The sequence below is a fragment of the Ceratotherium simum genome, chromosome 18 (assembly GCF_057802395.1).
Source record: "Ceratotherium simum simum isolate JZ-2026a chromosome 18, ASM5780239v1, whole genome shotgun sequence".
NCBI lineage: Eukaryota > Metazoa > Chordata > Mammalia > Perissodactyla > Rhinocerotidae > Ceratotherium > Ceratotherium simum.
Genome location: NC_141917.1, coordinates 43,632,396 through 43,704,484, shown reverse-complemented (window position 1 = coordinate 43,704,484; position 72,089 = coordinate 43,632,396). Strand labels below are relative to the sequence as shown.

Sequence of the window (72,089 nt, the reverse complement as noted above, 5' to 3'; positions counted from 1 at the left end):
GTCATTCTAGGGGTGAGGGCTTCTGAGGCACTTTGGGGCTTGTGACTCTTTAGTTTGTCACCAATCCCTCTCTAAGAGCCAGAGTAGCCTTCTGTGTACCTATCACACCCATCAACCCTTTGAACTCTCCCTCCTTTACACACACACACATGCACATGCTCATACACATACCTGCATAATGTTGGTTGCACACTGACATTTTTCTATCCTCATCATTCATTCATTTATCAGTCCATTGATTCTTTGATTCATTCGCTGATTTGTTCATTCAGCCATTCACTCATTTATTCATTCTTTTGTAGGTCAGCACTGAAAAGATTTACACACAAAGGTGACTCAATCCTATCACAAAATGCTTTGGAGAGCCACCGGCATTCTCTCTTTACACCACTTCCTTTTCAGTGTTCTTCCAGTGTAGACCCCAATTAGAGCTGGCTCGCTACCCTCTCTCATTCTTTTCGTCCCATCCTCTTTCCCGTTTAGACACCTCAGATGGGCTTTGTTCAAGGAGATTGCTCACAAGTTTAGGAGGTCGGGGCTGGCTGTCTAGAAAGAGCTCTGTGGGCTGGTGACAGGTGCAAGGTGGCACCAGGAAGCAAAAAAAGTCAACTAACAGTCAATTGCAGAGAATACTGTAAGTATTTAAAATCTCAACCCAGCGAGTTTCCTAAGTTTTCCTTTATCTCTTTAATAATAGCTTTGTGGTACAATCTGTGAGGCCACTCCAGGGGCAGCACATGGGAAGAGAATGTTCTGGAGCCCAGAGACTCCAGTGTGCCAGGTACTGTGCTCACAATGGGGCAACAGAAACAATCCAGAATCCCACAACCTACTGACAATTGCTAGTCCACCACGTCTTTCGTTCAATCTAGAGCCTGGTTTCTTCCTTCTCCTCTCCCCACAGGGCAGTCTTTGTACTGCAGCTCAACCACAACCGACCCACGTAGAGATCCTTAAGCAGCACCTACTTTGTTCTGGAATTCTCCATCTTCTGTCACAGGCCCCATGTCTTGAATCTGGGCTCTGTATTTGAGCCTGTTCTCAATAACCTGGCTGGTGTCCCCATCTCCTCTTAGAACAGGAGCCTCTCTTGGCCTTGCCAGCCCAGCTCCCAGGGACCAGAATCACAAATAGCCCCAGTGCTGACAGACTCCTGGCTTCTAAGGGTGAGCCACCTGAAATGCCCCACTCCTGTGCTTCACATACCCGCCAGGCTCCTCTTCCCTCTAACTGCCTGCTCAGGCCATCTGCAGCTACACTCGCCGGCGCCGTGCACAAAACCGGAGCTCACTGCAGCTGCAGCTGCTGGTTCCCTCTCCCTCCCTCGTGCTTGACCCCTAGGGACAGAGATACATCCAAGTCCTGCTGCCTCCTCCCCTTCCATTCATCCGTGAGTATTGCCAGGCCTGGCTGAATCCCACAGAGTGACACAGGCGACAGTCATGCGTGAATGAAACGTTATGGCATTTGCTGTTCTGTAGATCCATGCCACAAAAAGAACAGCCAAAACTTGAATGAGCAGAGAATTTCAGGGCCACCTCCAAATCCTCTCTAAGTAAAATGTTTCAAAGCAAAAAAAAAGATAACTAGCTATGTAGTTTTACTATATCCCATTTCACATTCTGGAACATGACTATAAAAGTATCCTTAGGGCATATGCTGTGCAGCTTCCTTTTATGCCCAAACTCCTTATTATGTGACTATTTTGTACTACTTTATCAAAATCATTTTCAAGTGTCTTCAAAGGACCTGCTTAGTAGCAGGGTATCCTAGTTGAAAAAGCATTGGGTTGTGTCCCAGTCTAGTCTCTCTGGAATGTACTAGCTATTTGAATAGTGCAAAGTATTAACCTCTGTGGGGTCAGTTTTCCCATCTGTGAAATGGGAATAGCATTTCTCTGCCTGCCTGGGAAAATGCCTGGGGTAGAGGAGTGGAATATATATGTATGTATATATATAATGTTCTATATTTTTTTCTTAAAGAAGTTGGTTTCTTTGACTTGTTACCAAGGACATTTATTTTAGGTTATTTGTAAACCTTTCTGATAATTGCCTTTATGTTATTGTTTCATTACAAATCACTTTGTGGAATGGGTTGAAAAGCACTATTGTTTCCATTTTATGGATGAGAAAACTGAGGTTAAAATGGTAAATATGAGATTTTGTTCAAGATATTGCTGATAAACAGTAGAACCAATATAAGAACCCAGTTCTGCTGCTTCCCTGGGCCAGGACTCTTTTATTCTCTTCACTCAAGGCCCTTCTCTAACTAGCTCTAACAGCCATGTTCTCTCTTTTTCTAATCTCCTCCGGGCCAGGGGCAGAGCTGAAGCAAGCTCAAGTGCCAGGCAGGAGTGTGAGATGCTGAACACTAGTGGGTGGGTGGAGGGCTGGGATCTCCAGAGAAGTGGACCAAATTTGAATTGCAGGGTGGGAGCAAAGTTTAGGTATCTAGTCAGAGATCAACTATTGAAAGAATTAAAAAAAAAATCTTAATGGGTAAATATGATAGGGAAAAATGATATAAACAGATCAGGATCAAAGCAATTACAGTTGACCAGCTGTAATATACAGAAGTCAGATCAGGCAGGGTGGTCTGCATTAATTTTCTGGGAAGGGGTCTGATTGTTCCCCTCTGAAGCCTTGGGGCCTGACTCTAAGGAAGTGCCCTCACTCATCTCAAATGGCTTTCACTCATTTAGGCAGTCTGCATGCATGTGCCATCATATATTTATTAAGTATTTACTATGGACCATGAGATGTGAAGCGCTAGAGATACAATTGTGAATGAACACTTATATGGTTACTGTTCTCCTGAAGCACATAGTCTAGTGCAGGGTTCTCCACCTGGGCACACTGACATTTTGTTGTTGGAACTGTCCTGGGCACAGTAGCATGTTTAGCAGCATTTCTGACCTCTACCACTGGATACTAGTACCAACTGCTCAGTTGAGACAACCAAAAAGGTCTCCAGACATTGCCAAATGTTCCTGGGGGAAGGAAGGGACAGATTGCCCAGGACTGAGAGACACTGGTCTGGTATTAACAATCATTAACAATTTCTGAGTACTTACTAGGTGCTAGGAGCAGTGTTCAGCACAACAAGCTGAAAGTGGATAACATTGGAAACTCCTAAGCAGATCCCACTAAAACAACTCATCACATTCCCTGAGGCTCTCTATTTCCTCCATGACCCACAAGGACGAATTCCAAGGGCACGTGGAATATTTACAGCCAAGGACTCTGGTTTGTGTTTCTGCTCCCACATGTTGAGTCATATGGTTACGAAAAGAAATTCTTTGTTCTCAAACCTGTTTGTGCCTATTGTACTTGTTATAATTGTGCAATTTGATTAAATAGTACATAAACATTAAATATGAGTGTGAAGAGTTATTCTTAAGAAAATTAAATGGAATCCTCTGGAAAGATATGATAAAAAAAACCTTTCTGTCAATTAAATATGGGAAAGAACAATCGTAACAGGTAGAAAAAATTGTAAAAATCTAGAAGATACAAGTTCTTGCTATACCTTTTTTTTTTAAAGATTTTATTTATTTATTATTTTTCCCCCCAAAGCCCCAGTAGATAGTTGTATGTCATAGCTGCACATCCTTCTAGTTGCTGTATGTGGGACGCGGCCTCAGCATGGCCGGAGAAGCGGTGCGTGGTGCGCGCCCAGGATCCGAACCCGGGCTGCCAGCAGCGGAGCACGCGCACTTAACCGCTAAGCCACAGGGCAGGCCCATGTTCTTGCTATACCTTAAAGAATCCCAAACTGGAAATTGTTACCAATGGATTATGGATCTGGATTCAGCAAGAAAAAAGATGTGAAGTACAGTTGGCCGAAGAAAAGACCTATGCTCTACATAAAGATATATAAATAAATGCATATTTGTATGTTTTAAGTTAAAAGAAAATGTTTAACATATGCATGGTATTTTATGATTCTCCACCTTTAGGTGATCAACTACTACCTATTCCAATTGCTTCAGATGAATGGGATTCTCTTACATTATCCCCATTTTAGAGATGAAAAGCTAACAGTTAGAGAGGGAACTTGCCTAGATATACACATCTAGGAAATGGTGAGTCAGGAACGAAGTCTGGTTGTGTCCAGCCATGGTTCAAGCTTTTGACCATGGTGTGATATGTCAACAATCCTCTCCTCCCCCAAAGATGCTCTTGATTATATTAAAATTAAGGATTTCTGTTTAATCAAGTACATTGTGGACAAAGTTACCAGATGGTAGATTAGGAGATGTTTGCAGTGTATAAAACCAACAAAGGTTTAGTATCTAGAATATACAAGGAATTCCTGAAACCAAAAAGAAAAAGAAAGCAAACCCAGTATAAAAATGGGTGAATCGTATAACACAATTTACAGAAGAGGAATCCTTGAAGACTAATAAGCACAGAAAGAAATGATCAATAACTTTAGTAATCAGGGAAAAGCAACTTAAAACAACAAAGAGATACCATTCTATGCCTGTTAGATGGGCAGAAATTAGCTGGATAATGCCACATGGAGGTGGGGATGGGAAGATATAGGAACCCCTTGTGCTGTTGGTGAGAATGCAGATGGGAGCAGCCTGTCCAGGGAGCAATCTGGCTCCATCCTATGACCCAAAATTTCCCTCCTAGATGTACATCCCCAAGAAATCTTTATACAACTTTATTAGGGGACATGTACAAGGATGTTTGGTATAGCATTATGGATTAGCTTGGGTCTTCCAAGAAACAGATACCAAGATGTGGATTAAATCAATTAAATGTACAAAGATTTTATTAGGGGAGATACCTGTGAGTGAAAAGGGCTGGGAGGACTGGGAGGACTATCATACGATGATGCAAGTCTGATCCCAAGTGAAGGAGAGAGGGGAAGAAGGTTGGTGGTAGTGTCCTAGACTGCCATACAATCTAAGGAAGGTTCTTCAAGTTGACCAGGAAGTCCTCAAGCCAAAATCAGCTGTGAGAGGAATCTCATGGCTCCCAGGAATGAGCCTGTCTCAGTGCCCCTGCTGCACTTAGTCACTGGCTAGGAGCAGCCTGTGAGAAGCGTGACCTCGGATGAAACACAAAGATGGATTTCAGAGCACAGCAGCTGGGCCCTTTGGTCGATTACACTCCCTGTGGCTAGATGTCTGTGAGGAGCATTCTCATGGATGCCACACATTATTGGGGGTAGCAGGGAGAGGAAGGCAGCCTATATGTCAATCATGAAAACAGCAGAAAGGTAATATGCAGTGGACACATAACCAGTGAGCGGTTAGAAGCAAAGAATTAGATGTACACCTAACAACACGGATAGGTCTTAAAGACAATGTGTGGAGTGAAAAAAGGAAGAACCAGAATGAGATATCCAATGCAATAATATTTACTAAATTTAAGAACACATGCATACAAAACAATAACTCTCAATACGCAAGTACACAAATATGAACCGAAAGATGTTCATCATGCCCATTAGAATGATTGCTTGGGTGAGATATGGGATTAAAAAGGAATAAATTTAAATGAATATACAAAAAAAGGGATCAACGAGGATGAAGTGTCTTGAACTGAGTGTGAGTAACTCAACTTCCTGACCCTGAGGACGTAAAGAAACAAATCAACATGGTACCCACCACATGCCCCCTAAAAAACCGGAACACAGAAGCAGCATCTTTGGAATTCTTTAATAGCAGCTATAAAAGCTGTCTTCTGTTATAAAAACAGCAGCTTGCTGTACAGGAGATGTCTAGCCCATTCCTGGCCCTTTAAATTCAGCTCATCCTATTAGTGCCTCATATTGCAGCAAATACAGACCACCAACCCCAGCACACAGCACCGTCTAGGGGCTGCCTCAGGCCACTGCCTGCTCACTTTCTCTCCCAACCCCTCCCTTCTAGCTAACTTCTGGGTTTTTCATTCCTGCCCTGGTTCCCTGGTTCTGTTTTTTGTAACAGCCTTATTGAAATATAATTCACATACCATACAATTCATCCATTTAAAGTGTACAATTTAATGGCTTTTAGTATATTCACAGAATTGTACAACCATCACCACAATCAATTTTAGAAATTTTCATCACCTCAAAAATAAACCTGTACTCCTCAGCCATTAACTCCCAATCCCTCCAAGTGCCACCTCTCCCTCCCACCCCCACCTTGCCCTAGGCAACTACTAATCTACTTCCTGTCTCTATACATTTGCCTATTCTGGACATTTCATATAAATGAAATTATACAATATGTGGTCCTCTGTGACTGGCTTATTTCATGTAGCATAATGTTTTCAAGATTCATCCATGTCGTATCAGTGCTTCATTCCTTTTTATTGCCAAATAATATTCCACTGTATGGATACACTGAATTTTGATTATCCTTTCTTCAGTTGATGAACATTTGGATTGTTTCCACTTTTTGGCGATTATGAATAATGCTGCCACGATATCTGGGTATGAGTTGTTGTGTGAACATATGTCTTCATTTCTCTTGGGTCTACACCTAGGAGTGGAATTGCTGGGTCATGTGCTAACTCTATGTTTAATCTTTTGAGGGACGGCCAGACTGTTTTCCAAAGCAGCTGCACCAGTTTGCATTCCCACCAGCAGTGTATGAGGGGTCCAATTTCTCCACATCCTCATGAACACTTGCTATCACCCATCTTTTTGATTATGGTCCCCTAGTTCTTGCTGTTGGCTCCTGGATCCCCTGGGTTCACTGACCTTAGGTGTCCTGCACGTCCTTGATTTCAGGGCTTTTCAAAGTTTCCTGTAAAAGGCATCTTCCATCACACTGGCTGAATTAGCCCTTGGCTTCCCCCAATTGGGAAAAGAGGTTGCAGATAGAGTGTGTTCTCAGATTCCATCCCCAAAATAAAAGAGGAGAGAAAGAGGAAAGCCGAATGTGACTGACAGGTACCTTAGCCCTTTTCTTTCTCCTCTGCTCCGGTTGCTGGACTAACAAGCTGAGGGGTCCAGGAGGGGCTGACCTGGGCACAGCAGCCATTCTGGAATTCCAACCCGAGAGTGACAAGGATGACAGCACAACCTGTGCAATTACCAATTCACAGGTAAACTCTCATTTCCTTCAGTCTTTTCATTTTCTGCAAATGCAAAGATAAGGGAGAGGAGGGTCAATGTTAGGCACAGTAGTAATAAATCACTGTTTGTACTGACAGTAACTTATAATTGATATTGTTAATTGTTCCTCTTATCAATGACTTCTCTTTTTTGCCTGAGGTATTTAGAAACAACTATCGGCATTTGTACCGTTTCTATTTGTTCCAGGCTGAAGAGTCCTAGTTCAGAGTGAGACAGATTTTAAGATTATCACAGCTAAAGAAGAAATGCTGTCAGCACAACCAGAAAAACCATCAGAAAGGTCATAGATTGCGTTTCTGTTTAATCCTCTCTTCTGAGGCTGGGATCACTTAAGCAGAGGTTTCTCCCTTAGAAGACTTGGGTTTGAATTCCACCCTAGGAAAGTAGGCTCAGGAACCATTCTATATGCAGCAGAAGCCTTTACTTAACAACCATTTAGACTTGGGAACAGATGAAATCCTTTAACTAGGCCAGTGTTTTCTCCATTACTGTGGTCATTAACCAAATTACTAGCTTTAGTTGTGACACAGATAACCATGTTTAAAAACCTAGATCTACTGTTTTAGCATTTTTATTTCAACGGGCATGACTAGAAAATACATTCTCAACATATTTAGTTTTGTAGAATTCAAGTATAAACTTTTGAATATCAACTCTCTTGAGGTGAAATTCACTTACATTTAAGTCACTCGTTTTAAGGGCATTGATCATGAGTTACACATTTGTATAACCACTACCATAAGCAAGATACAAAACATTTCCATCACCCTTTCCTCCTGCTTTTTGCTGTCAATCCCACCCACTTTCTGGCCCCATGCATGCACTAATTTACTTTCTGTCACTGGATTAGTTTTGCCATCTCGTGAATTTAATATAAATGGAATCAGAGCGTTTTTGAGATTTATCCAAGTTGTTGCATGTATCGGTTGTTCATGCCTTTTGACTGCTCAATAACATTCCCACTGTATGGATTTACCACAGTGATAAAGTAAAATGTATCCCAGGAATGAAATGTTGGTTCAATGTTAAAAATCACCATATTACCAGAATAAAAGTGAAAACCACATGATCATCTTAATATATGGAGAAAAGGTACTTGGCAAAATTCAACATCCATTCATGATAAATACTTTTAGCAAACTAGTAATAGAAGGGAATGTCCTAACATGATAAAGGACACATACAAGAAACATGGTACTTAATGGCTATATTAGTTATCTATTTCTGTTTAAAAAATTACCCCCAAATTTAGCAGCTTAAACAATAAACACTTATCTCACTATTTGTGAGGGTTAGGGATTTGAGAGCAGCTTAGCAGGGTGGTTCTGGCTGAGATTCTTTCATGAGGTTGCATTGAAGATGTCAGCCGGAGCTATAGTCATCTGAAACCTTGACTAGGCCTGGAGAATTTGCTTCCAAGAGGGCTCATTCACAAAGCTGTTGGGATAAGGCTTCAGGTCCTTACTCGCTATTTGTAGGAAGCCTTGGGTCCTCACCATATGGATCTCTTAATAAGGTTTCTTGAGAGTTTTCATGCCTTGGCAAATGGCTTCCCCCAGAGTGAGTGATCCAAGAGAAAGAGAAAGCAAGGAGGAAGCCATAATGCCTTTTATGACCTAGTCTTTTCTAAGTCACATACTGTCATTTACACCCGGGTCTATTCATTAGAAGCAAGTCACTAACCACGACCCACAAAAAGCACCAACAATGGAAGAAAAGCTGATACATTGGACTTCATCAAAATTAAAATCTTCTATACTTCAGGTAACCAAGAGAACGGCAGGGAGCAGGATGGAAGAGACTGCACGTGCATCGGATCCTCAGTTGGTAAAGGGCAACGGCCAGGCGGTCAGTAAATGACAGTGACCAGAGTGAAGGCAGTATGAGTGAATGCCAGGATTCTCAGAGGGAGGAGCATCCTAGCTTCCTATCAGAGGATCAAGAACACGGACCTCACCCTCCTAATCCTGAGGAGGATTAGTCTGAAAGATGGTGTCCTGGGGGAAGCAAGTAGAGGAGGCAGATTTTGGTTAAGGCAGGTCGTGGAGGAAAATGCCTGGGGAAGTGGTTCAGGGTGTGAGGGGTGTGTTGATCACAGAGTATGACTTCCAGGGACTTGATAGAAGGGTTTGGGAGGAAAGTGAGACATCTTAGGAAGAAGAGGTACTGAGGCTAGAGGACAAGACAGACACATTTTGGACCATGGTTGTGGAAAAATAAGGACACAACGCCAGGAAGACTTGGCCCTCTCAGTTTCCTAAAGCAGTGGTCTTCAAACTTTTTTCTTGAATACTCCTACAAAAGAATTTTGAAAAACCCCTTTACTTTTTCTTTTTGCTTTTATTAAAATATTACCTTTATAGCGTACACAAATCTTAAGCATATGGCTCAGTGAACATTTCCATGTTTATACACTCATGTTACACCACCAAGATCAAGACGTAGAACATTTCCAGCACCTTAGCAGGCTCCCTCATGCTCCCTTCTTGTTGATACCCACCCTCTCCTACCCATAGGTAACCACTATTCTGACTTCTGTCATCATCCTCTCACATTTTTAAGTTAACATGTACATTTTTCTGTTACAAATCTAAATAATTGCAAAGGATGTCATTTCTGGCATATTATGTACTATACCTTGTTCTGCAGATTTAGCCAGTTTAATTCATGGAACTGTCTGCCATATAATCTAAATGGCAAAGCCAGTCCTCATTGTCAAACCAATTAACCAGATTGAACTTTCAGTCAAAAAAAGTCTGACTTCATTTATCAATCCATACAAATGTGTTCATACGTCTCCCTGTGATCAATTTATCTTACTTTGGACTCTAATTCTAAGACATATAGATGAGTGCATAAGGTTCAGAGACATGCCAGCAGTTTGTCACATGCTTGAAACAAGGCCCTGCTGCTTTAATATTTTTATGAAGCTGCTTTGCTTTGCACTCGGGGAACTGCCTCACAGTTCCTCCTCACAGGAGAGAGTCACACATTCTCAAATTGTTCCTAGTTGGGTGCCTGGGAAGTTTTTATACTCAGGAATGTATATTTGGGATTTGGGAGAAGGGTCACTGTGAAAGGGATGTGGGAAAGGAGAACTGGCAGACCACAGCAGACCAAATTTAGGAAAATGCACAAATGGAAATTGAAGGTAAGTAACCAATCAGCTTTAAACAATCCATGCCTGCTCACCCCTGGGAAGCCTACACGTACGCCTAGGGCAGAGTTTCTCAGTCTAGGCACTATTGACATTTTGGGTCATTTGATTCTTCGTTGTGGGGGACTGTCCTTTGCATTTTTAGCAAAATCCTTGACCTCTACTTACTAAATGCCAGTAGCAACCCCCTCAACCCAGTGGTGACAACCAAAAATGTCTCCAGACATTGCCCAACTGCCCCTGGGTGGCAAAATAGCCCCTAGTTGAGCACCAGTGCTCTAGGACACTCCAGTTTGAGGACTGCTGTTGTGGAAGATAGGAGCTTCACAGAACTCATTTGCAACCTGGAAAGGGGGCACACAGTTGGAGTGTGGAACCCAGTTTTCCTTCTCTTCTTAGTGCATAGAAGTGGAACTTGAATCTCATTTCCCTAAGGCTGGGTGGCAGCCATAGGAGGAAGCCTGGGAGTATGAACCAAGTGGTCCTTCTTGCAGGGGTGAGCAGACTGGGTGAGCGGTGGTCTTCATCCTTCATCTAGCCTTTGGCACTAAGAGGAGGGTAGGGACCTTCTGTAAATGTAGTTCAATGTCATCATCAGAGGTGTCCCTTAGGGACCCCAAGAAATAACTGAATAAGACTTTGGAGGGCTAGAAATCTTTTAACAACAGAGAAGGGCAAGTGTTAGAAAAATTCTTTTGTACTCTTAAAATAAACCATTTTTTAAACTCCATTCAAGTGTGGTCTAGTACAGTGCTTACACAAAGTGTGGAACTGTTTATTACCAGTCTCTGACTAGAGAAGGAGCTTGTGCCAAAACATCAATCAACATGCTGCTTCCTTCATTGAGAGTATCTTGCTATGAAAAAATGTCAGCTGAATTTAGTGCTTAATGACTTTAGCACAGAGTGACATAGTTTATTCACATTCTGGCTCCAGATCCTTGACTTGTCACAGCAGCAGTCCACACTTTGAGTAGCTACAAAAATGAACTAAGGGTCTTTAGAGGATCATGCAATCAATTTTGAGACTTGCAACCTCTGTTTAAAAAAAAAAATCTAATGAAATAAAAAAAAAATCAGAGTACATGGTAATTAGAAAGAATAAGTATTGTTTTACGAAACTTTTGTTTCAGTTATATATGTGTATGTATACATACACACATGTGTACGGGGTCACAATGGAAAAATATATTTATACTGTGGCTGTTGGTCAGAAAAGTTGAAAAGCACTGGTCTAGGGAAACATGAAAGCACAACTGTGCTGATTTAAGGCTGGATTGTGGCTCATTTTGATTCCCAGATCTTTTTCAGCTATACATCAGCAACAGATACTGCCCATGCTTGATCCACGTTCCTCAGTCTACCCTGGAGTCGTTTGTACACACCTGATTCCTGCATCTCTCTGCCTAAAAGTGTTCTCTGGCTGAGATAGGGGGCTTGGCCCTCCTGAAAGGCAGGCCAAAATTGCCCGGGAGTTAACGCCAGGAGTGACCTTCAATGGGAATGGGAATTGGTGAATAAAATTCTAGCTTCCTTACCCCTCAGTGGGACAATTATGAAGTATTATGTACTCTTTTTAATAGGGTTACAACACAGATTGAAAAGAGGAAACTGAGGTTCAGATAAATTAAATGACTTATCTAAGGTCACATGCTAGTAACATTTGAACTTGGATCTGTTTTATTCCAATGTCTGCTACGCTATAACTGTGTTATATTTTTTCTCTTAAAGGTTGCTTGCTTGGCCCGTCAAGTTACGGACTTTTTAACAATTTCTACAAGTTAACCTGCGTTGTTTTCTGGGCCAGTCCTTAGCCTGTGCCATTAATTCCACTCTGTATCCTTCCCTTGAACTGCTCTGTATGACAGGCTCCAACTCCTGCAAGCTGCATTTCCCAGGCTCCTGAGTCAAGCTGGCTTCTTCTCGGCTTCAGGTAATGGGAGGCACTGGCAGGAAATTGGAGGAAAAGAAGAGCCAGGATATTTGTCCCTCTCTCTGTCTCTGGTTGCATCTCCAGCACAGCTATATCTTCAGTTCTAGCAAGTCAAGCATATCATAGTTCCAACTTCCCCCCATGACTGGCGTGTGGGCTGTGGTAACACAGATTCTTCCTTTTTTCTCCCCAGCTTAGGAGTGGTGGCACTTTCTGCTTTTGCAAATCTCTGGATTGCTTCACAGTCCCCTGTTTGGCGTCTCAGCTCTTTCATGAGCTGTGTAACCAATTCATGAATTAATTTCCTTTGTTTTAAATCTTAGAATGGTTTCTGTTTTTCCATTTGGAACAGACTGATACACTTTCTAATGTTATATTTCATAAAGCATGATGGTGAGTCCTCTGAACTCCACATATTAATGCAGGAGCATGTTATTGATTAAATGATATTAGCTCAGAGTCAGTCCTAAGATTGCTTGTCAGTGTTTGTCTCTAATTAACAGGTTTTTTTTTCAGTCTCATTTTCCAGTTGGCAAGTATGGCAGTGTTCTAGCCTGGGTTCCCTAGAAAACAGAGCTGGAGGCAGCAATTAAGTGATGACGTATTTGGGAATATTTGGGAGGTGCAAAGCCATGGTAGCAAGAGTGAGGAAAAAGGGAAGTTAAGCAGGGAAGGATGGGAAGCAATGCAAGGTGATGCACAGCCTTGCTGGTCATTGCTTCACGACAAAGCCACGGAAGACCCAGTAGGTCGCTCAGCAGGTACCTCTACTCCACCACACTGGACATCTCAGGACAGGCTGTGCAGAGAAACAGTGCCCGAGAGTCATCCATCCAAGAGAGGGAGGAGAGAGAATTTAACTGCCTGGCACCCTCCAGTCTCCCGTTTCCCCATTCATCGAAGTTTGTCTCACACAGGAATAAACCTCCACGTTTCTGGCTTACACCATCCAACCCCTCCAACAGTCACTCAGGAAGCCAGATTCCATGCTCTGCAGCTTGTGTATCATCTGAGTACAGGAATGGCGGAAGGAGCCAGACACCAGCACACAGCTGCCTGCATGCAGTTGGTCATCCATGGCAGAGGTTTCGAGTCTGAGAGGCAGATTGGACAGAAGGAATCTGAGGGGGCACATATTATGAATTGAATCGTGTCCCCCCAAAATTCATATGCTGAAGTCCTAATTCCCCAGTACTTCAGAATGTGACTGTTTTTGGAGATACGGCCTTTACAGATGTGGTTAAGTTAAAATGAGGCTATTAGAGTGGAAAATGAATTTCTGTTGCTTAAGCCACCCAGCCTGTGGTACTTTGTGATGGCAGCCCTGGCACTCTAATACAGCACATAAGATGCTTCTGAAACAATCAGTTCTTCAAATTCCTTCTTTCTACGTAGAGAAGGTCTCCCAAAGGATAGGCTTGTTCTTGAACAACTTTGACACAATAATTCTGGAGAGAAATTCACTTGGTGGGGTGGATTCATTTGTGTGTAAATATAAATGTTGGGATGTAAGTATTTCAAAAGTTGAAATACAGGTTGCTGAGCAAGGAGAGCTGTTTTGCAATGTAGGTGTATAATGAATCCCCTTATAGATCCCAGCACAGTGAGCTCATATATCCTTTCCTCTCCCAGACCGAAGGCCAGGTCGAGCTGATGTGGCCAGTATGGGGCTTGTGTGGACCAGGAAAACTTTGCCGTTATAGGTGAGTGGAGGTCCCAGAGAGAATGCTCAAGGTGAAAGCCAAAGAAGCATGTTCCAGTGAGTCATACAAGGGGACCCTGATGGACGTTACTCTGTAGCGTGACATCAAGGGGAGTTAGGTATCTGAGACAGAGGAAGGGACCACAATAGAATAGAGGAGGTGAGCAGTAGAGCTGCCTGTCTGCACATTGAAGTCAGAGGGCTGGTGTCTATGGCTGGGCTTCCTGGTATGTGTACCACATGGGCAAGCCCGATCCAACCAAAGGCCAGGGATGGAAATGATTTGTAAATGGATTAATAAGCGAATGACTGTTGCCTCTGTAATACCCTTCCTAATGATGTATTAAGAAGCATTGCCTATTATCATCATTATTGTATACCTTGGGTCATTTCTCTCCAAGGAAGTGGCTACAGTTGAGCTAGATCTTGATTCATTCATTCAACAGATATTTACTGAGTGTACATGCACTGTGTGCCAAGCAGTGTGCTAGGCCAAGTGTATGCAAGGATGGACTGAGATGGACATAGTCTGTGCTCTCTTGGCTTACCACCTTTTAAGTGCTGTATAACTCAGATTATTTTCCCCAAATGTATTATTTTTGCAATAAGTAGATCTGACACACATTTTTTCTTTTATCCAGTTTCATGGGTTCTTTCAAAAGTTGGTCCCTTAGTTTAGCACTTTTTGTCCCCCCAAAAGAGATTGCTTAGTCTCATTCATAATTATCAAGATTTCACCTAAATGCTATCTTTTTGTTTTTTGATGGTTTTTGGTTTACTCATTAACATCTTGATATGCAGAAAAGAGCTCAGGCTTTTAATTCAAGCAGACTTGGGCCCAAATTCAGCTCTGTCATTTACAAGCTGGGTAAGTTTTAATTTCTCTGAGTGTTAGTTTCCTTATCTATAAAATGGAGACAACACTCATCTCTAAGGTGGCTGAGAGGATCATAATGCACTTAATAGGTACTCAATAAATGCTTATAATGTGGAATGTTGTATTTACATTTAGTCTGTGCAAATTAAATGAAGAAAAAGGAAGAAAAAAATATTTAAATGGCATACTTTTTGATATTCCTGAAACACTTCATAATAATAATTTAAAAAGAAATTCAAGTGAAAAAAAAGGCTAGGAAAGTGCCACACTGAAAGTAGAGAGATAGCCTCTCAAAAAGTCCAATGGTGCCAAGTTTCTCTCAATACTGGGTGTTTCTTTAGTGGAACAGTAGATCAAGGAGCTGGCTTGTATTTATAAGCCATGCTGCACCAAAAAAAAAAAAAAAAATTGTGTCTTTAAACACCAGAATTAGAGTCAGTGCAGCAACATGCTCACACTGTGAGAAGCCAACCAGAGTACAGAAGATTCAAGTCTCCCATCTCAAGCTAAACCCAGAGTGTAGTCATTGAGGAGAAGGGAAAGCAAAGTTACTGGCATTCCTTGAGTTGTGCATTCTTTCTTCAAGATAATTTATAATAACTCTAGTTCTGCTAACACTTGCCTTAGGAGATGCTAATGATCCTGCATCAAGAGAAATTCCTGTTTATCCTTACCCTATGCATTCCATCTCAAACCATGTTCTCCAAGCTGGTTGCCCCAGTCACTTTGTGCTAAAATTCTGAAACTGTCAAGTTAAGCTTTTTCAAAATTCTCTCTAGCTTCCATTCTAATACAGTACAACACAGAACTACGAAGCAATTGTCAATGCTTATGTTTTTTTTGTTCAACGTGTTTTGGTCAGTCTTAGGGAATTGAATCTTTTTTTAATAATTAGAGTTAATGAGAAACAAGAGGAAATCTTCACAGTATATTTTTAGAAATACACATTGAAGTAAAGGAAATATAAAATTTTAGGCCAAATATTTCTGTTTTATATATATATTAGTCAGAGGTTAAGCATAGTATGAGGAATGGAGTATTTTGGCCTTTGTTGGGATTTTTCTGATATCAGAGACAGAATATTGTGGAGTGCAGGTACTGAGAGGGAAAGCAATTTTCATTTAAGACCTTCTTTATTCTCTCTCTTGACCATTGTCAAAGAATGCATTGCTCTTGAAGGAGTGTTCTGGAAAAAGCAAAGTAAAGAAGCCAGCATTGGTAGGAAATACTAAACACCTTTTTAAATTCAAGTAATTATTTTCAACTAGTCTCAATACTCATCTGTAGGCCATGTCTTTGAGAGGAAACTGAAATATTTTCAGACTTCCACATTTCTATGAACACTAGATAAAAGCCACAGATAAAAATCCTTATATGATTTCATCTTATAATATTTTTCCACTTCCTATTAAAAATAAAATGAAAAGCTAACTCCTGGACTGATTAGTTTTAGCAGCATATACCTTTCTCCATCATCAAATATATAAGAAAAGTTTGAACACAAATAAAATTAATGGAGTATTTCTGATTTTTTACTCATAATTTTTTATTCCCAAAGCGAATACCAAAGTTCAGTACATATATGTACATGTTGACCAAAGGAATGCTGTGCCTTTTATCATATTCCTCACAATATAAATAACATCAATTTTAGCTACACATTACATCAAATGATAAACTAAGTATTGAGGAACTGCATATTGATTACTCTTGTTTTTATAACATAAAATGAATAAATGAATTCTATTAGATCTTACATCATTTTAATCTTGAATTGCCTGCTTTTAGTCATCTATCTTCTAGCACATGGTTTGTAATTTATTTCTCAATGGTTTTTAATATGCTTCAAAATAAGATTTAACATGCTCATTAGAATCGAAAAATAAAGTCAGACTTTTTCTGAAAGAAAGCAAGTCTGACCTGACAGTTTGGTTTGACAAAAAGGACAGTCTTTGCTAGCTGGGTTATGTGGCAGACATTTTCCACAAACTGAAAGGGCTAAATCCACAGCTCCAAGATTTTGACAAAAATATATTTAAAATGTGTGACAAGATAAAAGCATTTTATTTAAAAATACTGTGTTGGCAAGAAAGTATTAAAAGTATTTTCTCTCCCTTTATGAGTGTGTTAGGTTAAATAGGTGCTTCTAAACAAAAAATTAAAAAAACTGGTACAATTAATAGTCATTTGATAAGTCTTAGCAAAGTCCTTTTTGGTATTCTTCATCAAAACTGAAGTGAATTATAGTGAAGAACTGTAATGGCTGGGTAACAAATCCTTTTGCAAGTCAGGTAGCTATCAATTCTTTGCTTTCACAAAATTGAAGGCAATCAAAATATCAGTGTAAGATCATTAAAAATAATGTTTGATGGAAGATCACAACATGATATATTACTAAGGAGCTCAAAGAATTGAGTGATGGTTTAATTAAAAAACCCTTCCATTCCCATCTACTTATTGTATGAATATGGTTTCTTGGAGCTTACTTCTATAGGAATAAAGAATAAGAATAGAATTGATGTTAAACATTCTCATTCTAGCGTTAAGTAATATTCATCCACTGGTACATGAACTAATTTTTTAAGGTTCCGTTCATCTTTTTAAGAGATTGATTTCTAACGCAATTTTGATTTTTGTTTAATAAGTTTCAATCAAAATTTGTAATACATGTGTATTATTTTGATCAATTGTGAATTAACAATAATTGTACCAATAAACTAATCTAGAGAAAAATTATTAATTTTTGTGTGTGTGTGTGAGGAGATCAGCCCTGTGCTAACATCCGCCAATCCTCCTCTTTTTTTGCTGAGGAAGACTGGCCCTGGGCTAACATCCATGCCCATCTTCCTCCACTTTATATGAGACGCCGCCACAAGCATAGCTTGCCAAGCAGTGCGGCGGTGCGCGCCTGGGTCCGAACCAGCAAACACCGGGCCGCTGCAGCGGAGCGCGCGCACTTAACCGCTTGGGCCACCAGGCTGGCTCCCGAAAAATTATTAATTTTGAGTGTCAATTTATAGAGATGTTATTGTTGCAGAGAAAGATAATAGGGTATCAACAAAAGACTTCCAGGCGGAAAGCATATTACACTTGGATAAAATTCTTTGGAGGAAATAGAATGGGAATATGAGTTCAAGAAGAAAAAGAAATCATGTAATTTCCTACTGTTAAATAAGAAACATGTTCATGTTTGTTTTGTTTTTTTATGTATGATGGACATATCAAATTGCTATGGTATTTAGATTCCATTGCATACATTTTAAAGTGTTATATAAAGACTTTATTTTGAAATGACTACCATTACAATATGTTGGAAAGTATATCCTTTGCAACCATTTAAACGTATAATGAAAAAATTAGATGTCAACTTGAATATGTGGAAAGGGGTACAGTTATTCAAAATTCTTGTGAGAATATCCCTTAAATTTAAAGCCACTGAGTTGGAAGATCACTGAGCTGGGTCACCTTACAAAGGTATGTTAGACTGATGCATCCATCTTATAATGACAGCCTTTACTCATGGGCTGGATAGATTCTCAAGTCCATGGACAAGGTTCCCTTCTCAATTGTAATATACTGAGGATTCACTCTTTTTATCTCTGTGAATGCTCTCTTTTTTTTTAGTTACGATGAAGACCATCTCCCTTCTGTTAACAATCTTTGTTTAGGTAAAGCTTATTACAATGAATTAGCTTTCTCAGAGAGTAGTCATTCATTTCAACAAAAAATATTTGAGTATTACACAGAAGTGGATATATTTAGAAAAATGCACGTAGCTTTTTCTGATGGAGAGCTGAATTGTTGGCATTACAGTCTTATCCACAGCCGTGTTGAGGGGTAATATTAAGAGGATGATCTAGGTTAGAGTCTGCAAACTGGAAGCTCATGGCTAACATGATTTACTTAATGTGATTTATTTGGCCCACACTGGATTCAAAAAATTTTTAATTAGGGGCCAGCTGGTGGCACAGCGGTTAAGTTTACACGCTATTCTTCCGCAGCCCGGGGTTCACAGGTTCAGATCCCAGGCGCGGACTGACGCACCACTTGTCAAGCCATGCTGTGGTGGCGTCCCATATAAAGTAGAGGAAGATGGGCATGGATGTTAGCCCAGGGCCAATCTTCCTCAGCAAAAAGTGGAGGATTGACAATGGATGTTAGCTCAGGGCTAATCTTCCTCACACACACTTAACTAATTTTTATCAACTAATTTTTAATTAGTTGATAAATTTCAAAAACCAGGAGTTTTCACATAAAAATTCAGCTTTCCAGATGTCCTTGGGAGATCAGAACGTCTGGCCTACGATCTCACAAGGCAAGAGCCGGTCTGCTGAGTCTAAGTTAGTGTCTGCCCCACTGAGGCAGGATTTCCGTCTACCGCATTGCTACTGCCCCCACTTGTCTTCACACTGGCTTGCTTCACTCATTCATTGTGCCTGACTGACTGCCAGAGGCCCTTGAGATTGAGACATTAACTTTGGATAGTCTATTATTTTCTCTTGGGTTAGATGAATCTGTAGAAAGCTCAATATTTGTATTGCATTACTGTGGCCCTATTAAAACTGCTCTCAGTAGGTCGTATGTTCACATGGTGCCCTCAGCTTGCATGGATGGTCACTAAAAGAAACAGTGTTGTAAAACCTGCCAGTGTGTTTGAGGATCTGGTGGACGATATTTCCCTCCACATTTCCATGTTGCTATAACGTAGCTCAGGCAAGATATTTCTTTTAAAGTGTCCTGAAAATCTTTGTCTCCATCGAAGAATTTGTATATTTTCCTCAAAGACAATGAGCATCAAGCAACTGATTGTATTTACTTTTTTTTTTCCTTTTGCTTTGGGTCCAGAAAGCTCGAAGCCAAATTTACGGTTTAACTCTCTTATTGTGTGTTACACCTCATTACCTGCATATTCTTGTTCTAACTTTTTCTCAGGTGTTAACCTCCTAGTCTAATGAGTTTCAATGGTCCTCATTTTTCATATTTACATTTTCTTATTTTATTGTACGTATTTATTGTAAGCCATCTCAAATCATGCATTTACAAAGTTCTCTTGATTTATTTCATTTCTAAAGATGGCTGAAGGATCTATTACATTTTGGTTCTTTTTAGGGAGTTACCATGGTTTCAGTTTTGAGTTTTCCTTGCTCTTGTTCCCATCGACCACATATAAGAATTAGTCAGTTATACTGTCAGCTTTTGAGGGACAAAGACTTGTATGGTGATCCCATAGTGCCCAGCATCCAGCATCAGATTTACTTTCTATATAATGCCACCATAGTGACAGGATAATGCTAACAATAGGAAAAAGTCATTTTGTATTTCAACTCCCTGGAACAAGGGGACGTTTTATCTGTACCAACGCCTGGAAGTCTTGTCATCAAAAAGAGTGAAAGATCCATGTACCTACAGTAGACTTTACACACTTTATCATAAAAGGAATGTGTTATGTAAGACTGGGTGGTAAACTATTTTTCTAGTGATTAGGAGGAGGGGGGAAAGTAGCTCAGCTACCTTAAACTGCGAATTTATTTAGCTTCACTCTCTCTCTATGAATCCTTATTTAATACCCTGGACACAGACTACATAAACTATGTACTATGATGGAGAGAATATATGCAGTCAAAATTACAAATGCCTATACAAAATCTTTACAGTTTAATAAAAAAAGAATCTGCAGGAACTCTAATAAGTTTACGCAAGTGCATGAGTCTATATATTTCTCAGATACAGCAAAATGGAACCTAAGGCTACATTTATAGGTTGGATTAGCCATGTTTTGCTAGGAAGGAAACATTTTTCCTTAGTGTTAAGTTCGAGGTAGGCTGTTAGAGACACTTTCTTCATGTCCGGGGCTGGTCTGTGGTGGCTCAGACTGTGGTCAAGCTCGAAGCACTGTTTAATCGCTCTGTCCACAGGGCGTGCTCACTGCCACATTTCTAAAGTTAATCACTTGCACTTAATTTCAAGTCATTTTTTACTTTGAAATCTCTAAATACCTCATTGAGGACAGTACATACAGTGTGTGCCAAGCCTCTGGTTTCAAAGTTCAGCTGTTTTTGAGTTATTTGACTGGACAAAAGGTCGAAAGATATCTTTCACAGCAGGGAAAGTGTAATTTTCCACGTCTTTATGATGTTTTGAAATGGTTGAAATGATTTTTCTCCTAAAATTTCCACAAATAAATAACTTTTATCAGTAAATTTAATTTTGAGATGCCTTGGCAAAAATGTTGAAAGTAACCTCCTCCCCTCCTATCCATAACCCAGGATCCAGCCTTATCCTAGGATGCATTCTTGTAGGGGAGAATTGAAGGCAACCCCAGGTTAAAATCCAGACCTTTCACAGTTGGACTAAGAGCATGGAAAGTTTTAGCTTCTAAAAAGTGCCTCAACTTGTGAGATCACAGCAAAAACCTCAACTCATCTTTTTTTTTTTTTTTTGCTGAGGAAGAGATGCCCTGAGCTAACATCAGTACCAATCTTCCTCTATTTTTTAGTACATGGGCAGCCAGCACAGCATGGGTGTTAACAGAGTGCTGTAGGTCCGCACCCAGGATCCCAACTCCACCAGGGAAGCAGAGCATGCTGAACTTAACCACTGGCCCACGTGGGCTGGCCCCTCTATTATTTAATATTACATGTTTGAGCAACAGTTGGGAGAAGAGCCCTGGTGTCTGAAATCCCTCTCCTCCCCAAGTCTCTGTGGGGTCCTGCCATACTCTTCTGATTGTGTTTGGATCTCAGTTATCCATGGACCTTACGGCAAACTTCTCTTTTCCATATTTTTGGAATTTCTTTTCCATACTTATTGTTATTTCTGGCCTCCTGCCTCAATTAATCGTGTGCCGAGGCAACTCCGCATGGGACTTGAACTCGCAGGATTTTTTTTTTTTTAATTGAAGTATAGTTGACACACAATATTGTATTCGTTTCAGGTGTACAGAACTTCTTGCAGGATTTAACTCTGTGGGCTACAAAGGGGTTGTTAGTGAATATTTTTGGGTACCGTGCTCAAAGTTGTTCAGTGTGGACACGGACCTGCTACGAGTTAGACTTACCTCTCCCAGTGAAGAGTAAATGGCCATAACGCATGCGTAGGAGCCGGTATACCTGTTAAGCCTTGTCCTCCTTCCTCCACCCAATCACTTGCCCACAGAACTAGCTTCTTTTTTGACCCTAACTAAATTTTTGGCCTTTTGGGAGGGAGGTGGGAGGCAGAGTTTTTGAGACTCAGTTCAGGGCCTTTGATATACTATTCCCACCCTTCCACAGGTCTATCAGGTGTGTACCTCTGGGTTATCCCCCAGACTATTTGGTGATTAACGACCCTTAGGACTATTCTAATTTTTTTTTCATACCTGCACAGTTTATATTTTATGAGCATCTTCTTTGAATTGCTCAAGTCTATTCATCATCGATTCTTTGCCCTATTGATCTTTTGTCTTTTCTTCCGTACTGTCACTGTCTTCCAGAGCCTGTTTGGCAAATGACCACTTCCACCGTCCACGAGCCAGTGTACGGTGGTCTGCATCCCCCATTCCTGCAAGTCTCTTCGGGGAAACCGCAAAGTGCCTGGCCGCTGTCCTCTCATCCCGGACTGCCGCTGCCGTCCATTAGCCACTTCTCCCATTTCCCGGGGCTTCCTCTCGTCCATCAGTCTACTCCATCGATCACCTCCTCTCTTCTTTCTTAGCGAAGTCTGTCGAGTTGTCCCTCCAAGTCTCCTGCCCGCTTCCCCCACGCCCTACCGGACCAGAGTGTCTGTCGGTCGGTCCTCAGCCACCCCGGCCGATTCTCGGGCCTCGACTGGCCGGACGGGGGTCTGTCCCGCGCTCGTGCTTCCATCCGTCCCCCGCTCGCCTCCGATTCGGCAGGAACTTCACTCCAGCCGAGCGGGGAAGGGCGGTGCGCGCGGGTGCGGGCTGGGCGGCCGGCAGCGGGCGCGGGGCGCGGGGCGCGGGGCGCGGCGAGGGGCGCCGGGCGGGGTGGGCGTGCGAGTGGCCGGGGCGTCGCGGGCCGCCCTGCCCTATAAGGGGCCGAGCCGCCTCCGCCGCCGGGCGGGTGCCGGGCGGACCGCGGCGGCGGCGGCGGCTGCGATTGGCTCAGGCGCCCCATCCGGGGACTGGGCTCGGCGCTGCTCGTTCGCCCTAAAGGTACCAATATGGCGGAGGTGAGCAGGGGAACCGGGCAGGAGCGGCCGGGCAGGAGCGGGCGCCCGGCGGCCCCCCGCCGTCCCCGGCCGGCCTGGGGGATCCGGGGCCCTTCCCGCGGCCCCACGGGGGACGGCGCGGCGGCGCGGGGGCCGCGGGGCGGCGAGGGGCCGCGGCGGGGCCGGCCGGGGGCGGGAGCGGGCGCGGGAGCGGTCTCCCTCCGGGACTAGGCCGCGGCGGCTCCGGCCCCGACGCGGCCGGGCGGCGGGGCGGGACGGGAGGCGGCGGCCGGCGGCAGCGAGCCCCGGCCCGGGGACGGTGCCGTGCCGTGCCCCCGGGCAGCTGACGCGGGCCGCCGGAGCCTCCGCGCCGCCCCCCGGGGCCGGGGTGGGTGGAAACCGGCCGAGCCCCCCCTCCGCGGCCGGATTGCAGAGCGGGGAGCGGGCTGCGCCACTGCCCTGCGGGAGGAGTGCTCGGTGCCCCCGGCCCACCGGGACCGGGCTGCGGCGCGAAGGAGCCTCCCGCTCCACTTTGCTCGGGGCGCGCAGGCGAGCGGGATGCGCGGCCGCCGGGCTTCGCGGGAGGCGAGCGGGACTCCCCGCCCCGCAGCCCGGGAGGAGCCGGAGCCCCTGGGGGTGAAGGGGGCGGACCAAGATCCTCGACGCTCTTTCCAGGGGCTCTCGGTAGCCCCACTTTCCTCTGGGCTGGAGGAGGGAGGCAGGGGGAGTGAAGCTGCCCTGGCCGTGTCCCTCGGGACTAGTGAGTTGGGGGGAGGGGGTGGCGCAGCAGGAGCCCCTCGGCTGGAACTCGCTTTGGCGAGGGTCTCACTGGCGGGCCCGAGGAGGGACTGAACACCCTGGAGAGAACCAGCATCTCTGGGACTGAGGGGCCGCGTCTCCGGACTCAGGAGAGAAGATGGGGGGCTTGCGCTTTGGTTGGGGGCGAATGTCCGACTGCGAGCCGGCCTACGCTCGGGGGTAGAGGACAGCCCAGGAGTTGGGGCTCCCGGGCCCCGGGGGATGGACTAGGTGCTCGGAGGGCGAGTCTGTCCCTTCCAGGAAAGGTTGTTGCCTTGCGAAGTGTTGTTTGGGGCCGTGGAGAGCCTGGTGGGATTTGGGGGACTCCCGAGATGCCGGGGATGGGGTACCGATGCTGCGAGCTGACTGCTCTGGGTTTTGCTTCTCTGCTTTGTAACTTGCTGAGCTCCAAGGGGCGGCGTGGAGTTGCCTGTTAGACTCCGGGCTTCGTCCCGGGTCTGCGAGTTTGTACACTGGGGACTCGGGGAGGAAGGCGAGGCAGCCAAGAGGGGCCCGAAAGGGGCCGGGAGCGATTGGAGCGAAGCTACGTCTTGCACTTTTGGCAGCTGCAGAGGAGCGCTGGGCTCCGCCTCCTCTGCGCCCTGTTGCCGGCGCTGTCTCTTCCCCCGGCAGCGCGATCTAACCGCACGTTTTCTTCTCTCTCCTAGGCTTCTTTTGGAAGTTCGAGCCCAGGTTTGTCCTATTTTCTTACCTCTTCAGTGGGTCCCAAAGGGTAATGGGGGCTCAAAGATCTATTGCTAAAGGTCTTCCCACAAAAATTTGTCCTGCTAGTTTTTCATCATTTGTTTTCAAGAGTTTCAATGTACATTTTGGTAATTAAATTGTTCGAGGAAGGAACAGTTATACTATTCTCTTTTTTGCTTGCATGTTGAAAAAATACCTTGTTACAAAGCTGCCAATAGACGTGTTCTTTTTAAGTAATATATCTTTAATTCTCACATATCTTGTTTTTTCTCCAAGCCTGAAACAGTTTAATCCCAAATCAGCTTTCCACTAACTTGAGTAGTTTAGTTTAGATTTTAATTTTAGTTTCTCCAAGAAATCGACTCTTTAATTCGTCAGAACTTTGGGGTTGCTTATATTGATTATTAACCATGACTCCCCATCTTCCCTTATTTGGTCTTATAAAATTTTCATAATTGGGAAATGCCTATAGATTGTGTTAAAATTGAAAATTGAGAGGTAAAGCTGCCTTAAAAGAAACACAGAATTTCCGATTGGCACAGAAAAGTGGTAATGTAGAATTTTTGAGGTGAGACAACTTTAGATTGTCTAGTACACTGTTTCTTATCCTTTTTGGGGTCAGAAACCCCTGTCGGGATCTGATGAAAGCAAGAGACTCTCTCTCCAGAACTCTGCACATATGCATAATTGCATACGTTTTGGGGTTTGTAGAACCCCTGAAGCCCATCCATGGCAAGGACCTTTCCTCATGTGCTAAAATGTAAGGACAGCTTTGTTTCGGTTTCTCATCCTCTTTCCAGCCCCCTCTTGGCTGCCTCTTTTCCCTCTCATAGTCCCCAGGAAAAGTACCTCTGAACTAGTCCAACTCCCTTATTTTACACTTGAGGAGACTTTTAAATAACTCTACTAAGAATCACCAGTTAATAGCAGAGCCTGGATGAGCTCCCAAGTCTTCCTTTATAACCTGTTGCTTTAGAGGGAACAGTCCATTTCCTTGCATATTACTTTGTGTATTTAGTCGACTTTTAAGGTCTCGCTTGATTATTGTTTAAGGTATTATAAAATAATTAATCAACACCAAGTAGAAGAAATTTGTGGCTATTTTAAGAACAGCTGTCTGCATCTTTACATTTAAAAATTGTTTAAAAAAGTTTCTCTAATTTTGAGACATTTTCTTTGTTATAACTGATTTCAGGGGAAGACTATGTACATGATGCCAAACATCTGGATGATAATGGAATTTTTCCATTTTGCATCACTGTCTGCTTTTAAGAAGTTGCAATGTAAATAAAAAGCAAAAACGCAGTGTGGTTTTGGTGTTTAAACAAACTTATAACCTGTTTTTAATCAATTAGCCAATTTTAAAGAGAATTTTAGAGCTAGAAGAGACTCTTGAGGTCATTTAAGCCAACCCTATGTATTTTACAAATGAAAAACTGGACCCAGGCCCAGAAAGTTTAAATGACTTGCCTCAGGTCCCAGAAAGGCAGGGAGAAAGCCAAGAGTAGACCCTCTGACCTTTCATTTCTGGCCCTTATTGAATACCGTCCACTTTAAGGGGGAAGCCTGCTGTGCGGAGTGATATGTGGATTACAAAAGAGGAGAGAGCTCTGCCCTCAGAGAGGTGGAAAAGTTACCATTTATTTCGTCCCTGACACTTTGGCACACCACAGAGGTTTTCAAGAATTCCTCAAAAAAAGAACACTTGTATTGGTTGATATTCTGCTTTTGAGCTATTTAATAAACATTTGTCTTTCTCTTTAAAATTAAGCTAACTACCTATACTTCAACAGGTTTTAAAATGAGCAGATAATATCTTTCAACATTAAAAAAATAACATCATAATGTAGAACTCCTAAAGCATTAAGTCCCATAGAAATTGTATTATTTTTAGGACTAAGGATTAGAGTTCTCTGAACTCAGAATCAAAAATATTGAATTACATCTGTGGTTTTTTTCCGAAGTGAAAAGTCTTTGGTCTACTTTGATGTTTTGGTAATGGTCTCACACTGTCCTTAAATGTTTGAAATTTTAAAATATTAAATAGCCTGATTAAAACCAGATCAAACTTTTTATGTTGAATATGCTTCCTTCTACTTCTCTCTTCCTCCATCCCAAGATTCTGATAGTTCTTTCCTTCCCTGCCCTGAGAGTCACTGTCTAATTGAATTAGATACTAGAGTAAAACAAATGGAGAAAATCCTGTTTTTCATAAATTTGATTTCATTCTCTTGGGATTATGGATTTTATTCATTTCTCCACTTGGTTGGCTGAGTATCCTGTTGACTTCATATTTGCCATTAAGAAAGCATTACAATTTTATAAACAAGTATGAATTGACCCAAACAACTTGCAATGTGATACATCTTCCCGAACTTTTAGATATGATTTTCTATATTCCCTTCCCATAATCTTAAGAACTTTATTAGTAATCCAAAGAAAAGCATGCTCTTACAGTTGAATGTCTGTTTGATTAGTGCTGGGGAGCTTGAAATACTGTTATAGACATGAAAAGTGATATAGTGCTTTTAAAGACTGAATTGCTGTATAGCTACTTCACAGAAACTTATATTTGTTTTATAAACCAAATTTCTATTGTGTTTTGCACCTTTATTTGAGGTTAGAATTTGGGTAAATTTATATTCTCTTCGCCCAGAGTGTTTACTCTTAGTATTTAACAGATTCTTGTGAAATCTTCCATTCATAATCCTTCAGACATTTTTCTATTGCTTTTAGACAAATGTATTAAACTAATAAAACTGATAAGAAAGTTTGACTTTTCTATTAGAACATTTTGTTAGGAACACTCCGTTTAAATCGCTTTACTGCTGTTATGAGTCGTGTTCTCATGGACTGGAGCTTTTATAAAAGTGTTTGTAAATTACTCTGCTGTGTTCTTGTGCTGATTTAGATATCTTTTCAGAACTGTATGGGCTTACTTTATAACTTGTAAAGTATGTAGTAAATGCAGTTAATAAAGCTTATGTAGAAACATTAAAAGGAGCTCACAGTAGGACACCGATTATTTTCTTTGTAAATAGCCTTGTGAACGTGTAGAATGATTCCGTTTGTTTCATTCCAGTTGGGTCTTTGTCTTCTGAGGATCATGATTTCGACCCCACTGCTGAGATGTTGGTCCATGACTATGATGATGAAAGAACTCTTGAAGAAGAGGAAATGATGGATGAGGGTAAAAACTTCAGTTCTGAAATTGAAGACTTAGAAAAGGTAAAGGATTTTGCTTTAGTATTTTAATACAAACTTAAGAGTAAAGATTTTGAAATCCTATTGTAAATTTACAATCTACCTGAAATAAAAATAGGGATCAGCATGTTTGTTTTTGACCTGACTTTTACAGAATATCACTGATTTTCTCATTATTTTGAAGGATAGCCTAATAAGTACATTTTCATTTAATATTTCAAAATTATTTTATATCTGTTAACCCAATTTTTAATTTTATACCAGCACAGTGAAGTAGGTACATGTGGTCATTTTATGGATGAGAATATTGAGATATAGAGAACTGTAGGCCCTAAACTTAGTTCTGAATCCTAGCCCAGCCATCTTTGCATTATACTACACTATTCTACTGAGGGTCAAACTTGAGTTTAGCACTGCAGTAGATACAGAGAGAAGTCTCTTCCTTCAAATAACTTATAATCTGGTAGAATACTGTAAGAAAATTACATTTACATTTTTAAATGTAAATTAGTAATATACCATTCCCTACCCCTCAGTATCTTTTAAAAAGTTGGCAGGAGTGAATGTAGTATATAACTTTTTAAACCCAAAATCAATACAAATTCACATTAACTGGATTTTATTTATTTTTTAATTTTTTTGTGAGGGAGATCAGCCCTGCGCTAACATCCATGCCAATCCTCCTCTTTTTGCTGAGGAAGACCGGCCCTGAGCTAACATCTATTGCCAAACCTCCTCCTTTTTTTCCCTTTTTCTCACCAAAGCCCCAGTAGATAGTTGTATGTCATAGTTGCACATCCTTCTAGTTGCTGTATGTGGGACACCGCCTCAGCATGGCCGGACAAACAGTACATCCGTGCACACCCGGGATCTGAACCCAGGCCGCCAGTAGCAGAACGCGTGCACCCAACCACTAAGCCATGGGGCCGGCCCCTGGATTTTAAACACTTGTGTATACCAGGACTACAGAGAGAGGCCTCCATAGGGGTCACCTTGAAAAAATGTAAGATTATACTTATCTATAAATTAACTTTATTTGCAAATTTCTAATCAGCCCAGAATAGCAAAAGGTTTCATGAATAATACTGAATAATAACAATCCTATAAGTTTTCATACCTCTTTTTTTTTTTCTTGGTGAGAAAGATTGGCCCTGAGCTAACATCTATTGCCAATCTTCCTCTTTTTGCTTGAGGAGGATTGTTCCTGAGCTAACATTTGTGCCACTCTTCCTCTACTTTGAATATGGGACGCTGCCACAGCATGGCTTGATGAGTGGTGTGTAGGTCCGCGCCCAGGATCCAAACCCACGAGCCTTGGGCCACCAAAGTGGAGTATGTGAACTTAACGCTACTCCACCTGGCCGGCCCCATACCTCTTTTTCTTGAAGAAGACCAAGCACATTATTACATAATCTCTTCTGCCATGTTTGGGAGGCAGGAGTGGGCTATCATTATTGTATTTCTTCCTTCATGTTAATACATAGGGAAACACAAGGCAAGAGTCTTCAGGGTCTAGACCCCAGGCTTGCTCCCAGAGACCTGAAATTTTCTAAACACATTCATTCATTTGACAAATTAATCCAACACACTTGCAGTTAGGTTTAATCCTTTTCTTTAAAGAAAAGTATCTCCTATAAAAGCCAAACAGATTTGGGAATGTAGAGATAAAATAGAAAATGCTCAAGAAGAAAAGTCTTGCCTATCACTCCTTTCAGGGGTGATAATAAAATGTTGCCTGTTGATGAGAAAAGATGCCAAGGAGTCTTGAGCTCTGCCTTGGCTTTATTCAGGCAGTTCGTTCCTACCTCTTATGAGCGAGTGGCCTGGACTAACTGGGAACTGGAATCCAACTAATGTTACCACTAAGCCAAGGACTGTGGTAGGACCTGAGATTGCAGAAGTGAGCAATTTGACAATGTCCTTGAACTCTAGGAGCTTACAGTCTAATTTGGGGTGACAAATAGGAAAAAAAAAAGATTTTTAATATATGTGCTAAGAACTATGAAAATGGGAAGCAGTGAGAGCTATGGGAGAAGGGGTGTATATTTAGTGAAAGATGGTTAGCCTGGTGTGGAAGTTCATGAAAGGCTTCTTAGAATAGACACTCTCTTCTGTAGTTTTTTAAGTCAGGACACTGCTGTAGGCATGGGGCAGAAGTCCCAGGTAGTCTCATAATGCACCTTCCTTGATTACGTGTTTGTTGTTAAAGATAGGGAGACAGCAGTCTAGTTACAACATGACATAAGAAAATGATATAAATGTGCTGGGCTGCATTTAGCAAAGAGCTGTTTTGTCAGTAAAATAGTAAGAATTAAAAATTTCATTTAATGTGTTAACTCAGTTACTACTTGAGTCTGGGTAATCTGGTAGAGATTTTCATGGGCTGGTAAAACTTTATTTTTCAGATAGGAAGGTTTTATTCTTCTGGAGATGATAGTAATAGTTGCTTTAATCTGTGTTTAGTGAGTTTTAAAAGGAAATTGGGGAAGATACAGAGAAATAATCAACAGCAAAGAATTACTCACTTAGCTATTCACAGAAATACCTAGTCCCTATTCTATAATTTTCATTTTGTTTAGTCAGTGCTGGTAATTAGATCCTCACTTTGCAATGTTATCTATCACTGAATTTGTAGATTCAGAAAAATAATAGGCCTTTAAGTATTTTAGCTTCTCTGTACTTAGTTTGCTTCTTGGCATTTTATCACATTCTTGGAAATTGGGGCAAAAAAGTACAGATGATCTTTAAACAAATTCTAGTGAAGACCTAAGAGCTCTGTCTCCGTTCAGAAGGCTAATCCTCTCATGGATCAAGGGGCAAGAGGAGCTGCTTCTAAGAGTGAGTGACTGCCCGCTTCCTCTGAACTGCGATTCTTATCTGTAGTAAAGTGTAACTGTGTAGATGTGGTCTCTCTTCTTTATTGATGTTTAATGAAATATGAAAATGAATAACAGAAACAGAGACACAAATATAAAGAGTAAAGATCATTTAATTTTTAGAAGAAATTTAAAATTATTTCTATACAATTTAAAATAGTTTATTAATCTTATTGGAACAGTAATTTAGGTATTGGTACATGTTAATAGTCTTAGGGGTTTGATGTTAATGTTCATTTAAAAAAATTACAGTAAGTTTTTATACTCATCGTAAATAAACGTGATAGTTTGTAAACTTTAAATATGGCCTGTATTTTGGCGCCTACAAATCTTAGTCCACTATGTGTTATGGAAAGTAAGAGACATACAAAATCAGCTTTCTTATAGTAGTGCTTTGGAAAGTATAGAGAATTATGTGACTAGGTTTTTGGGATTAAACATTAAAATAAGGTTTATGTTGTGTCTTTCTATATTTTAATTTATTTATGTTTCTGTTGCCTGACAGGTTTTAATTTAGTAGTCCTAGATTTAGAGCTGTAACTTTAAAAAAAGTTCTTTGCATTTCTACTTTTATTAATGTATAGTTTTCCCTCCCCCCTAATATTCATTGTGAAATGAGAAAGTAGAAATCACCTTTTTACCGCTTAGATTTTGGTATAAGTCTTTCCTTTTTTTTTTTTTTTAAAAGCATTTCAAAAAGTTATATGTGCACTGTTTTGCAAACTGTATTTTAAGGTATCAGACTGGTGTTATATTAAAATTGATCTGCACCTCAGTCTCGTATGACCCATCCAGCAGTACCGTCAGGTGTGTCAGATGAGTGTTAGCATTATTTCCTTGGCTCAGAGGCCTTGTTGACTGTAAGATGTACCATGGGTTTAGAAATAGCATAGATGGTGGCAGGGAGGAACACTACTATGAGAAATCTGTCCATTGCTAATGGGATGCATCCTCATTTCTTATAACATGAGGATATGCATCATAGAGTCAAGGAAGTTACGGTATCTTTCTATTTACAGATGAGGAAATGGTCCTGAGAGGGGTTAGCTGATTTGCCCACAGTAATAGTTAGCAGTTACTGAGTCCTCTGCCTCTAAATCTTGTACTCTTCCTGATATAAACCCTTCAACTTATAAAATAGTTCCTTTATAAGTATGACTAGACTCAAATATGTCTCTTAAGATTTAAATAGTTTTAACAAAATACCTGAGAAAAAGGCAGAAGAGAAAAATCCTCATACCTGGAATAAGGTGCGAGGTCAAACTTCTAAGCTGATCTAGCCACCATAGATCCTCAGAGACTTTGAGATTTACTAATTTAATTTTGAAAAGAATTTTTTATACTTCAGAGGACTAAGTGCTTTATTAATAGGCTCCAGTAGAAAGCTCACTTGTGAAGTGCTTCAGAGACTGGATTCACCTTTTCCAGTTTTGCTTTAGTTTAGTATAGTTAATTTCTGTGTTTTAGCACCAGCCCCCTTTAGTGGACTATACAGTGTCATCCGTTGAATGTTTTAATGGGGTTTCCGCTAAGATGGTTACTTTCTCCCTCAACAGATGATCGTGCTTGTGTTTTTATAGGGAAAGTAGGGTTTTCATGAATGACGACCCAGAACCTCCTATTTGCCCCACACATACAAACTTAACTTTATACTCGTTCTTCTTTCTTTCCCTCCTGTCCCAAAAGTAACTGCCACTTCCCGGGCTAACCCCTAGATTCCATCCCTCCTGCCCTTAGTTTATTCTTCTGCTTATTTTTTTATGTCAACATAGAATCCTCCTCATACATTTCCCACATGTGGAAAAAATTCTCTTTTGACTCTGTGGTACCTTTAGTCATTTCTTCTTTTATAGTGTATGTACTTTGTTTCCTTCTATTCAGTCTTCAGCTTTGCTTCTCCCCACAGGCTATAAGCTCATCAATAAATCCTAATTGACAGATACAAAGAATTCCTATCTGTCTTGTATCTCGCTTGATCTCTCTTTGATATTTGACCCAAGTGACCATCCCTGGTTTCTCCACACTTGCTTCTTCCTCAGCTTACTTAATTCTGCTTTCTCCTAGTTCCACTTCTACTTTCTGGTGTCTCCCTCTGTTGTATTTATGGGCTTTTCTTTCTGTGCCCACTTTTTATTTTATTTATTTATTTTTTTTTTTTTTAAGATTTTATTTATTTATTTTTTCCCCCCAAAGCCCCAGTAGATAGTTGTATGTCATAGCTGCACATTCTTCTAGTTGCTGTATGTGGGATGCGGTCTCAGCGTGGCCGGAGAAGCGGTGTGTCGGTGCGCGCCCGGGATCCGAACCCGGGCCGCCAGCAGCAGAGCGCACGCACTTAACCGCTAAGCCACGGGGCCGGCCCTGTGCCGGCTTTTTAATTGATGGTATTCCCCTGGGTTCTAGCTTTTGTCTTCTCACTCTATATGCTTTTTATGGATGATCTCATTCAAGTCCGTTGCTTCACCTTTCACCTTACCTCATCATTTACCATCCCACCCTCCACCCGCAAGTTTATTTGTCTTGTGTTTCTGCCTCATAATGGTGCTATAGCTATTTAGCCTTCTCAGGCCGGAAACGGGCAGTCCTTTTAAACTCCTGTGTCTCTTTCCTTCACTCTGACAAATAAGTCAAGAAACAGATTTTTTTTCTTAATTTCGCTCAGATAATTCCCTTCCTTGGTTCATGCTCTCATTCTTCTACTCCCCCTAGAATGTTATTTCCAAAAGGCAAATCATGTTTAAAATTTTCCAGACATATCCTATAGGGTAATATATCTGAAGTTCTTCTAATAAAGCATACGTCCCCTTCTCTTTTCTCTCTACTGTCTCCCTGAGTGAGCTCATCAACTCCTGTGGCTTTAAATATCATCTAGATGCTAATGAATGCCAGATTTATATCTTTAGCCCAGCCTCATCCTCTGAGCTCTAGGCTCCTGGCCAACTTGACTTTTCTACTTGGATGTTTCATAGTCCTCTCAAACTTAACTTGTGTCCTCTGCAGAAACCTTGATTTTTTCCTTCAAAAACCTTTCATTTCTTTAGTCTTTCTATCTCAGTAAAAGTTGCCCCTATCTAGGCAGTTGCTTAAATAGAAATCTGGGGAGTCGTCGTTCCCTCTCCTTTCCACTCCTATATCCGGTAACCCATTTGATTTCACCTCAGAACTTGTCTCACCTATTCACTTCTCTCCATGTCTGTATCAGTACCTTAACCCAGCATGAGGTTCCTAAGTGGTCTCCCAGCTTCTCTTTTATCTCTTCACCTCCCCAAACTTTCCTTCATGCAGCTGCCCATCATTTAAGAAGAAATAAAGTCATGTCACTCCCTTTTTATAATTCTCCGGTGGCTTCCCATTGCCTTGGAAATAAAGTCCAAGTTCCTTTCCCGTGAGGCCTTTGCTGATCTGCCTCCATCTCTTTCCAGTCTCCTCTTGAGCCACTCTTCAATCTCCTCTCCATGCTCTGGCCGTTGGCGTAGTGGGAAACACCTTCAGGCCTTGAGTGTGTCATTTCCTTTGCCTGGAATGCTCTTCACAGGATTGGTCACTTCTCAGACTTTGGGCCTCAGCTGAAGGTCACTCACTGTCTTCCCCTGTGACTCCATGAAAGTAGGCTCCCTACATTATTCTGTATTTCAGGACCCTATTTATTTCCTTTGCACTTGTCATAATTGGCAGTTCTACATTTGTTTATTGTCAGTTCTGTATTTGTTTATTGTCAGTATCTCCCTTAGACTATAAGTTGTAGAAGGGCAAGACCTGTGATTCATACCAGCACCTGGCACGGTGGCCTTCTGGCACACAGTCACTGCTCAGGTGGTGTTTCTGATGATGGACCACGAGTGCCTAGTACACAGCCCTCATCTGTCAGACTCCTCTTCCTCTTTCAAGACTTAGCTCAGTCTTTGCCCTCTGTGTGGTACCTCCCTACCCTGGACCATTATTTCCTACTCTGTACCCATCAATTTATAGCACCAATTCCAGAATGGATTATTGCAGCCATCACATTGTATTATAATTGTTAACTTATCAGTTTCTTTCACTAAGACTGAACTCCTTGAGAGCAGGGATTTTTCTGTAAATTTCAATTCTATATCCATAGTCAGTAGCCCTCTGCACAATACCTAGAACCCAGTAAATGCTGTATTGATGGGAAGGTGGACTGTTAGTGTATGATGAATGAAAATTGCCATCTCCCCAGCTCATGGAGGGAATCTGAAACTGTGAGGTTTTGGAGAAATACTACTGACAGGTGATTGGCAAAGGCTGCAACCCAGTCTCCTCTTATATTATAACCAGTATGAGCCAAAGGGAATGCATAGACTCTAAATCTGGTTCTGGGCACCTTCGAGGGGTTCTTGGTTTGGGAGAAGAATAACTTATGAGGTTTCCCCATAGCATGGGTGAATTTCTGTCCATCTTGACCATCCTACTTAATTTGTGCTGACTCCATGTTCCCAGAGCAGCTTTGTACTGATTTCAATCCCAGGCTGAAAAGATTTCTTGAGTATGTCACTTCAATGACCATACCATGATTGGTATGGTCATTGGAAAGATGCATGTCTCCTACTGCAAATTTGCAAATTAGCATTCTGTCATATACCTTATTCTAAGTTCATTTAGCATGAATCTGTTTCAGTCAGGCACAGTGAAAAATGTAAGTTCCATACCTACAAAGATGAAGGCCAGATTCTTGAGGCCCCCCGCCCCCACCCGGAGCCCGCGTCCCCTGTGGGCCCTGATGGGCAGTCAGCTGGCTCTCTAGGAGTCATCACTGGCTCCTCTCAGCTCACTTTGATCAGCTGTGGGTATGTTTTACACACTTTGCTTTCGCATTTTTGTGCTGTTTGCTTCATGACGGTTATTTTGTCTTAAAGGGAAAACTAAACCAAAAAGCAAGGTTTAAAAATGAATCTCTTAATAAATGGACATAAACGTCTTTAAAGTATTAACAAATTAGCTAGTCCGTGAATATATTGTTTTGAAGTTATTTATTGGAATAATTATAAATAGTTCTATACACTTTAGTAGGTGAATTAAAATATTTTTAAGAAGGAAATACAGCACTTACTTTCAGATGGATTAGTGGAGGGAAGAACAGTGACTGAGTGCCACTTTGTGGCATGGCATAGGTATTCATAACACAGGCAGTACTGCAGCCAGATTATGTGATTTTATCAAAGCAGCGCAGCCAGTAAGAGAACTGGGGGGCCTGGGATTTGAACCTAGAACTAAGCCTTGGTTTTCTCATCTGTAAGATGGTGGTAGTAATACAAACTTCACTAGGTGGTTGTGGAAAAAAACCAAAACAACTGGTATAGAATATAGATACAGTAGTAGGAATATAAAAGGATAATTGTGTTTTGAACATTAATAAATAAATATTGTTTGTGTTAGTAAATGTTCAGCAAAGGTTTCCCATCAGGTATCTTCTAATTAACATGAAGGATAAACCAAATGGTCAGCTATTAATTACAAGGAAACAAGCTGAGAATTACATGAAGTTATTGATTGATTAATTGGAAATATTTTCAAGGCAAATCTTTATACGAGTGTAAAAGCTAAAAAAAAAAGGTCTGCACTAAAGGACATATTTGAGGAATTTTTTAAAAAGTAAAATGGTGCTGGAAAGTAAAAACGAAGATGTTAATTGTTAGGCTTTTGTTGATATAGGTGTTTGAGCCTGTTTTCTGGCAATAGTATGAATAGAAAAACTAAAACGTGGCTTCGATTTGCTACTGCTGTTTTGATAGTGTGCTTTATGAACATTAAGGGCATCACAGTTGATCTGCAGTTCAGCATTGTGGCGACTACTGAGTTTGTGTTTGTGTCCTGGCTTGAACAGGAGGGAAACATGCCTCTAGAAGATTTACTGGCGTTCTATGGCTATGAACCTGCAGTTCCACCGGTTGCAAATTCCAGTGCAAATAGCTCCCCAAGTGAACTTGCAGATGAACTACCAGATATGACACTAGACAAAGTGAGTACACGCATTTAAAAGAAAAATACCAGATCTATAACCATTGACTGTTTTAATTAGAATTTTCTTAAAGCATTTCAGAATTCTGAAACGTAAACTTCTTATTGTCCGCATTGCTCTTATCATTTTGGTGACTGATTTAAATATTGTTTGGCTTTGTTCACACTGTTTTAAAAGTAGTAGTAACTTCATAATATTTTACATGTTTGAGTATTCTCTCATAATTTTTTCATCTTTTCTATATAGACATATTGTATGTAAACTTAGATTTTGCCCTAACTTCTTTTGATCCTGTGAACACTTGAATACATTGATTAATAAATCCCCCAGAAGCCTTCAACCCAAGCTGGCTTAGGCGTGGAGTGATTGGAGAGAAGTTCTGTTGTCTTTGGCTCTGGGAGTGACAGTGGCCAAAGCAGCCAAGGCCTCGGTGATACGTCACGAACATAGGCTGGTTGTGGGCAAGGCCTAGTCCCTGCTGAGGAAAATTCACACAGGCATGGTCTCTGCTAACAGATCCCTGGAAAGCTTTCCTCGCCTTTCAGATCTCAGGCAGGGAGAGGAATCCACACCTTGGAACCTCTTCCTGTGAGTTATGTTGTTCCCACTTTTCCGTCAAATGTGATATTAATGTACCACAGACCTTAATGACCGTAGTCATTCAGCAAATATTGAGTGCCTACCGTGTATCAGGCGCAAGGGTGACTATACGCTTACATAAAAATTAATTCAAACCTGTTTCTTTTAAAGTTGTATCACTAGTCAGAGCTGTCATTACTTAGACTTTTTAAATTATTGGAAGAATGGAGTTTGGAGACTTTTTTTGGTTTTGTTTTATTTATTTATTTTGGCAGAAAGTGAGTTTAATTGTTAACCACTTAGAAGTAAGATTATTTTTGTTGTAAATTCGCTAAAAATTAACCTGCAGCTTTAGATAAGCTCTCTTGCATACCTACATATTAGGCAAATTGTTTGTTAATAGTGTATATTAATGTAGTTATTAAATAATATATAATATTAAATGTTATGAAATATTTATGTACATGAAGTCAATGATAGGAGAATTTCAAATTTACTTCTCTCAAAACTGAGGAGGCTTCAACTAGTTCTTGATTGTATCATAATACCATAATATGTTTATGCAAATGTTATAAAAAGACTTTTTTTAAATTGGTGAGATGTAATCATTTCTAACTCTAGCACTGCATTCCTGTTCTTTCAGGAGGAAATAGCGAAAGACCTACTGTCAGGTGATGATGAGGAAACTCAGTCTTCTGCAGATGACCTGACACCATCTGTGACTTCCCATGAAACTTCCGATTTCTTTCCTAGGCCTTTACGATGTAAGAAACCCAGTCATTACTGATTAATAGTAGCATTGATACTCCAGCTTGCATACAGTTTATTGCATTCAATAGTTTGTCAGAATATTCCAAGTGTTTTATTCAATTGAAAGAAATACTATTATAATCTGAACAAGATTATAACTTTTTTAAATTGAGATAGAGGTAAACTACTATACTGTTAAAAAAATTAAAACATTGCTTAGTTTTGCAAGCCTGGCTGCTTGCTTTCTTTTCCAAGACTCATCTGTTGCTATGGTAACCAGTTTTAGTTCAACCCTGAAATTTTATAGACATTCTTTGGACTTTTGTTAAAAGGCGCTTACTCTCCTGGTTTTGAAAACTATCAGTTCCTCAAAAAGTGTTTTTTCGTTTTTAGTGATTTTTTTAATTCTTTTCTTTTCTTTTAGTTCTTGGTGTTATCTTTTTTTTTTTTTTTTTTTTGGTGAGGAAGATCAGCCCTGAGCTAACATCCATGCCAATCCTCCTCTTTTTGCTGAGGAAGACTGGCCCTGGGCTAACATCTGTGCCCACCTTCCTCGACTTTATTTGGGATGCCGCCACGGCATGGCTTGACAAGCGGTGCCTTAGTGTGCGCCTGGGAGCCGAACTCAGGCCACCAGCAGCAGAGCGCACACACTTAACCGCTACGCCACGGGGCTGGCCCCATCTTGGTGTTATCTTTTAATATATATCAGTAATATTTAAAAGATCTTTGAACTGAAATAATTTCTTATATGCAGCCTTGCTTATTTCTCAGATATTTTTATGGTAGAAGGACTGCTCAGTTAAGTTTAAATACACATACACATGTGCATATCCAAAAACATAATTTTGATGGATTTAATTTGCAGCTCTTTGTGTGAATCTCATTCTGGGTTAGTATAATCAGAACTCCAGTGCTTTATATTCTTTTTTAAGGTGACCATAGTGGTTTTCCTTTTGCCTCCTCAAACTACTTGAGCGTACACCAAATAATTATAAGGATACTATACACTTTCTTAGTGTTTTCAGTGTCTTTTGACTGGTGTCAAAATGTGAGACTAGTACAGAGGGGTAGTATATTTGTGCTGATCTCATTTATTCAGCAAATTTTTATAAAATACTATGTGCCAGGCAGTCTTCCAGGTGCTGCACAAATAAACAATAACAACCTTTTTTAAAATATGATTTTCTTATTTTAAGCAAATACTACATGTGATGGGGATAAGGAATCAGAGGTTGAAGATGTTGAAACAGACAGTGGTAACTCACCTGAAGATTTGAGGAAGGTAAGTCAAGTTACCATCATAACTTGGTAGACCATTTGGACTAAAGTAGCTTTTAAAAACGTTTCTGAAATAATTTAAGATAATTTTGTTGTTGCAAGAAGACGTTTCTTTTGACTTGTAGTAACTAATTAATGAGTTGGAAATTTTTTTCAGTGTTTACTTTTATAATGAGTTGTTTTTATTTCTAAATTTTCCTGTAGGAAATAATGATTGGTTTACAGTATCAGGCAGAGATTCCCCCTTATCTTGGAGAGTATGATGGTAATGAGAAAGGTAAGGAAGCTTTTGATTTTGATAATATTTGGTAGGCCAGATTACCCTTAATATGTTTATTTAAATATCTGATTATAACCTTGGCAGTATAAAGATAGATTTGGAATCGGAAAATTTAGGTCTGACGTATGAATCATATATAAAAATGAACCATGAGACTCAGAGAATCACCCCCTCTCTGTACAGTGCTTCTTAGCCAGTGTGCTGAGCACCTGTTAAAATAGTGGAGAGCCTCTTAAGATGCAACTGCTTGGCCTATATCCCACTCTGGTAAAAGTGGGAAGAATCTTATCACCTGAGATAATGAGAATTTTGGGGATAAAATCCTCTTGGAAAGAAAACTCTTGAGAAGAAAAGAGACCAGAAGGAATTCTCCTGCCCTGGCCCTGAAAGAGAAGGTGGGGAAGTATAAGGATTCTGCTGCTTGTATTGTACATCCCTGCTGAAGTGTAATCAGTTTTTCTTCACATTTTTGGTAGATTCCAATTATAGTTGCTTTTGAAAATATGGAAGGGTGAGATGGTGGGAAATAAAAATACAGGTACACATTCCTAGCTGCACTTAGTCACTAATAAGAATTGGCCGTGGGCATTTGACCTTTTCCCCAGTGAGTTGATTTGTCCCTCTGAAGTCATGAGGGCAAAAGCAGCACAGTGACAGAACACTTCCTGAGTTCTTTCTTTCTTTCTTCCATGTCAGGTCATCCCTCATTTAAAGGAAGGGAGGACTGGCTACCCTGGGGTCGTTGGCCTTTGCAGCCCCTAGCAACACCATTTTCCTAAACTGCTTTCAAAGTGATGGAAGACAGTTGTTCTGGGGAAGCAAACAGTAGCTGATCATCTTCAGATGCCCTAATCTCTACCCCCACCCCCAACCCAAATGCCACACAATCCCTTGGAGCCAAGTACATGCAGAGCAGCTGTCGGTCATTAGATTAAACATCATAATGGAGGTGATATCGTCTCAGTTCTGCACATTCAGGAGGGAAGGTATACCTTCTCTGTCTTTTGAGGGATAAACCCAAACTATTTTAGCTGTTTAAGTTTTGACCAAAAAGTAAAGAAACTGTTCCAGAAACTTACCTCAAAAGTCAGTCTTATTGCTTCACAGGCACACTTTATTTTTAACTTTCCCGCTCACCGGGAATGATAATGTCTGCCTTACACAGTTGTGAATATAGAGCACTTACCACTGTCCCTGCTACATAGTGAGCTCTCAATGAATTATTTTTATTAGCTATATTTAGTACTTATTATACACGTGAAGAATGGATTGCACTTGAAGCAATGGGATAAATACTTAGGCCATTTGTATTGTGTAAAGTAGAAGATTTAGAGTACGGTGGCAATGTGTACATAAATATAAACCTTGTTTTAGTGACATTTCATTTATTAATACATCAGCCTCTTTAAGAGATTGTGGAAAGTTTACTTCTCTTACTACTTATCAGTCTGTTTGATTTTTGGTTAATCTGCTTCCTCTAAGTAAAAATTCACCTTTTGGGAGGAAATCAGTAGAAGAAAAATATACTTTTCATAGGTATTTCATTATTGGCAGATATCAGGGTTTTATTTATTTTTGTTTATTTTGTTTGCAATTTTTAACCTCTAGACGTTTCATAGAACCATTTAGGGAGTTCAAGTAAAAATTCCAATGAAGTTATTAAAGAATTTACACAGGTTTTTTTAATCCCGTCATTAGAAGACTATAAGACACCACTATGGGGTTTTACATTAGACTTTACTAGGCCTAAAAGTAGAAAGCCTTCTGATTGGTTATTAAATCAAACCACCAAAAAAGCTACATGCTCTAGCCACTGGAACACTTGGCCCTCTGATTGGTTATTAAATCAAACCACCAAAAAAGCTACATGCTCTAGCCACTGGAACACTTGGCCCTTAATAAAGTTAAAAAAAATTTTTTTTAAACCTTTACTAATGAAAGAAAGGCTTAACTTGCCAGACAATCAAATTAATCATGTTCTCAAAGTTAGTTACTTGTCCCAGTGTATCGCTTCTTAAGAAAGAGGAAGAACAGGTTGTATACATCTTTGAGGGTGTTCACTATTTTTAATGTGTTAATGGGATTTTTCTTTATCAGTGTATGAAAATGAGGACCAGTTGCTTTGGCGTCCTGGTGTGGTTCTGGAGAGCAAAGTTAAGGAGTACCTTGTTGAGACCTCATTAAGAACTGGAAATGAAAAAACAATGGATAGGATTTCTGCTGGAACACACACAAGGGACAATGAGCAGGTATACTTCAACTTCCGTTGAAACAGCAGTTAACTAGTAGTATCCTCTTGATTTTCTTATATTTCATTCAAATATTTCGTACACGTGAACTGGGTATCTCTTTTTCTGATAGATTTTTAAAACTTAGAGAATACTGGTTTGAAAGAAAAATGCTGAGACCTAGTGATAACCACTCTATATTGCTTCATGTCTTTTCTTCTGGTCTTTTCTTCTACACATATACACATATCTTACTTTAGATACCATTTAATATCCTTATAATCACTTAATCTTATTTTCCTCTACCATTCAGAATTCTTTTATACTTCATTCTTGATGACTGTATGTTCCATCCTATAGTTGTAATTTCACTTGTTTAAACATTTTTTATGGTTGGACTTTTAGATTTTATGATACAGGTATTTTTTTGATTATTCTTGAAGTTTATTCAGGAAGTGATTCAAAGTAATGTCTATTAAGATTGTATAAATCTGCTTTAGTAGCATTTGGTAAGCACTGTGTACCTGTAGATGCACAGCAGATCTCCTGCTCATGTGTGAGATGGGGGTGGGAGTATTGCCTATTAAGGGCTTTTTGAATGCCCCTAGTTTTGCCCTTCTGACATCATTTTGCCCCTCTCTTATACTTTTTCACTCTGTATTGCCAGCCAAGGTGATCCTTTCTAATAAATACCCAAAGATAGGTGGACTCAAATTTGAATTCCCAAGTAACATAGAGAAGTCATACTAGCTGAACTTCAAAGTAGTTTTGTCAGCTGTCAAAAAGAAATCCCACTGGGTTTTTGTACTGGTATTCCTATAAATTAATTGTGGAAGAATTAGTATCTTTAAAACATTAAACCTTCCACTTGAAGAACGTGGTCTGACTCTCCATTTATGTGACTTTTTTTTTAATCACTCAGATGTTTTTGTTTGAACATCGCATGCATCTAATTGACTTAATTCCTCAATATCTTATATATGTATGTGTATTTAATACTATTGTAAATGAGATCTCTTATTATATTTATAATTGCATATTGTTGATATAGAGAAATATCAATTATTTTTTTAATTTGTTTTTTTCTCAAGCTATTGAAACTATTTAGTATAATGATTTTTCAGCTGTTTCTTTTAGGTTTTCTAGTCTTAAAGTCATTGTTGAATTATACTATTGTTCTTCCTTACCATTATTATGTCTCTTATTCCTATTCTATGTCTTACTGCATTAGCCGTAACTCTCAGAGACGTTTGGCAGTAATAGTGATTTAAGGCCTGCTTTTGATGGAAAGTAATACATCTAACCTTTTTACATTAAGAATAATACCAGCCCTTGGTTCGGTATAGGCTATCTTTATTATAGTAAGTTAGTATCCATCTACTTATAACTATTATAGTTTTTTTCTTTTTTTAATTAGAAATGAACACTGATTTATCATATGCTTTTTTAGTAGCTGTTGAGATGATTGTTTTTTAATGATTGATTATTAATGTATTGATTATTAACCAAGTGATGCATTAATAGGTTTACTAATATTGAGCCATCCTTGCCTTTCTTGAAACTTACTTAGGAAGGTGGATTATTATTTAACTCTCAATTGAGTTCTGTCTGCTACTATTTAGTATATTCGTAATTCCAAACAGATTTAGTAGGATGAAATTTTTTTAAAAAATGACACCTTTCATAGTAGATGGAAATAACTGAGAGCATTATAGACCTCAGTCACTAAAGTACCTGCCCTTCTATTCCAGACCTCCTATTCCTTTTCTCTTTTATTAAAACTCTAAAACACAGGGAGTAGGTGATATCAAGAGACAAATCACCTAAAATAGGGGAATTCCTCCTGCCCAGAAGGTGTGGCAATGAAAAAAAAGTCAAGAGTGATACTGGTTGGTGACTTCTGACAGGTAGAGTGAGAATGAACAGACTCATGGATACCAGAGTCAATCTGCAGGATAGTTATATAGACTAAATGTCTGGGCAGACATACCTCAAATATCCTGAAATTAGAGAGCATTTCAGCCAGTATTTTTCAGGATTCTTACAATACACCTTTTTGTTTTTTTTTTTAATGCTGTTACGTATGAACTTTTGGTAATTTTTATTGAATAGTTTTTTTCCCTCTGTCCTAGGCATTATATGAACTTCTCAAGTGTAACCATAATATAAAGGAAGCAATCGAAAGGTACTGCTGCAATGGAAAGGCATCTCAAGGTAAGAAACATCTGGGATCAAGAGAGGGAAAAGGCAAGGGATGGTCATTTGGGGATCAGAATAAGCAAAGTATCATTAAGGATGGAGCGATCCTATAACACTTTGTAAGATCTGTGTTCATCTTCATAGCGAATAATTTTTTCCTTTTCTTGCCCTCTATTTTTAGACGTACCAGAGATTGTTCAAATACAAATTAGTTACCCCCCTGTCACCTCCACTTTCTTGAAGAAATAGTTACAGAACAAAGCAGACCCCAGAGATGACAATATATCCAAAGTAATTAAAAAGAATCATTTTATGATTTCATTGAAAAGAAAAGTTGTTTTTTCTTTTTCTTTTTTTTTAAACGAGACAGGAAATGAAAAGGAGATTAAAGATTAAGAAAAGAAACATGTATAATATATTCCATTGATTTATTGCAAGAAGTGTATTTTCAGTAATTATGTAATAACATTTTTATAATACTTAGGTTTTGTGTGTGTCGGGAAAATGGTTAACTTTAATTTCAGTATTTTTGTCATTATATATATGGATTGCATGCACCATAACTTTCATTAAGAATATGTAGATTGAAGTAATATTTAGTAATATTATATAAATGGCTTGGAAAAATGTAAAAGCTGAAAATGGTACATTTAGACTTATAGGTTGAGATAGTTGGTTGAAATGTTTCCTTGTAAGAGCTATTTCTTTGAAAAAATTATTTTAAGCTCTCATAACTCTCAAAAACTAAATTCTGGTTTCTTCCTTAGTTCAAACTATTTTTCACCTTTTTGGTTGGACTTCTATTAATGGCCTTGGGGACCTGGTCCCCATTGTCACTGAGTGAGGCACTTCAGGTCTCCTCTGCCCCGCGTAGATGTTAGTTCACTGTTAACATCTGCCGGGAAGTTGAGTGGGATTTAGTCTTTGGAGAGCATGGGCTGTTTCTTATTCCCTTTATATTTGCTGAGTATAGCACTCTACAAACTGACTTTAAATAAATATATATTGATTATTTATGGTCTCTAATTAAAGAACTTACTGTTTTGATGTAAAACCAAAATAAGGCTTTTTTTTCCATAAAGGAAATAACCTTCTAATTTAAAAAAACATATGCTCGTTGTTTAAAAAAATCAGAAAAACAGTGAGCATAAATTATAGAACATTAAATTCTAATCCCACCATGCAGAGAAAAAAAAAAACCAGTGTTTATATTTTGGTATTCTAGATTTTTTTGATAGGATTTATAGTATGCATTCTTTTGGTAATCTTAACTGAAATCTTCTACATATGGAACTCATGTGTGTGTGTGTGCATTTATGGCCTCTTATAGGTAAAACATACTGAAAGTAAATCAGTGATTCATAGAAACAAGTTTTGAGGCCAACGAGTTTTGTTTTAAAATTTCTTTAGAAGGAATGACCGCATGGACGGAGGAAGAATGCCGGAGCTTTGAACATGCGCTCATGCTTTTTGGAAAAGATTTTCATCTTATACAGAAGAATAAGGTAAGTTAGGCAAATTAGTACAGAGAAATTGCTTAGTAATTACAATGAATATAAACAACTAATTTTTAAGTCACTTGAGTAGGGAAATAAAAGCAGCAATTTGTTAATGCTCCCCTGCCATTAACATTTCTAATATTGCTCTAAACATGACTGGGATTTGCTCATGGATGCCACAGCCTGCTCATGGGATGGCTGATAGTACACTCATGTGTCTTTTGACCAATACAGTTATTATGCTGTACTCACGGAAAATGGATTCACTATGTTTTTCAGTAAGTCTTACTCTTCTACTTTTTTCCTTGCCATTCATTTCTTTCTAAGCTATTCAGAGGTTTGTGGCCTCAAAAATATTTCTCTTTAGCAGTGAGAACTGCTGTTGCTGAAAGAAGAGACATTGGTTACTAACAGCAACTAAAAATATTCTAACAACATCAAATGCTGCCAAGGATGTGGAGCAACAGGAGCTCTCTCGTTCATTGCTGGTGGGAACGAAACATGTGCAGTCGCTTTGAAAGACAGCTTGGTGATACCTTACAAAACTACCTATACTCTTACTGTACGATCAGCAATCTCACTCATTGGTGTTTACCCAAAGGAGTTGAAAACTTATGTCCACACAAAAACCTGCACATGAATATTTATAGTAGATTTAATCATAATTGCCAAAACTTGGAAGCAATTAAGATGTCCTTTGAGGTGAATGGATAAATAAACTGTGGCATATCCATACAATGGAATATTATTCAGTGCTAAGAAGAAATGAGCTATCAAGCTACAAAAAGACATGGAAGAACCTTAAATGCATATTGCTAAGTTAAAGAAGCCAGTCTGAAAGGCTACAAACTGTATAATTCCAACTATATGACATTCTGGAAAAGGCAAAATTTTGGAGACAATAAAAAGATCAGTGGTTCCAGGGGTTAATGGGGAGGGAGGGATAAGTAGGCAGAGCACAGAGGATTTTCAGGGCAGTGAAACTACTCTGTATGATACTATAATGGTGGATATATGTCATTATATGTTTGTCAAAACCCATAGAATGTACAATACCAAGAGGGAACCCTAATGTAAATGCTGGGCTTTGGGTGATAAAGATGTGTCTGTGTGTTCATTGATTGTAACAAATGTACCACTCTGGTGGGGGATGTTGATAGTGGGGGGAGCTATATGTGAGTGGGAGTAGGAGGTATATGGGAACTGTGTACTTTCTGCTCAGTTCTGCTGTGAGTCTAAAACTGCTTTAAAAATAGTCTATTGTTTAAAAAGTGTGTGTATGTATGTATATTCTAATAGTTTGGAATAATTAAGTCTCATTAAAGTATGCTTTGTTTATTATTATCTTTCTTCATCCTAAAGAAACATAGGATTCTGAAGTATTTAGGTGGGTAGGTGAATATTTTATACCTTTTTCTTTTTAATTAATAGACCTTATTTTTTTGTGTGTGAGGAAGATCAGCCCTGAGCTAACATCCATGACAATCTTCCTCTTTTTGCTGAGAAAGACCGGCCCTGAGCTGACATCTGTTGCCAATCCTCCTCCTTTTTTTCCCTTTTTCTCCCCAAAGCCCCAGTAGATAGTTGTATGTCATAGTTGCACATCCTTCTAGTTGCTGTATGTGGGATGCCGCCTCAGCATGGCCTGACAAGCGGTGCGTTGGTGCGCGCCCGGGATCCAAACCTGGGCCGCCAGTAGTGGAGCGCATGCAGTTAACCGCAAATGCACTTAACTGCTAAGCCACGGGGCCAGCCCCAGACCTTATTTTTTTTTTTTAGAGCAGTTTTTGGTTTGCAGAAAAATTGATCAGAAGGTACACAAAGTTCCTATATATATCCCCTCTCCCTGCCTATACACAGCTTCCACTGTTATTAATATTTTACATTAGTGTGATACATCTGTTACATTTAATGAGCCAATATTGATACTTATTATCAACTGAAGTTTACATTAGGGTTCATTCTTTGTGTTGTTTATTCTATGGGTTTTGACATACATCCACCATTATAGTATCATACAGCATAGTTTCACTGCCTGAAAATCCCCTGTGCTCCAACCTATTCCAACATACCTCTCCCTTGCTCCCTCCCTGCCACCCTAACTCCTGGCTTTATACTGTCTCTATACTTTTGCCATTTTAGCGTGTCATATAGTTGGAATCATATAGTATGTAGTCTTTTCAGATTGACTTCTTTGACTTAGCGCTATGCATTTAAGGTTTCTCCATGTCTTTTTGTGACTTGATAGCTCATTTCTTTTTACCACATTTCTTTTTATTCCTTCGTCTGGATTTACCAGTTTGTTTATTCATTCACCTATTGGAGAACATCTTGGTTGCTTTCAAGTTTTGACAATTTTGAGTAAAGCTGGTATAAACATCCTTGTGGAGGTTTCCTGTGAACATAAGTTTTCAACTCCTTTAAATACCAGTGAGTTCAATTGCTGGATCATATGGTAAGAGTATGTTTGGTTTTGTAAGAAATCACCAAACTATCTTCCAAAGTGGCCATACCATTTTGCATTCCACCAGCAATGAAGGAGAGTTCCTGTTGCTTTACATTCTCGTCAACATTTGGTGTTGTCAATGTTTTGGATTTTGGCTTTTCTAATCAGTGTATAGTGGTATCTCGTTTTAATTTGCATTTCGCTGATAGCATATGATGTGGAGCATCTTTTCATATGCTTATTTGCAATCTATACATATTCTTTGGTGAGATGTCTGTTAAGGTCTTTAGCCTTTTTTTTTTTTTTTTTTGGTGAGGAAGATCAGCCCTAAGCTAACATCCATGCCAGTCCTCCTCCTTTTGCTGAGGAAGACCAGCTCTGAGCTAACATCCGTGCCAATCTTCTCCACTTTATATGGGACGCCACCACAGCATGGCCCGACAAGTGGTGCGTCAATGGGCGCCTGGGATCTGAACCCAGGCCGCCAGCAGCGGAGCGCACGCACTCAACCGCTGTGCCACGGGGCTGGCCCCCAGCCCATTTTTTAATCAGGTGGTTTTCTTGTTGAGTTTTAAGAGTTCTTTGTATATTTTGGATAACAGTCCTTTATCAGATATGTATTTTGCAAATATTTTCCCCCAGTCTGTGGCTTGTCTTTTCATTCTCTTAACAGTATCTTTTGCAGAGTAGAAGTTTGTTTTTTTTTTTTTTTTAATTTTTATTTATTTATTTATTTTTCCCCCAAAGCCCCAGTAGATAGTTTTATGTCATAGCTGCACATCCTTCTAGTTGCTGTATGTGGGACGCGGCCTCAGCATGGCCGGAGAAAGCGGTGCGTCGGTGCGTGCCCCGGATCCGAACCCAGGCCGCCAGCAGCAGAGCGAGTGCACTTAACCGCTAAGCCACGGGGCCAGCCCAGAAGTTTTTAATTTTAATGAGGTCCAGCTTATCAATTTTTCTTGCATAGACGGTGCTTTTAGTTTTGTATCTAAAATGTCATTGCCATACCCAAGGTCATCAAGGTTTTCTCTTGCTATCTTCTAGGCGTTTTATAGTTTTGCATTTTATGTTTAGGTCTATAATTCATTTTCAGTTAATTTTTGAGAGAAGTGTAAGATCTATGTCTAGATTCATTGTTTTTGCATGTGGATTTCCAGTTGTTCTAGCACCATTTATTGAAAAGATTATCCTTCCTTTACTGAATTGCCTTTGCTCCTTTGTCAAAGATTAGTGGACTGTATTTGTGTGGGTCTATTTCTGGGCTCTCTATTCGGTTCCATTAATCTCTTTTTTAACCAGTACCACACTGTCTGGATTACTATAGCTTTTATAGTAAATCTTGAAGTTGAGTAGTGTCAGTTCTCCAACTTTGTTCTTCTTCTTCAATATTGTCTTGGCTGTTTTGGGTCTTTTGCCCTTCCATATAAACGTTAGAATTGATTTGTCAATATTTACTAAATAACTTGCTGGGATTTTGATTGGAACTGCACTGAATCTGTAAATCAAGTTGGGAAGAACTGACATCTTAACAGTAATGAGTCTTCGTGTCCATGAATATGGACTATCTCTCCATTTAGATCTTCTTTGATTTCTTTAATCAGAGTTTTGTAGTTTTCCTCATATAGATCGTGCAGGTATTTTGTTAGATTTATATCTAAGTATTTCATTTTGGGAGAATGCTAATGTAAATAGTATTATGTTTTTAATTTCAAATATCAATTGTTTATTGCTGGTACATAGGAAAGCAATTGACTTTTGCATATTAACCTTGTATTTTGCAACGTATGTTTTTGGTGATTCTTTGGGATTTTCTGTATAGACAATCATGTCATCTGCAAACAGAGACAGTTTTATTTCTTCCTTAAGCTGTATACCTTTTATTTCTTATCTTCTTATTGTATTAGCTAGACCTTTCAGTATGATGTTGAGTAGTTTCATGCATTTTTGTATGTATGAAAACCTAATATTTTCTCGAAGATGAGATGAAGTATTTAATTTAGTGAATAGATAAAATATTTTTTTAAAAGTCTGGGTTACCCTTTTAAGTCAAAATAAAACATCAGTTTTGCATTTACTTATGAAATTTATCCATTCATTCCATAAATAATTTAAGTCCTACCATTTACCGGACATTGTTTTAAGCACTAGAGATACATCAAGTGAATGCAAAGAGTATCTCCCTATATTCTCTGCAAAGACCTAATGTTTATTGAAAGGTATATTTTATTTCTTAGTTTAAAAAGCTTATCCTTATATTATGATCTTATATCACAACATGCTCACTAATCAGGATAGAGATATTGAAACTTCCTTTTGGATACTGATTAAGCAGTGGACAAAATGTTTATTGGATAAGGGCACAGAACTTTGTCGGTACGTCTGAACTCATACCTGTAGCTATATATAGTTAGAGGAGCCCTAGTCTGGATGTGGAGCCAAGCTGATGAGGCTCTTATTTTATTACTGTTGTTATTCTTACCAAACTCTGTTGGAACTAAGAGCCAAACACTTGTTGGAGGAAAAAAATCCTGCCTTTAGCTGGCAAATCATCTTAAATTCCAGATGCAGTAGAGTGCTGATCCATTTGCCAAGGATTCTTAATCTCTTTTGAGTCATGGATCCCTTTAACAATCTGATGAAGCTGCCCCCCAGAAAAGTATACCTGCTTGTAATTTTGGGCATTAATAGATCCCAGTGAAGCCCATTCATGGATCCCTCAGGGTTAAGAAGGACCTTTGCTGTAGGCAGAATCACAGTGAAAGTTCACTTAAAAAAAGGAAAGGATGCCAGTGTTTTAGGATTTTTCAGTAAAGGTGTAAGATAATTTCTGGATACACATTTATGTTATAAACTAATACATTATGATTTAAATAAAAAACAGACCTTGGGCTTTTGAAGATAGCCTCATTATTAAATAGTGTAAATGTAAAGATATTTCACTACTAAAAATGTCCTGAATTTCGTAATTGGGGAGATAGTAAATAAGACCCATAGATTGAAGTTATGTTGTGGTAAAAAAAAAAACAGTTACTAAAAAATGGGTTGGGTTTGTTGGTTTGTTTTTAAAAATCCAACTTTTTTTGTTAGGTGAGAACTAGAACAGTTGCTGAATGTGTAGCCTTCTACTATATGTGGAAGAAATCTGAACGTTATGATTACTTTGCTCAACAGACAAGATTTGGAAAGAAACGATATAACCATCACCCTGGAGTTACGTAAGTACTGTGGGCTTGATTTCAGGGACTTGTTTTAACGGTGATATGCAATCATAAAATTATTGGGGTGTGTTTTTCAGGGACTATATGGATCGTTTGGTAGATGAAACAGAAGCTCTGGGTGGGACAGTAAATTCTTCAGCCTTAACTTCTAGCCGACCTGAGCCTATTCCTGATCAGCAGCTGAACATTCTCAACTCTTTCACTGCCAGTGACTTGACAGGTAAAATGAGCATCTTTTTGCATTCTTTACTATAGCTTGATGCAATAGTGTGTTCTCTTTGTTTCTTGACATAGGACCACCTACTTAAACCATTTTCCATTTCTTTTTAGCTTTGACCAACAGTGTAGCGACCGTCTGCAACCCCACGGATGTGAATTGTTTGGATGATAGCTTTCCTCCACTGGGCAACACACCCCGTGGACAAGTAAATCATGTGCCTGTTGTAACAGAGGAGTTACTCACCCTGCCCAACAATGGGGAAAGTGATTGTTTTAATTTATTTGAGACTGGATTTTATCACTCGGAGCTAAACCCCATGAACATGTGCAGTGAAGAATCAGAAAGACCAGCAAAGAGATTGAAAATGGGCATTGCTGTTCCTGAATCCTTTATGAATGAGGTTTCTGTAAATAATTTGGGTGTGGACTTTGAAAATCACACGCATCATATCACCAGTGCCAAAATGGCCGTCTCTGTGGCTGACTTTGGCAGTCTGTCTGCCAACGAGACCAATGGTTTCATCGGTGCCCACACTCTGCATCAGCATGCCGCCCTTCACTCTGAGTGACACGAGTGAGGGGCCCAGAAACAGTGCGTGTGCAGTACCAGTAAACTTGAGGAAAGTATCAGGTTTGCTTAGTCTTTCACTGGAAGTTTGAACCTTTTTCACTATGACATCAGTGATGTCAGTATGTATAGAACTATATCTTGATTTATCAAGAGTATTTTCATTTTTCAATCCATAAATGTGGAAATGAACTACGATCAGCAGAGTTGGGAACTAAGATTGAACTCTGTGGTGCAGCTTTAAGCTCTGCTTATCTCTTCCTCATCCCCTAATACCTCTTCCCCACTCCCCTCTTTTTCTATTCTTTTCTGTTCCCCACTGCCCTCACTTGCAATTTTAAAACCTGTAGACAGAGGCCACCAGCTCAAAACCAGCACAGATGTTCTGAACTGAATGGAGTGGCTTCTTTTCGTGTAAATTCCTTTTGCCGTAATGGATGCAGTGGAATAACAATGTTTACAGGTACCGATCCCAATCCCTGCTCAATGTAGCATTTTTTGGTTTTATTTTCTTAATTAAAAAAAGCAGGGGTAGGTTTCTTCAAACTGCACAAACATGCAAGGATTTTTTTAAAATGGAAACTTCTCTCATGTTATTCAACTAGAGCACTTCAGTTTACAAAACAGCAAGTCCATCTTTATGGAAGCCAGCATGAGGAACTGCGTGCAAATTATGAAGACACTTGCTTGGATCCTGTTTCAGAATTCTAGACCAGGGCTACCTTACACAGAATCGGTCATTTTACTGTCAGAAGATTTCTGTGTAACTTCATTTATTGCCTAAAAATTTGGCATTTGAAGGTGTGGTATTCAGATGGGGTTTTGTCCACCATTGTCAAGATGTAATCATAAAGATCATACCAGTCGTTGATAATTTAGTTTATCCCGAGGCAGTTGACTTGCAGGGCACAGTCTATAAAGCCTAGGATGTTGCCACTCAATGGTTTACATTTTGGGACACTGCTTAAGTTTGTAGCACTGCAGTTCAGAGTGTTAATATTTAGGAGGGACTTCTAGATTTTACACATGATGCAGTAGAACCTTGAAGTATATTTAAACTTTTTGTTTAGCTTGAACAGTTGGCAAGAAAAATGTGAGTTTCTATCTGCAATAGAATGGTACGTTACCACTTTAAGTTTTAAAAAGTGATAGATGTTCAGATGCATCTCAAACTCAGTTTTATTTTTATTCCAAGCATTGTGAATGAGAAGCCATTGTCATAAACTTTGGCCATTTTTGCTCTATGGATATGCATCTTTAAGTTATAAGGTGAAATAAAACAATGTGTAATACAGTATTAGGCTGTAATAAGCTTTGCTTTTATAGTTCAGTTAAAGCATACTTTTTTTTTGCACCATCTTAATTAAAATTTTCAATTTCTACTAGTTGTCTTGCTTTGCAAAAAACTTAAATGTTTGGCTGCATTGCTAGTATTTGTAAGTATAAGTCGCTTCAAGGTTGTGCTGATGAGTAGATAGAATGTAGTGACCTTAGTAGTGATGGAAAGGGAGGGTATTTATTCTACAAACTGTGAACTGCAATGACATCCTGAGTTTTGGATGATGTGTATTCTTGTTTTTCTTTGCAGCATTTTAATGAAGATTGCTTTGAAGTGTTTACGCCGTAGCACATTTACTATAAAATTTAGTTTAGCACAGTGGACAAAAGTAGTTAAATTAATAACTTAAAATCAATCTCTAATTTATACATCTAAAGTCTAGCATTCCTGTATGCACACAGTAAATAATGGGTAGCCTGGGCTCTTATGTTGCTTTCAGATATTTTTATCCAAGTTGTCAGCTTCTCATTGCTGTGGTGTTATGCTAAACTTTGAACCTTATTTCTTTTGTTAAAAATCAATACACTTTCTATAATTTAGTAAGATACTGGCCATAATCTTCCATTGTTATAACTTTAATTTTCACTCTGGGTTTACAGTGGCTGGTCTGTATAAAATAATTTACACAAAGATGACTGAATGCTAATACCAGTTGCACTTAAATGAACATGCCCATTCTCAGTAGCTGATGCAGTAATATATTCAGTTTATCTATGCATTGCTGGGATCTTGATATAAGATGGAAACAGTGTTTCTTATCTAAAGTTTTGATTATCAGCAAGTTGAATGGACACTTTAGTTATTTAAATAAAGATTTTTGACCAAAATCCAGAAAATGATATGAGAGAAAAATAGATTCCAGCTAGTTTAGTAGATTTTTAAATGCCAATCTGATTTTAGCCTCTTAGAGAGTGCTAACTAGCTGGTAACGTTTACTTTTAATTCCTTGTTAAAATGAGGCAATAATTTGCAAGATTTTTGTATATATGTGTAAATTCGTCATATCTTTTTAGATCTAATTCAATATTTTCTGACTGCTTCTGCCATGTATAATACCATTTTTGTGCATGCTTGATGTGACATTCATAAATTGTACCACTATGACTTTATCCATGTAAAATAGCTATTTATTGAATTTTCTTTTAAAAGCTGGATTTACTGTTTTTTTCCTCTCCGTTTAAGCATCTTAACAGAGAATTTGTTACTGTTTATTAGAAGAATTGCATTTGAGAGCGTGAAAATAACTGATTTGCAATCATATGAAAAAATAATAATGCCTTTATTATCAAGTGTTAAGCACAATTCTTATAACAAACTGTGATAAATTCTTTTTGGTTCTTTTCCTTTGCCGCGTTATTTTTGTATGAACAAACCAAAAATCCATGGTGAGTGGTTGCAGTGTTGGCTGGTGTATCTTTTATGTACAGGGAGTTGGAAGAGGCCAGCAGACTCATTTAGAAGTGTACCTGGTGCTGTGATTATAGCAATACTTTACTTTTGTTAGTCATACTGCATCTTTTTCAGGCTAGCTTCTTAAATGTTTAGTTTTCCTCTTGTCATGGTCAACTGCTGAATTTACTTGAAGGATGTAGAATACTGTTTAAACAATACTAAAGTGTATACAATTAGGTCAAAGAATTGTGCAATTGTTTCCTTTTTAATTTTTAAAATTGAGAGGCATAAATATTTGAGAACATCAGATCTAATAGAGCATAATGATACTGTTTAATTTAACCAAAGTCTCTAGTGAATATTTCAACTTTGAATGTAAACTAATGAATAAACCTGACCACCAAGGAGATTGTTTGCCCAGAATTTCAAAGCACATTGTCTACAAATGGAAATTGAAATAATTTATAAAAATATTGACATTACTATGTTTTTTAAAAAGTTCTTAATTTTTTCACTAAAAGGAGGAAACTGTTAGTTTTATTGTTAAATATGGTAGATATTAAAATTCCTCTTAGATGACCAGTGATTCCAATTGTACCAGTTTGAAATAAGTACCCTGTGAGTATGAGATTAATTAGTGACAATCAGAACAAGTTTTAGTCTCAGATGTTCAAGAGGAAGTTGCTATTGTTGCATTGATTTTAATATTTGTACATAAACACTGATTTTTTTGAGCATTATTTTGTATTTGTTGTACTTTAATACCTGGTGTACAGTTCCAGAAATAAAAATCTGGAAATCTTTTTTTTCTTGGTTCGTGTGAGTTTTTGCCACAAATACATTTTTATTTAACGAATTTTAAGCTATAACACATGGGTAGATATTTACCCACTGTTAAATTGGCTTTAGATGTAGTAAATAAGATATTTGATAGGTAAGAAAGTTGGTAGTTAAAATAGATTTTCTTTAAATCGTCTATAGTCACTTTCCATCTATAATAAAATTCTAGCCACTCAAAGTGAGGATTATACTTCTAGTTTAATTCAGGAAATATTTATTGAATGTCTGTTATGTTTAAAACACTGTTCTAGATAACGGTATCTTTTAGGAACACATATCTGAAATTTGATCAGATGTTACCATTTGACAATATATTTGTGGTAAACTAGACTTCCTTATCTATAATATTGATAGTTTTATAGACTCCAGTCATGTCATCCCTCAGCCTTCCTATTTTCAAGCTAAAGATCTCATCTTAGCCTAATTTCACAAGTTTGTCCCTATATTTCATTTGAGCTGATCAGTGCTTTATCTATCTAGTTCTATTCTTGATATACAGTGATCAGATGGTGCATAATGTCCAGATGTTGTACAGGGACAAGAAGAGGATAAAATTAAACACCTTTGACTCCTCTGCTCTGGTTATTTGTCCAAAACCACACTCTTTCATTCAGACATCAAAAGGCCTTACAGTGCAGGGCTCTATGGCAGACACGTACACAGTAGTGCCTTTAGAGGGGCGACAAGTACAAGTGTTTTGAATACATCCAAGAGTGCAGCCAAGTGCGGTAAGCGAGCTACATAGTACTTCAGGCTTTTAGGGGAGGGAGGAGAGCCTTGTGGGAGCAGAATAATCTCTAGTGACTTCCAGGCCTTATCCATTTTAGCTATAGTTTCCATCAATGGTACGCTTTTTGAGCCTGCTGCTTCTCTGACTTCTCAAAGGCCTCATGGCATCTGTAAACTTGGACGTTTCATTATACGCTTTGATTTTGATTTAAACTAGTCCCTGGGACATAGCACTGTTTACTATTTCCCACCCAGGTAAGTGATCGCTAATCCTTATTCTCAGTGTCTGTGTCTGTGTGGGTTCTCTGACAAAACTGCACAGAGGCACTGAATTCATGGTCCTAGACCAGGAATTCTCACATTTTTCTAGGTTTAAAACACTGTAGCTGACATTCACTTTAGGGGGACACACTCTATGTAGGTACCTCAAATTCTGATGAAACTTTTTACAGAGGTAAAGGCAATACTGCCACGAAGGTGTTTTCTGGTGTAGAATTCAAAAAAGCATTTTATAAGCATGTCACGAATGAAATAAGCAATTTATAAATCTAAAAAATTATTTTAGTAATAAAACAGGAATATGCTCCTGTTTTTAAAAATATCAATGTTTTATTTTTAAAAAATATCTTCATTCCACTCCACCCCTCCAGCCCAGACCAAGTCATGGGCTTTATACTCCCACTGTGAGCATCTTATGAGCAGGAACCATGTTTTATTCTTTGAATGTCCCAGGACACTTCACATAGTAGGTATTCACTAAAGGTTTGATGACCCAAATTGCTCTTAAGCCCATGGTGACTTTTCTCCCAACTTTTTTTAAAAATAAAACTTGTAAAAGTTAAAAGAGGGGCCGGCCCTATGGCATAGCGGTTAAGTGCATGCGCTCCACTGCTGGCGGCCCGGGTTGGGATCCCGGGCACGCACCAATGCACCGCTTGTCAGGCCATGCTGTGGCGGTGTCCCACATCAAGTGGAGGAAGATCGGCACAAATGTTAGCTCAGGGCCACTCTTCCTCAGCAAAAAAAAGAGGAGGATTGGCATGGATGTTAGCTCAGGGCTGATCTTCCTCACAAAAATAAAATAAAATGAAGTTAAAAGAATGGTATAAAGAACAACCCAGATTGAACAATTAACATTTTACTATATTTGATCTCTTTCTATATAATACACATTTTTTTCTAAACTATTTTTAAAAGTCATTGACATTGCAACACTTCACTCCTAAATACTTCAGCCCAAGTAATATGTCCTCAGGAGTTAGTTTCCATATTTTACATCAAGTTCTCTGTTACAGGATCTTCTTGACCAAGTAGATTGGCTTTATTACAAGATGAGTTTCCCTGGTTTCTCAGGATCTTGGTGACATAAAAGACAAATGAGGCTGAGAGAAAGAATCAGACAGAGTTGCTCTCATGGATGTGCACATACATACATGATAAATGCTATAGAAAAAAAGGGAAGTGGAATGGGGAGTTTCAGGGGTGGCAGTTGGGGATTGTAAATCCAAAGAGGGTGGTTAGGCAAGGGAGGTTAGTGACAGGGAGGGAATGAGTGATATGGGTATCCGGGGGAAGATCTTCACAGGCAGCGAGAACTAGTGCAAAAGCCCTGAGGTGGGCATGTGCCCAGCAGGCTTCAAGAGTGGCAAGGAGGCAGATGTGGCTGAGGTGTTGCAAGTAGATGAGCTCAGAGGTAGTGAGAGGCTAGATCACACATGTGAAGGACTTCGGCATTTACTCCATGATATGAGGAGTAATCCAAGGTTTTTTGAGCAGAGGCCAGTCAAGATCGGCTTTACATATAAAAGAACCACTCTTGGTGATCTGTTCTGTAAAGAGGCAGGAGCAGAAACAGGGAAGGCAATCGAGGCTATTGAAATTGCAATAAACTGAGAAAAGCTGTTGGTGTAGCAGGAAGGTGGTCAGAATTTGGTTATACAGGTTCCACGTTAAGATTTGAGGGGTCCAATAAATAACACCCTCCTCTCTATCCAAGTTTGGAAGCGAGTGTTGGATGCAGGAGTCATGTCGATAGAGATCAAAGTAACTGTTACTAATAAAACTCTCTGGAGAAGGTGGCTTCAGAGCTGTGGCCAGGTTGGTTTGCTAATACTCCACCTCTAAACCAGACTCACTCGGTCACTGGCTGGGCTGACTACAGGCTACTCCCTGCACAGGACAGAGATCAGCCCAGGTCACATTCTCCACTGGCAGAGTCCACAAAGAAGGACCCACAGGGGTCTGAGCCATGGGGGACTAGTTCTTCTCCAAAAATAATCTCAGAAACTCATTCTTCCTCCAATGGGTGGAAAGGCCAGGAGCATTACTACTGGAAGCCCTCCACATGGAAACATGAGAAATGGGGAACAGCGTTCCTCCCACCACCAACACGTTTTAACTATATTCCCATGCCAAAACAATCTCTCTCACCCTCTCTTTTATTTTCATTTTTTTGTGAGGAAGATCGGCCCTGAGCTAACATCTGCCAATCCTCCTCTTTTTTTGCTGAGGAAGACTGGCCCTGGGCTAACATCCATGCCCATCTTCCTCCATTTTATATGGGAGGCCGCCACAGCATGGCTTGCCAAGCGGTGCACCCGGGATCTGAACCGGCGAACCCTGGGCTGCCACAGGGGAGCGCGCGCACTTAACCGCTTGCGCCACTGGGCCAGCCCCCTCACCCTCTCTTTTAAACTTGGTGTGTGTCAATGTTCAAATAAAGTCGGGAAAAGAGTATAATGACCCCCCTATTTCCCTCTTAACCAGCTAAAGCAATCTTTTAATTACACACACACACACCAATTAATTCCTGGCAACACAACAAATATTTTTGGCTTTAGTTTTTTCCATAAAAATAAAGTTTTTACAGAAGTTTGTACACATCAACAGTATAAGAATTGCTGATGACTTGGCTAAAATTTTATAAGCCACCACTAAGATACACAAAGGAATAAAAAGAAACGTTGAAATTATAAGTTCAGGCAGTAGGTTTTAATTTAATAAGCTTTTGTGTATTCAGGTGAAAACCAATTAAAATTGAAATTGCATTATAAATTTGAAATTGTAACGAAGCAAATAACTTTTATTATGTAATTGAAACATAAATATAATATTAATAAAAACAAAAAACTCCCACTCCAATTAGGTCTCAAAATATTTGTTCTGTAGGTGGAACTCAGAGAAACAATTAACAAAAAACACTTAAATTAACAGCTGAGTAGAAAACCTAATTTCTAATTCATAGAGTTAGCTGACAATTGTATAGTAGTTTGAAAAAAGCTCTTCTCCTTGTTTGATGTCCCTGAGTGCGACAAGAACGACACATCGAAGTGGGCTGAAAACAAAAAGAACAATATACATAAGTTAGAAGTATTAACAGATACAAGCTCGTATTTTTAATGTGACCAATATGGGTTTTATAGACGTAATTTTCTTCAGATTCCTTACTACCATCCTAGTTTACGTATTTGATTTCCATGAGGAAATAGTTCCTATCCCTGATAGAGGTATTTTAAAGTACAGTATGTTTATTCTATATCATTTAAAAGGACCATAAATCAATAAGTTTATACAACTGACTACATCTTCTGAACATGTTTCTATTTTCAGGCTCCCAAAAGTGGTATCAGAATTTTTAAAAAAATACTTTTTATGAACACAAGATATATGTAACCTTCAATGTCCCACTCATTTAACTTTTCCTGTACTTGTTGAACAGTAATGATACGACCCAGAATATATGGCTAAAAAAAACCTAATTGTTAAATACACACAAATACACACATATAGAAACAGACAAGTTATCAAGTTTTAAGTACCAGGAATAATCTAAGTTTTAAATATCATTCATCTTAAAAGGACAATTTAATAGGACCCACACAAAATAAAGTCTGCTAGCAACTGGCAGCTCAGTGAAATGATATAAAGATTATATCTTCCCAGAGAATTGTTAATAAAGAACTCTACAGAATTACTTATATTTAGAAATTGTTACTTGAGTATTCTCCAATTTTCCACTTAATAAATAGAAAATAAATGTTACAATAAAAATACGTATCTTCTGAATATTTCCTTTGCTTTCACTATTAAGTTTCCAAACCTAATAGCGAAATGGGCAAAAGAATTAATAGTGTAATCTGGCCCCCTTCTTCAACTGGGTGTTCTCATGTGAGGTAGAGAACATGAACCTTAAAATGATTAAAGTAAAAATGTATTGGAAGATTTTGTAGGTAGGAAAAAAACAGAAGCACTTGAAAAAAACTTTAAGGTTGATACTTATAAAGTACTACATAGAAAAAACAATGGGTAATAATAAGCAGCATGAGCTAAGTTAATGGAAAATTTTTAATTTCAAATAAGCCTACATTAACACATTAATGTGTGATGAACATAAAAAACTAAGTTATAATTTTTCACTAAAAAAAAAACCCAATTCTATATAGCATTTTTTTAGAAAATATATTTTCTAAAGTACAGCACAAGACAGAAGATAGGAAAAACTCTTCTAGAAGACTAACCTTTGCTTGTCATAGCTGTAGGCAATGTTTGGAAGATATTGCTTCAGTTCTATAGGGAAAACTGCAGGCACGTCAAATTCCTGATAACAGACATTAGCTGATCTGTCTAGAAACAAGTATATAATTTTTAGAAACAAAGCCATTTTACAAGGTCATGGAAAACAGTACTGAATCACGACACAATGTATGGTTTTCTAAATTATAAGAATATGCTTAAATTAATAATCACTATTATGTTCCAGGCACTGCTAGATTATATATATACATATGTTATGTATGTTTTATTATTTACTTGTTGAAGATAAGGAAGCAGAGGCTCAGAAAGGTTAAAGGTTAAGTAGAAGAGTCAATCTTCAAGTTCATGCCTCCCTAACACCAAAGCCTATGCCAAGTGTAGCCAGATGATCAAACTTATACTTACGGGAAAGTCAAGCCCCGGAGAATGTAAGTGACTCACAAATTTAGCAACAGAAAGGGGACAGCAGTCTAGTGATTAATCTATAAGGCTATACTGAGGCACTGACAAAATCTGAGTTCACTATTAAAAACTGCTAAAATAATAATGATCAAAAGGATAGTTATTGTCTATGTTTACTGCAAAATGAGAACACAAATAGTAAATTAAAGAATTCCAATTAATGTATACCATTATTTCCCCAAATTCTCTCTTTGATACCTGCCCTCAAAAAGTTATAGTTTACTTAATGGCTTTGAGCAGCAGAGATAAACTCAATTGCCTCTGGCACTCAGTCACATGGCAAAGGAGGAGAACTGCGGCTGCCGTATTTGTCTCATAGCCCCACGACGCCAACTTACCATTTGAACAATTGTTGACATACTGTCCTACAGCCAGTGGATTGTGAATTTCTGACGTTAGCCATGTACTATCACTCATTTTTAAAGGGCCAAGTCGATCCCTCCCAGTGCAAGATCTGAAACAGGTGAAAGCAAGAGCTAAGGGATTGTTCTTCTATACCTTAAAATTCAAAAATACAAAATTAACCCTAGAACTGAACAAGCGCAATTTCTCTTAAAAAAACTTTTGTCTAATTAATAGGGCAACTGAGTTGCTACACAGCAGCTAGTTAGCTAAACAGATTTTTATTTAAAGTACAATGGCTAGTGGTCATAGTCATTGTGGTGTGGTTCTCTCTCCTACAATTAAATTTAAACCAACTTACCTATACACGACTTTTGATATTCCTTTGTCATTTCCATCAATGAGTACCCCATCCAGGCATCTAAAAATAAATGGATTTCCAATGGACTGGAAAAAGATTGGCTCATACTTCTGATATACTGTACCTATTATACAACAAGACAAAGACATACTATAGCAACACGTAAAAATCATAAACATCATGACAAAGACGTTTCTCTGGAACATAAACATAACATTGAAGAAACTGTTTTAATTTCTCTACCTTTTTCTAATATTTCACCTTCAGTTTAGACCATTGCATTCTCTTTGGCTACTTTCCCCGTTTAAAGAGTGCCCAGTAGCAGACGGAGTCAGAACCAACTTGTTCACACAGATGAATAAAAATATGACTATTTTGGTTAAAAAAAATGTGAACACTGCATTTTAGGCTCAGCTTACAAAGTCGTATTTTGTTTTTTGTTTTTTAAGTAGAGTGTGATTTGACACCTATTAAAGCGTCTTTTAAGAAATGCATTTTGTTAATAACCAATTAAATAATGTTGACATATAATGGAATAGATGAGTCTGACATTCAGATTGTTTCTCTTTTCACTGGCAATGGAGGAAAGGAGAAAATTAATACCTACTGGGTGCTTCCTATGTTTCAGGTATGTTAATGTACTTATTAAATTTATTTTAGTATTAATTTGTTGCTGGCTTGTTCTATTTAGTCTTTACAGAGTTAGGTTAGTTGTGCAGAAGGAAACTGAGACTCTTGCTTAGGGATGTAAAATTAGAAAACAGCAGAATGACTTTTAAAAAAACTTAGGTTTATGTGACTTAAATATTCACACATTTTCCACTACACAAAATAATATGTTAGTTTAACAAATAACGTATTCTACTGAGCATTCTAGTCAATGATCTTTTGCAAAGAAGCTGCTTTACTTTCCAAGTGTGGAAACAGCAGGAACGTCTTTATTCAGTGATTTATGGGTTTAAATTCTATCTTTCATGTTTTAACCCATACCATTTTACCTTTAGTTATCAATTATCTAAGCCAAAGTGACTTATTCCCTAGTGCTAAGTAATCAGTCTTATCAAAGTAGGCGATACTATATTCTCCTAAATCTAAACATTGACTAGAAAAATTTCCTTAAAAAAATGTATTTATCCCAACAAATACTCCAGGATACTTTCTAACACATGAGATAATTTACAAACAGTTAATTTCCAAATCAAGATTTAAAAATCTGTGGAAATCTGAGTTTCCAATTCAACCCCTTACTCTAAGGATTACAGAGCTAGGTAGTTTGTTGAACTTATATTTATCAGTATAAGAAACTCCCAGCAAAGTACTAATTGTGCCATTACCAGGATACATAGATACAACCGCGCCTTTTGGTACCAATCCTTTAGTAACGAAGACACCTTTTCCGGCAGAAATCAATGAGCTAGTTGCTCGAGCAATACTGAAACCCAATGTCTTATAAAGAATTTCTTCTGGTTTAAACATATTTTGCTGTTGATGTCTGTGTTCAAGAAATTTCAGCCTTGGATGTTGAACCAACAGCAGGTCTTGATATTTTGATTTAACAGCTTCTGGAAGCACAGTCAAGATATCTGATTGTTTATTGAAATCATTTACGAACAGAGCCTGGAAAACTTTCAGTAATGTTCCTAGGACATCTTCATCTGAGATAACTTTGTCTTTGGATTTCTCTGGAACATATCGGAGGGTCCTGAAAATGGGAAAAGTTTCTATTCACTACCCTTCAACTGATAAAAGCCCGACTGTCTTGATGCCTTCCGGGTTACTGGCCTTAATGAAGATGATTGTGTGTTTGAAGGGCATAAAGCTAAGAAGTTCGGAAAAGTTGTTTGAGGGTAGTTCTAGTTACCTAACTCCCAACAATACCTACACGAGTTAACAACAGCCAATATTTAGGAAAAGTAGGATTTGTACCAAGTGCTGTTGGGTTCTTACACTCATTATCTCATTTTTGCAGACAAGGAAACTGAGGCTCGGAGAGTTAGGGAACCTGCCCAAGGTCCTAAAACTGGTAAGTGGGAGAGCCAGAAACAGAAACGGAGCTAGCTGTTTCTCCCCAGTACCTTCACAGCCATCATGTGAATGTTATCACATATTGGGGATCCTCACGGTGCAATGGCTCTTTTTATAGGTGTATTCTTTCAAAGATAAATTTAACATTATAAACTTTGTCACATTCTCTCCCAGAAGAACTTACTTCTTTAATGACTGCATCACTTTTATTTCCATAATGGTATTATTTTTACTTCCGAACAAAAAGGAAGCAATTCCTGCCTCACAATTCTATAGTATGATGCATCTACATTCACGCTTCCGTAGTATGAAACTTCGGGAAAGCTCTTTGGTTACTAACTGGCCTTCAGCGGAGCCAGCTTGCCTATTTAAGTGAGCCTTACGTGGAGTTCTTCCAGATTACTCGCAGGCCACTTACTAAAGCCGGCGAGAACACTGATCCCACGGCCACTCACTCAGCTAGATCCCCTTCTTCAGGCACTGACTCCGCTTCTAAACCCAACACTCCGACGTGCTTTCAGTGGCTTTTTGCTCTTTTTTACGCGGCAGCTCCTCCAAGCTGTTATCCTCACAGCCGACCCGGGTTGCTTTCACCATATAAACTACTGAGCTGTGAAAATAAACCTCGCTTTGGTTTTTCTAAGGAATTTCAAGCTCCTAACTACGCCTTGGCGGAGAGAAGGCCACGCACCCGAACGGGGCACGAGTTTTCTTCTTTTCCAAAAGTTCCTATCTTTAGCGCAGACACAGCAGTGAAAACACACACACCACCGTCAGCGGCGAACCCGGCCTCGCAAACCTCGTAGCGCGGGGTACGATGGGAAATAGGCCTCAAGCCCCGCCCACCGAAGGCTCCGCGCCCTCTTCAGGCCCCCGCCCACCTCGGGCCCTGCCCTCCTCTGGCTCCGCCCACCCAGATCCCTCCTGCCTCAGGCCCCTTGGTCGCCTCAGGCTCCACCCGCCGCAGGCCTGCCCGCCTCAGACCCCTTGGCGGCCTGAAGTTCCGCCCGCCTGAGGCTCCGCCCACCTGGGGCCGGCGTGCCCCTGGCCTAGCGGTCGCGGTGGCGTCGCGGGGCTGAGGGAAGATGCTCCTGGTCCGGCCGCCTGGCCCTCTCACCTGGGGTTGTGGTTTAGGTTCAGCGCGATCCAAGGTACGAAGCGGTACTTGTAACGGCGCCAGCGCTGCCACAGGCCCCGCAGCAGGCGGCCCGGCATGGCGGCCCCGCGGCGGCGCGACGAGGACGGCGCGGGAGAGGTGGGTCGCGGGCTCGGGCCCGCCCCGGCCCGGGGAGGAGGGAGGCCGCGCCGTCCCGCCCCGCCGCGGTCTCCGCCCTCAGGGCCGCGCTCGTTGTCCCTGGTCCCCCTGGCTCCTGTAGCCGTGGCCTCCGTGCCGCCGCTTTATGGACCCCGGTCGCTGAATCAGAGGGGCGTGGAGCTGAAGGAGCTCCTCTCGCTCGTGTATTTTGACACACACACACACGTTTAGGACAACGCTTAGCTCCACTGGGGGCAACCTACAAGAACCCTTCCACCGGCTTCAAATCAACAAGTGGTGAAGAGGCAGGCAAATGCAGGTGGCGGTAGGACCAATTTGTTCTATTCCTAAAAGCAAAGAAAGAATATCTGCCAAAGTCTGTTTCACTCTAATATCATACAGGGTGTTGGCCAATTCTGGAGGCTTTGCTGTCAGGTGCTGTGTTTGGTAAATTGGCATCGTCCAGATTTACCCGATTTGCTAAATGGAGTCAGTTCATTTCCAGGATGTATTAATAAATGGCACTCAATGAAAGTGACTTTATGGTCTCCAAACTTACAAGGAACCAAAAAGAACTAGCTGAATCCTTACCTATAGTAATATACTTATCCTTTTTAAAAGAAGCAGTTTTTATATGTATTTCCAGTGCTTTTTTTATTTTTAATTTTTATCCTGTAGTTTAATCATGTACAGTAGACATCCAGTACAAAGGACCATTTTTCGTAGACTTCATTTATTTATTGAGATATAATGGACATGTAACATTATGTTAGTTTCAGGCGTTCAACATAATGATTCAATATATGTATATATTGTGAGATGATCACAATAAGTCTAGTTAACATTTGTCACCATACATAGTTACAAATATTTTTTCTTGTGATGAGAACTTTTAAGATTTACTGTGAGCAAGTTTCAAATATGCAATACAGTATTGTTAACTATAGTCACCGTGCTGTACATTACATCCCCATGACTTATTTATTTTATAACTGGAAGTTTGTACCTTTTGACCCCCTTCACCTCCTTCACCTAGCCCCCCGCCTCGGGCAACCACCAATCTGTTCTCTGTATCTATGAGCTTGGTGGTTGTGTTTTTTTGTTAGATTCCACATAGGAGTGAGATCATACGATATTTGTCTTTCTCTGTCTGACATTTCACTTAGCATAATACCCTCAAGGTCCACCCATGTTGTCACAAATGACAAGATTTCCTTTTTTATGGCTGAATAATATTCCATTGTATATGTGTGTGTGTGTGTGTGTGTATATATATACACATACATACCACATCTTTTTTATCCATTCATCTATTGATGGACACTTAGGTTGCTTCCATATCTTAGCTATTGTAAATAATGCTGCAGAGAACATTGGGGTGCATATATCTTTTTGAATTAGTGTTTTCGTTTTCTTCAGATAAATACTCAGAAGTGGAATTGCTGGATCATATGGTTGTTCTATTTTTAATTTTTTGAGGACCCTCTATACTGTTTTCCATAGTGGCTGCACTAATTTACATTCCCACCAACAGTGCACAAGAGTTGCCTTTTCTCCACATCCTTGCCAACACTTGTTATTTATGTCTTTTTGATAGTAGCCGTTGTAACAGGCGTGAGGTGATATCTTACTGTGATTTTGATGATTAGTGATGTTGAGCATCTTTTCATGTACCTGTTAGCCATCTGTATGTCTTCTTTGGAGAAATGTCTATTCAGATCTTCTGCCCATTGTTTTAATCAGATTTTTTTTTCTATTGAGTTGTATGAGTTTTTTTATATGTTTTGGATATTAACCCCTTATCAGGAGATATGCAGATATTTTCTCCCATTCAGTAAGTTGCCTTTTCATTTTGTTGATGGTTTCCTTTCCTGTACAGAAGCTTTTTAGTTTGATGTAGTCCCACTTGTTTATTTTTGCTTTTGTTTCCTTTGCTTTTGGTGTCAGATCCAAAAAATCATCACCAAGACTGATGTCAAGGAGCTTACCACCTGTATTTTCTTCTAGAATTTTTATAGTTTTAGGTATTACATTCAAGTCTTTAATCTATTTTGAGTTAATTGTTGTGTATAGTGCAAGATAGTGGCCCAGTTTCATTCTTTTGTATGTGGCTGTCCTGCTTTCCCAACACCATTTATTGAAGAGACTGTCCTTTCCCCTTAATATATTCTTGGCTCCTTTGTTGTATATTAATTGAGCATGTATGCATGGGTTTATTTTTGGGCTCTCTGTTCTGTTCCATTGATCTCTGTATCTGTTTTTATGCCAATACCATACTGTTGTGATCACTATAGATTTGTAATATATTTTGAAATCGGGGAGTGTGATACCTCCAGCTTTGTTCTTCTTTCTGAAGATTGCTTTGACTGTTTGGGGTCTTTTCTGGTTCCATACAAATTTTAGGATTGTTTGTTCTATTTCTGTGAAAAATCCCATTGGGATTTTGATAGGAATTGCATTGAATCTGTAGATTGCTTTGGGTAGAATGGACATTTTAACAATGTTAATTCTTTCAGTCATGAGCATGGAATATCTTTCCATTTATTTGTATTTTCTTCAGTTTCATTAATGTCTTATAGTTTTCAGTGTATAGATCTTTCACCTCCTTGGTTAAATTTATTCCTAAGTATTTTATTCTTTTTGATACAATTGTAAATGGGATTGTTTTCTTAATTTCTCTTTCCGATACTTTGTTATTAGTGTATAGAAACACAACAGATTTTTGTATACAGCCCTTCCTTGGTATCTGTGGAGGACTGGTTCCAGGATGCTTGTGGATACCAAACTCTGTGGATGCTCAAGTCCCTTGTATAAAATGGTGTGGTATTTGCATGTAACCTACACATGTCTTCCTGTATACTTTGAATCACCTCTAGATTACTTATAATGTAAGTGCTATATAAATACTTGTTATACTGTGTTGTTTATGGAATAATAACAAGAAAAAAAGTCTGTACATATTCAGTACAGGTGCAACCATTGTAGGTCTTTCAGATCCACAGTTGGTTGAGTCCATGGATGTGGAACTTGCAGATATGGAGGGCTGACTGTATTGATTTTGTATCCTGCAACTTTACTGAATTCGTTTATTAGTTCTAACAGTTTTTTGGTGGAATCTTTAGGGTTTTCTGTATATAATATCTGTGTCTAATATCATGTCATCTGTAAATAGTGACAGTTTTACTTCTTACTTTCCAATTTGGATGTCTTTTATTTCTTTTTCTTTTCTAATTCCTCTGGCTAGGACTTGCAATACTATGTTGAATTTAAATTTGTGGTATTAAAATTACTTTAATTTGGATAACTAACCCAAGTAATTCATGAAAACAGCATTCTCCTTAAAACAAATAGAAACGTGGTAGGTAAGGCTGAAGTCTCTTTTAACCACACTCTATTACCTGTGCTTCCACCAATCCTGGTCCTTACGTCCTGTCCTCAGAAGTTAACTGGCTGATATGTTTTCAGCCAGTCTTATTTCTGTGTATTTACATACCAGTGTATGTTCCTCTGGAAAGTCATAGAATTGTGTGTGTTTTTAAAATACTGTAAGTATCTGCAACTTCTGTTATTTATTCAAAAATATATTTTGGAGTCTCCCCATATTAGCTTGTATATGTCTACTTCATTCTTCTATTTCTCAGGTTTCACCTTCAAGTTTAAAATTTACTGTAATTTTCTGGTAGATACACTTTATGGAGTTTAAAAAATTATGTTCTGGGGTGGACCCCGTGGCACAAGTGGTTAAGTGCGCACGCTCCGCTGCGGTGGCCTGGGTTCGCCAGTTCGGATCCCGGGCGCGCACCAACGCACTGCTTGTCGAGCCATGCTGTGGTGGCGTCGCATGTGAAGTGGAAGAAGGTGGGCACGATGTTAGCTCAGGGCCAATCTTCCTCAGAAAAAAAAAGGAAGAGGATTGGCATTAGACGTTAGCTCAGGGCTGATCTCCCTCACCAAAAAAAAAAAAAAAAAAAATTCTGTTCTATTTTTGGTTTGTCAAGAATTTTTGTCTTAAATTTTAAATGAATGGTGAATATCAGATGCTTTTTTTTGCTATTTATTGAGACGATCACGCAATTTCTTTCTGTTCTTGTCTTAATGTAGTGAATTATAATGACACACTGTCAAATGTTGCACCATCCTTGGATTCCTGAGGTAACCCTACTCAGTTATGAGTAACACTTTGGTCATACCCTGTAGGTTTTTATATGCTTTTGTTGTCATCCTACATTTATTTTGAAGTGCATTTTTAAATTGTCAGTCTCATGGCTTGTTTGTAGTTTTATTTTCAGGTTTTGGCATTAGGCTTAGGCTGACCTCATAAAATGAGTTGAGAAGTATTCCCTTCTCCTCTACTTTCTTAAAAAGAAAATTGTTTAAGATTGCTGTTATTCCTCCCTTGAGTGTTGATAGAATTCACCAGTGAAACCATCTGGGCTTGTAGTTTTCTTTGATAATGAATTCAACTTCTTTTAAAGATGTAAGGCTATTCAAAATTTCTATTTCATCTTGTTTCAATTTGGTAAGTTATATTTTTCATGGAATTTGTTCATTTTATCTAAGTTGTCAGATTTGTTGGCATAAAGTTGTTCGTAAATATAGTCTTACTATCCTTTTAATGTCTGTATGATCTGTAGTGATAATCCCACTTCTGTATTCCTGATTTTGGTGGTTTGCGTTCTCTTTTTTTCTTCATCATGGTAACTAGGAGTTTGTTGATTTGTAAAGAAACAGCTTTTGACTTTATTAATTTTCTCTGTTATTTGTCTATTTTCTGTTTTGTTGGTTTCTGTTCTTTATTACTTTGTATGTTCTTACTTTGGGCTTATTTTGCTCTTCTTTTTCTAGCTTCTTAAAGTAGAATCTTATATCATTGATTTTAGACCTTTCTTATTTTCTAATGTAAGCATCTAAAGTTATAAATTTTCTTCCAAGCATTATTTTAGCCGAATTTAAGGAATTTTGATACATTGTATTTTCATTATCATTCAGTACAAAATATTTTTAAATTTCCCTTGTGATTTGTTTTTTGATCCATGAATTATTTAGAAGTGTGTTTTAATTTCCAAATATTTGGGGTTTTCTTAGATATCTTAATATAATTAGTTCTTAATTTAGTTCTGTTGTGGTTAGAGAACATGTATGATTTCAATTATTTTAAATTTAATGATTTGTTTCTATGTTTTATGTTCTAGGATATGCTCTATCTTGGTGAACATACCATGTGCAGTTGAAAAGAGTGTATATTCTGTAGTTGTTGGGTTTAGTGTGTTATAAGTATCAATTAGGTCATGGTGTTTGATAGTATCCTTTAGATCATCTTTGTCTTAGTGATTTACATAAAATTTTAAATACAGATAAATGAGAAACAACAGACTAGTAGACAATTATATAACAAGCAAAAGGTTAGCATTGGTAGATGTGCTGCTGTCCAGAACTGCCCTCTTCTCTCTGATTCTTTACTTCTGCTTCCTATTGTTGTTTCCAGTCTCTCCAAATTCCCTACCCAATTGAGGATAAGATTTGTATGCTGTATCTTTCCATTTAAAAACAATTTATGCTATAAATCACAAAAATGCCATGTAGAAAAGATAATCTTTGTTATTAATATCCTAAAATTTCACAAATAGGGCAGGTGTCCCTAGATGAATTATAACTTCCAGAGTTCAAAGTGAGATTTTAACAAATAATTTAGCTCCAACCTGGCGCGGGGCGGTGTGCCCGGCCGCGCGTTCCCGGGGATGTGCTGCAACGATGGGGAAGGCAGCAGGCGATGAGACGTACAGAGGGGCAGTCTGCTCTGGCGCACCGTCATCACCCTCTCCTTTGGCTATTACACGTGGGCTGTCTTCTGGCCTGAGAGTATTCCTTATCAGAGCCTCAGGCCCCTGGGCCCCTTCACTCAGTACTTGGTGGACCACCATCATAGCCTCCTGTGCAATGGGTATTGGCTTGCCTGGCTGATTCACTTGGGTGAGTCCTTGTATGCCATGGTATTGTGCAAGTCTAAAGGCATCACAGATGGTTGGGCTCAACTCCTCTGGTTCTTACATACGTTCCTCTTTGGGATAGCATTTCTCTCCATCTTGATTGCTTACCGACCGAAACGCCAAAAACAAACTTAAAGAAGATATCCAGAAGCTTTCTCTACACTTTGATGTTCAACCCCGCCTCTTTTGGGGAGTGCTGTATTTACTCAAACTTCCTACTTTCTAAAAAGTTAAGACCCTCTAGTTATTTATTATTCTTTCATACCCTCTGGTTAAGCTTGAGTACATAACAGGAAAAGATTTTAGCTTTCCAAGTCTGCAGACTGACCTGTTTGGCGAGGGGTCTTCCAGCTAACTTCTTGAGGCCCTTGGCTGTGTTGGTGCTCTCCCTGTCATCTGGTTTAAGCGAGATACTAAATTTGCCTGTTGGCATACCTTTGCTCCCACTTTCTGATTAAAACACCTTACCCTTACCACTACCATCTTAGCTCTCCTTTCCCAAAATTTTTTCCACCTTTCTGGACCAAGATAGAGTGAAAAAGTGAAAAGTGAAGTCTACAACACATCAATTCCACACACATTTACTAGGCACCTGTGAGGCAAGAACTTATCCTCCATTTCTCAGACTACCGAGAAAGATAAGGAAAATAAACAAGTGCCTGGAATGGGGAAAGCTGAGCAATTACACAGAGGGAGTGAGGATCTGCTGAGAACGAAGAGGAGAGGATTGGGGAATGCCTTCCCGATCCTGCCAGCCAGAAGTGGTCCTGCCCTCCACATCACCCCTCGGAGACAGTGCTCTGTAGTGTGCAGGGTTCACCGCTAGATTGCTCCTTCAAGTCAGGACCACATCTTAGACAGCTTTCTTTTCCCCTTAACACCTGTCCTGTTGCCTTGCACACAGGTGTTCTATCAGTGTTTATTGAGCAAAGGAGGGAAACTCTGATTTCACTTTCCACTTGAGTATCGTTCCAGTTTGTATGTGAAAACTGCAGAACCCATTCAGTGTTCCCTCATCTCAGAAAAGCACAGGACTGCCTTTGACTGGTAGTGGCACCTTTCTGTGGGTGCCCTGGTGGGAAACCTGTGTCTTTCACA

At 39.3% G+C, this 72,089-nt stretch overlaps 2 protein-coding genes and 1 pseudogene across 3 annotated transcripts; 2 read left to right on the top strand and 1 right to left on the bottom strand.

The window, feature by feature from the left end:
• The first annotated feature begins 22,854 nt into the window (after positions 1–22,854).
• On the top strand, positions 22,855–55,261 carry MIER3 (MIER family member 3). 2 transcript variants are annotated; one of them, XM_087443289.1, is made up of 13 exons: positions 22,855–22,920; positions 24,366–24,390; positions 27,485–27,630; positions 36,325–36,459; positions 37,682–37,802; positions 38,988–39,073; positions 39,274–39,346; positions 41,447–41,598; positions 43,710–43,791; positions 45,187–45,281; positions 50,809–50,936; positions 51,017–51,159; positions 51,270–55,261. In XM_087443289.1, exons 1-13 carry the CDS (start codon positions 22,912–22,914, stop codon positions 51,725–51,727), a joined length of 1,653 nt encoding a protein of 550 aa, XP_087299415.1. In that variant the 5' UTR covers positions 22,855–22,911; the 3' UTR covers positions 51,728–55,261. The 2 variants fall into 2 exon arrangements, with proteins under 2 accessions (XP_087299415.1, XP_087299416.1); XM_087443290.1 differs by lacking the exon at positions 22,855–22,920 and adding an exon at positions 23,443–23,535.
• Positions 55,262–57,491: 2,230 nt separating this feature from the next.
• Positions 57,492–65,003, bottom strand: SETD9 (SET domain containing 9). Its single transcript, XM_004422832.3, has 6 exons — positions 64,867–65,003; positions 63,059–63,426; positions 61,725–61,848; positions 61,360–61,475; positions 60,544–60,649; positions 57,492–59,360 (listed from the first exon to the last, which is right to left on the bottom strand). Exons 1-6 carry the CDS (start codon positions 64,962–64,964, stop codon positions 59,273–59,275), a joined length of 900 nt encoding a protein of 299 aa, XP_004422889.1. The 5' UTR covers positions 64,965–65,003; the 3' UTR covers positions 57,492–59,272.
• Positions 65,004–70,646: 5,643 nt separating this feature from the next.
• On the top strand, positions 70,647–71,350 carry LOC147914629 (transmembrane protein 254 pseudogene; annotated as a pseudogene).
• The last annotated feature ends 739 nt before the right edge of the window (positions 71,351–72,089 follow it).

Bases quoted from the DNA above. Each gene is read 5' to 3' on its own strand.
- MIER3 (XM_087443290.1), top strand. From the start codon at position 23,458: ATGCGCGGCCGCCGGGCTTCGCGGGAGGCGAGCGGGACTCCCCGCCCC. The intron at 24,391-27,484 runs GTTTGTCCTATT...GTTTCATTCCAG, and splicing joins TTTTGGAAGTTCGAGCCCAG to TTGGGTCTTTGTCTTCTGAG. The intron at 39,074-39,273 runs GTAAGTCAAGTT...ATTTTCCTGTAG, and splicing joins CACCTGAAGATTTGAGGAAG to GAAATAATGATTGGTTTACA.
- SETD9 (XM_004422832.3), bottom strand. From the start codon at position 64,964: ATGCCGGGCCGCCTGCTGCGGGGCCTGTGGCAGCGCTGGCGCCGTTAC. The intron at 61,849-63,058 runs GTAATGGCACAA...GTTGTATAATAG, and splicing joins GGTTGTATCTATGTATCCTG to GTACAGTATATCAGAAGTAT. The intron at 60,650-61,359 runs GTAAGTTGGCGT...ACTTGTTTCTAG, and splicing joins TGTCAACAATTGTTCAAATG to ACAGATCAGCTAATGTCTGT.